The 72,089-nt window shown below is 40.3% G+C and overlaps 1 protein-coding gene across 1 annotated transcript; it reads left to right on the top strand.

Moving 5' to 3' along the window:
- The first annotated feature begins 14,872 nt into the window (after positions 1–14,872).
- PUM3 (pumilio RNA binding family member 3) lies at positions 14,873–55,070 on the top strand. Its single transcript, XM_061201229.1, has 18 exons — positions 14,873–14,933; positions 20,029–20,120; positions 21,064–21,282; positions 23,873–24,008; positions 24,602–24,677; positions 26,732–26,825; positions 27,086–27,152; positions 28,693–28,867; positions 29,844–29,947; positions 30,953–31,031; positions 33,242–33,340; positions 34,260–34,313; positions 37,754–37,834; positions 44,579–44,721; positions 45,368–45,590; positions 47,080–47,167; positions 49,514–49,604; positions 53,323–55,070. The coding sequence occupies exons 2-18, from the start codon at positions 20,039–20,041 to the stop codon at positions 53,453–53,455; spliced, it is 1,944 nt and encodes a 647-aa protein (XP_061057212.1). The 5' UTR covers positions 14,873–14,933; positions 20,029–20,038; the 3' UTR covers positions 53,456–55,070.
- Positions 55,071–72,089: the final 17,019 nt, after the last annotated feature.

The following is a 72,089-nucleotide window of genomic DNA, read 5'->3' as shown; positions in this document are numbered from 1 at the left end:
TGATCACCTTTCGACTTGAACTACAGATTTCGGACTTGCCAGCCTCCATAATCACGTGAGTCAATTGTTTAAAATCAATGTCTCTCTCTATCTCTCTATGTACGTATACACAGATCCTATGGATTCTTTCTCTGGAGAACTCTGACGAATACACCCCAGTAATAACCCAAAATATCTCCAGACATTGCCAGGTGACCACTGGGGGGCAGAATAGTCTCAGCTGAGAACCACCGCTGGTGACAGGTGAGGCTCCCTCATGGCATAGTTTCTGGAGAGGGTGACCTGGCTAGAAGAGTCCAGAACCTAATGGAAGCTAAAATACCTCCTAGAAGGTGTTCTCTATGTGTAATTCAGTTGGAGTTTGTTCCAGGTCTGGTCTGACAGCAGAGGTCTCAAGGAGTCTCTGGAATATTTTAAGCTAAAACTAATCAGCTTTGCCTTGAGCCATCAAATTCTCTCTTCTAGAAAAACTGTGTCATACTTGCCTGAATTTTACTTCAAAGAAAAATGAAAGCAAATCACCTTTGAATCCAGTCCTTACAGACTTTCTCATTTATAAGATTTTCTCTCAATTACCTTATGTTGAAAAATAGACTATTGATTAGAGAAGATGAGCCATAAACTAGTTCAGATCAATGCAGATTTTGGATGTGAGTAGAAGGCTCCTGAGAGAATCAGTTTTTTTTGTTTTTTGGGTTTTTTTTAAGGGACAAAGAAATATTATACAGTCATTATTCCTGGGTGGTAAACTTGAATGTTGAAAGTCCTTTCTGAAAACAGTATTGGGTGACTCCAAAAGTGCCTCTATTGATGACAAGGATGCTTCCATCAAAAATGAATATGGGGCTTCCCTGGTGGCGCACTGGTTGGGAGTCCGCCTGCCAATGCAGGGGACATGGGTTCGAGCCCTGGTCCGGGAAGATCCCACATGCTGCAGAGCAGCTGGGCCCATGCATCACAACTACTGAGCCTGCACTCTAGAGCCCACGAGCCACAACTACTGAAGCCTGAGTGCCACAACTACTGAAGCACGCACGCGCCTAGAGCCTGTGCTCCACAACGAGAAGCCACCGTAATGAGAAGCCCGCACACCTCAACGAAGAGTGGCCGCCGCTCGCTGCAACTAGAGAAAGCCCACGCACAGCAACAAAGACCCAACGCAGCCAAAAATAAATAAATTAAATAAATAAATTTTTAAAAAATGAATATGAATAAGGCAAGCTAAAAAAAAAAAACAAAAAAGACATCCTAGACAAAAAAAAAAAAAAAAAAATGAGTATGAAGGCTTTATTAAATGAAACATAAAAGCAAACATTTCCAAATTGGTATCTTATTTTAAATGTGGCTTTGAGTATGTTCATGTCACTAAATAAATTAAATATTACAAGGAGACATTTGGCTAGTTCTCCTATATCTGTAAACGTTGGCCCAAATGTACTTCTGCAGATTGTCTCACCGACAGGAAGGAGCCCTGAATGGTCAGCATCCATGGTATTCTTTAAGGCAAAAGGGTCAGAGGGTGACCAAGCCTGTCCCCTCCCTCCCTCTCCTCTCTCAGCCTTTCTACTCTGCTTTTTCTCCACTTCCTCCGCACTATACCCCAGCCTCCTCTTCTGCTTCACTCTCCCATTTCATCTTCCTGTTCTCCTTGCTTTGCTAACTCTCCTTGCTTTTTCCTTTTTCCTTTCAAATATGTACCTTTCAAAGATCTCCATCCCCTTGGGCATATGTGCCCATTCTTGTTCTCCTGTCAAATGTGATGGAAAGATGAGAAGAATTTAGGAGAAGAAAGGGGAAAAAATCAATTCTCGTTGCATCACTGAGAATGTCAGTGTGGAGGAGCCTCCAGAGACGAACAAGGTCTGGGAAAAGTCACGCGGAGGATGGTACCATCCATACACTTGGCAAAATATCACTCGCTGCCCTCCCATCCGAACCTCAGAACGGCACGCATAGTTTCAACAAAGCAAACAGAAAAAGGAAAGGTTATATATTCCTTCTACTGCAGGGATGAATTTGCTGCAGGAATCAGCATTTTTTCTTTTGAAATCAGATTGATTGGGCTGCGCTCCCAACCGCCAGAGGTAGTGAATATTTTCAGCTGGGTTTGTGGAAACCGCTCCCTCGCTCGTGGATCTTAAAGAATCCTACAGGATGTCAGCTGCCCACAAAACTGAGGAGTGAGCCTTTAATCTTTAGTTTGTGATGGCGGCCGAGGAAATGCCCATTTCCCAGGTCCCGTGACCTTCTGAGGCAGGTGCCCCTGCTCCACCCTGTATCGCCCACATTCCAGGAGTCCCCGACCCCGCCTCCACTCCACTGTCCATCACCGCCCCGATTTTGCCCTTCCAATCCCCGCAGTGTTTTCCCTCTTGGACATTTCAGCTCCATTCTTCCAGGAACACAGCCTTTTTCTTTTTTTTCTTTTTCCCTTTCTTTCTTTTCTTTTTTTTTTTCTTAAAGTGCTTCTATAGCACCTTGTATTTTTTTTCTTTTTAATTTAATTTTATTTATTTATTTTTGGCTGTGTTGGGTCCTCGTCTCTGTGCGAGGGCTTTCTCTAGTTGTGGCGAGCGGGGGCCACTCTTCATCGCCGTGCGCGGGCCTCTCAGTATCGCGGCGCCTCTTGTTGCGGAGCACAGGCTCCAGACGCGCAGGCTCAGTAGTTGTGGCTCATGGGCCTAGTTGCTCCGCGGCATGTGGGATCTTCCCAGACCAGGCCTCGAACCCGTGTCCCCTGCATTGGCAGGCAGATTCTCAACCACTGCGCCACCAGGCAAGGGCCCCCCCCCCCCCCCTTTTTTTTTTAGTAAGTCTATCTTGCCAAGGAGCATAGGGGTGAGAAAAGGGGAAAGACCTCTTATTTTTTAGTGACAGCTTTGAGAGTGAGGTTGAATGAACGCCTCAGTAAATTACTCTCCCATGCTTCTTCCATTTTCTACCTTCAGTCTTTGGTGAGTTTTCTCAAAAGCTCCTGCTTGAAATATTTGAACAAACTGCTAGGTTATACTTACCTTATTTTTTATCTCCATTATCCATAGGTAATGTTTCTTGGTTTACATTATTTCTTCATTACTTTTTCTTTTGTTCCCATGCAAAAGACAGATTGGCTAAAATGAGCAAGTCTGGAATTTGGATGTGTGTTACTCTCCCATGAGTCTGTTTATAAGCTTTACCATTCCTTTCCCCAGATCTTTCCCTAATATGTGTATTTCATAGGTGTTATAAATGATGAGTCTTATAAGTACTTATTTTCCCTAATGTATTAAAAAGAATACATGTGGGGCAGGTGAACTTTTTTCAGAGGTTAACTCCACAGTCATTATGTGGACAGAGTCCCTTGTTGCCTTCTAAGGCAAGGGTCTATAAAACCAAGCCTTGCAGTTCTTCCTTTATAAAAGCTCTTGAAATCTGTTCCTTCTTTTCGTTTCCTGCTGTCAGCACATTGGTCTGGACCCATGTGACTCTCTGCTTAGGGGTCTTAACCTACTGCTGCTCCTGCCTGTAGCAGATCCTGCCAGTAGCCTGTCCGTCTCAGCCGCCCCTTTCTATTCTGCACACTGCGCCCACCCCATTGCCAGCAGGTGCATTTATGTCTGTTTCTCCAATGCTACCAGATGCCATTTTGATGGTTCTGGGGAACCTCGAATCCCCGCCCCCAGGAGCAGCCCTCAACCAATGACTGCTGGGAGCTCATGTATAAACACCTCAGCTCCTGCATCCCTTGGGTGGGATACCTCTGAGTTGTATGTTCTACACAGGCTCCCAGAGTCCCCCAACAAGACTAATCTCCAGTTATCCACAATGATAAATTACTTGACAGTGAATACTTTACTGTCTGCCTTCTGTTCCCCATCTCTCTCCCCCAGTCCCATGTTGGTATGTCCTGGCACCACCCCCAAAATCAGTTATTTTCACTTGAATCTTGGTTTTAAGGTTGACTTCTGGAGGAACTCATTCTAAGACATTGCCTCTCATGTCAACCCCCACTAAACAGTCATGTTATATTGAACTTTCTTTAGAAGTTCAAGGAGGTTAAAAAACAAAAACTTTGTAAACATCATCTCCACTCAGAAATCATTGGCAACTTCCAGTGAATAAAGTACAGATGGTCTTAGCCTATGGCTTAAGATTCTATATCATGTGGCTTTTTTCTACCTTCTGTAATCCTGTTTCCTACAACTTCCTTCCACTCAAAATGGAGTTTCCAACCATTCCCAGAGGGCACAATGCTCATCTTGACCCCCAAGCATCTGCCGGTACTATTCCCACCACCTGAGCCCCACGCCCCGCTGCTTCAGTGTATCTGAGGCCACCAACCATCAGGACCGTTGTCCTCTTTGTGGATCTTTTTGCTGAACACACCATAACTTTGGCACTTTGCCTTTACTTCTTTATTCTGATATTTACCATATTTTTCTTTATTCCTCTCCTGGCCTCCCACCTAACTGTGAACCCCTTCTAGGGAAGTTAAACCACTTTCTGTCTTTAGGACCTAGAATGTAGGTTTACAAACACTAGGTGAGGAGACAAAATTCATACTCTGCCATTTATTAAATGTGTGACTGAGCAATATATATATCGTCTCTTTGAACTTGTTTCTGTATTAGTGATATATTGGTAATGTAACACTACATATAGTTGTGATGATTTGAGTGACATAATACATATGAAAAGTGCTCTTGAAACTATCCAACGGTATCTAGTTAGTCATGATTAAGTGGTTGGCAAATAATTCCTTCTGCTGCTGCTGAAAGTGGGAATGATAAAGTTACGTAAGACAAGCAGCTCCCTAGAGATAAAGAATGAGTATCAGGAAAAATCAGCAAAAAAATATGTATCATTACATTGAGTTTTATTGAACCAGTTCATGGGCAATAAAGTAGCATGATTCTATCTACCTCACATATTCATTAATCCTACAGAACTTTATTGTTTCGATGTCAGATCATTTTTCTCCCCTGCTCAAAACCCTCAGACGGCTCTTCTTTTTCACTCAGAATAAAACCCAAAGTCCTTAAAATGGCCTAAAAACCCTTTCACCATCTGCCAACCAGCCCCGCCCTCCTCCTGAACTTGTTTCCCGTTACTCCTCTCCCTGGCTGATTCCAGCCTCCTTGGCCTGCCCCCATTCCTCAAAGACATAGTCATGTGGGGTCCTGACTCCTGCCTTGGGTCCTTTGCTCCAGCTCTTTCCTCTGCCTGGAAGCCTCCTTTCCCAGATCCATGTTTGGCGAATTCCCAACCTCCCCAGATTTCCCCTCAAACCTCTCCTTAGTGACACCTACTCTGACCACCCTATTTGATATTATAACCGGTTCCCCCACTCTGGTTCTCTCTTTACCCCGCCCTATTCTTTTTACTATAGTACTTCTCATGTATCCTACAATGCCCTTATATAGTGTTTGTTATTGTTTGGTGTTTATTATCAGCACGTCTTAGTTTTGTTGACTAATATATATCCCAAGTGCCTAGAACAGTGCCTGGGACAGAATAGCCACTGAATAAATATAGTTGCTGAATTTGTTGACTCAAGTTCTTACTATGTGCCGACAAATAAAATAGCTCTGATCCTTATACTTGTGCAATTATAGTTTAACAGTGACACCCATTTCACAAATATGATCGACAACTGAATATGTGCCAGGCAATCTGCAAGGCCCTAGAGATACTGCAGCAAACAGAGGACAATTTCCCTGCTTTCACACAGCTAATCCTTGTGAAATGATATGATGTTGTAAAAATTCAGGTGTTAATATATGTGAAATACTCAGCCACCAAATTAAAAACTTCAGATCGTTATTTTCACGTCTCTGTCTTGTGGACAGAACACCAAGAGCACCCGGCCTTGCACATGCTAAACCTCAGCAATAGAGTGTATTAAGACAAACACTGGATTGTGTACTCCCCCAACAACCTAACTTCTACTTTCAATGCGAAGTCATGTTTTCATTCAATAGTTTATATAATTTATTGTCCAAGAAGCTATATTTTTGAGATTTTTTTGGAAGACCTATTGCTTTGAGTTGCTAAATACTAGATAATACGTTAAAGAGTATATGGTAGAAACTTATCTTGTCCCCCTAAATATAGAAAAGACATAAGGTTAGGCTTCTAAAGCCCTGGTGATGGTTCTGGGTTTTGTCCTGGTCTTGACACTAAACCAGTCATATGACAGTGACAGGCAGAGTGTGCACCGCTCAGGTCTTCCTTCAGGAGAGAACTTGCTGCAGGAGGTGAGAGGTGGGGTTAGCTGAAGGCCTCCAGCTCTCAGACCTTCGGCATCCACCACAGTGTCCAAACCAAGGCCACAGGCTTCCGGGGCTGCTCCAAGCCAACCACAGAACGTGGCTGCGATGCAAGAGCCAGGCCATCCCTGCACAACTCGGGACTCTTCTAACGGCCAGTTTTTGCTTTGAGTCTCCACACCAGCCTGGCCAAAGCATTCTCAGAGCTGTTCTCTGGGGCTCTTCCTGTACAATCCTTCCTTCCCACATCGCAGTCCGAGGCCCTTCCTCTTACCCCGCTTCCGCTTCCCTTTATCTTTACAGGCTATTCCCTGCATAAATCTTATGTTTCTAACTCTGCTTTTGCTTCCCAGAAAACTTGAAATAACACCACTGGTACCAGGAGTGGTTCCAGAAAGCTGGCAAGAAGATGGGGTTGGAGACGGGATCACTCACCACAGGCTGGCGAAGAGGACCCCAATCCAAGTGGTAAGTGGGGCACAGCTAGTCCTTGGCACAGATGGTTGTTCGACTACTAAAAACAATCACCACTGATGAGCAGGGCGTCCCCTGCTGGAGAGGAATGCCCTTGTCAGGGCGGCGGTTCAGGCATTTGAAGGTTATGGGGGGCTTCCGTGTATCTAAGGGGAGTGGAGTTGGAGGACTCCCTGCAGAGTGACGGTGAGGACTGGAAACAGATAGTTAAAGGAGAGTGGAGGAAGCAGAGGCATCTCTGGTCACTTGCAAAGAGGCTCCTGTCCCTTGCAGGAGAGGACAACGTGAAGAGCAAGCCCAAGATTCCAGAGTCATCGGTCTCCAGAATCTTTAAAATGCTTAGCCAAGGCAGCCTGTTACACTGAGGCCAGTGGCCCGCTTGGGAGAACTTGAGACCCTGAGCTATGGGATGGGGACGTGAGTGGGTGCCCCCAGTTTTGCTCTGCTAACTGCCCTGAACATGCAGAGCTTGCAGAGGTGGCCACACTGCCTCGTAAAGATCCACACTCTGCTTGAGCAGGAAGACACTGCAGAGGCCTCTCCCCGCAAGACAACACCTGCTCCCCGAAGCCCTGCTCTCAGGAGCTGCCCCCGCTGCCTCCCCTGGCTGCCAGGCCAGTAACTAGGGTTAAGTCCAGCATAGCCCAGCAGAGGACATGCTGGGCCTGATGAAGGAGAAGAGAAACTACCCCCCCTCCCATGGGACCAGCACGAGTTGGCCAGCATATAACTGTCAGGGGAGAAGACTACCCAGGGACTGGGTAATGAGGGTGCTTGACCAAGGGGCTGGAAGGTAAGAGTGAACAAGCGGGAAAACTCTGACTTGGGGTCACTTTCTTGGGACATGGGATTTAACACTCCAGCGAGGACCCTGGAAGAATGGGGCAAACACTATGTTTTTACTCAAATCACAGAGCAGAGGTGAAATGCCTGAGTTACCACAGCAGATGGTAAAATAGGATGGAAAAAACAGATGGAAAATCGGATCAGAAACAGTTCACACTCCTTGGAATGAACAACAATATTCATTTACAGTTTTGCACCAGGGCTATGTTAGCTCGCCCACCTTCTGTCTTAATATAGTCCAAAGAGATCTGGACCATCTGGACATCCCGCAGAACATCACACTGATGCATTACATTTGTTAAAATAAAGACATGGCTAGCATGCTAGAGACCTTGGTAAGAAGCATGTGTTCAAGAAGGTGGGAAATAAACTCTACAGAGTTTCAGGGACAGGCCACTTCAGTAAAGTTTTCAGGAATCCTAAAAAGCTAGGACTAAAAAAAAGGAGGTACACATTTTTAGGGTCAGGGGCATGTCAGGATATCCCTCCAAAGTAAAGACACGTTGTTGCCTCTTGGTTTCCCTATTAACAAACAAGGAAGTACAATATCTGGGGGGCCTCTTCAGGTTCTGGAGGCCAAATAGTCCACATCTGGGAATCTTGCTCTGGTCCATGCGCTGGAGGGTGTGGAAGGCTGCCACCTTTGAGTGGAGCCTGGGTCAGGAAGGAGCTGTACAGCAGGTCTAGGCTGTAGTGAAAGCAGCCTCTCCACTTAGAGCAGAACATGGGGCAGACCCTGTGGCGTGGGAAGTGTCAGTGGTGAGAAAAGATGCAAGCACAGAGTTCATGGTAAGCCCAAGTGGGAGGATCATAACACAGGGCCTTGGGGTTCTTTAGCAAGGCCTTGCCATCTGTAATGGAGAATTATGTGCATCTGAAGAAATAGCTCCTAGCATGTTACTGAGCCCCCATAGAGACAGAGTGCTTGATGATAGTGTACCGATGACCATCCACCCACAACTGCCCATTAGGAGGTGGGTTCTGTCTCACCTGTCAATGCATAAAGTGAAAAGGGCCCAGCAACAATCCATCATAATGTGGAAATGGTATATCAGGGATTGAACCCAAGTAAGACCAGAGGGCATGAGTCAGCTGCACGAATAGAAAACCCAGACCTCCATATCACCCACATGATTACACCAGCCCCGCTTCCTCGTCTCTCCCCGATGGCCACAGAGCAGGGTGCCTTACAAATAGCTGATGGAGGAGGAGAAAGCCCAAGCATAGTTTACAGATGAGTTGGCTAGGCTTGGGGGTGCAAACTGAAACTAAATAGTAGCATTGCAACCTCATTCAGGCTGAAAGCAGAGGGGGAGAATCTTCCTAATGGGCAAGCAGTGCTCCTGGTCATCCAATTTATGTGGAAGGAGAAGTGGCCCAAGGTGAGAACATGTAGAAATTCCTATCATTGGCCAATGCCCCAACCAGCTGGTCAGGGACCTGGAAGGAAAAGGACAATGGGAAACAAAGAGGTCCAGGGTAAAGGCAGATGGGAGTGGACACAGCAAGTGACAATTTTGTTAATACCCATCAAAAGGCATCCACAATAAACACTGAACAACCAAGAAGACAAAAATGACTCGGCCAGTTGACATTAGTGAGCTTTCAGCACTGGGCACTCTAGAGCTGGCCTGATGGGTACATGAACAGAGAGGCTACAGTGGCAGAGACGGAGGCTACACATGGGCCCAACAGCATGAACTTCCACTTACCAAAGCCAATCTAACTAGTGATTCCTCTGAATGTAGAACCTGCCAGCAACAGAAACCAGTGCTGAGCCCCTGATATGGCACTGTTTCCCAGAGACCAACAGGCCACCTGCTGGAAGGTTGATGACGCTGGGCTCCTTTTATTCTGGAACGGCCAGCTGTTTCTTCTCCTAGGGATAGAGTCCTATTCCAAGTATGGACTCGCCTTTCCTGCCCAAGAGCCTCAGCCAGCACTGCTATCCAGAAGCTAAGAAGTGCCTGATCCATGGTCATGGAAAACTACACAACATGGCATCTGAATAGGGAACACACTTCACAACAAGGGAGGTCATGTGATCCACAGGACACATCACATACTGCACCATCCAGAGGCAGCCGACCTGACAGAGCTTTGCATTGGCTTTCTAAAGGTGCAGTTGAAGCACCAGCTTAGAGGCCATAATCTGCAAAAATGGGATGCTATCTTCCAGAATGCAGAATAAATAAATCTAAATCAGAGATCTCTATATAGTGCTGTAAGAAGAAGACTCCATAGGCCTGAGACCTAAGGAGCAGAAGCAGGAATGGCCCCACTTGCCATCATTCTAAATGGCCCTCTGGGGCCATTTGTGTTTCCTGTTCTTACAGCTCCGGGCTCTGCAGAGTTCAAGGTCTTTGTCTCAAAGGGGACATATTCTTGGCAGAGGACAGAGCAAGAGTTCCACTGAACTATGGATGCTACCTGGACATTTTGGACTCACTGTGTCCAGGACCAACAGTGGGGAGTCACCATGTTGGCAGGAGTGATGAACTCTCATCAGGAGGAGACGGGGACGTGTGGGATCACTGTAGAGCCCAGACAATCCACTTAGGTGCCTCTCGGTACTCCTTAGCCCCCATTATATCCGTAAGCGGACCTCTGTAGTAGTCCTTGCCTTACAAGGGTATGATTACCAGAGTCTCAGAACCCTCAATTAAAAGATCTTCTTTACCACCTCCTTCTCCCTTTGTGCCTCCCTTCACAGGTGTCAGATCAGTGTTAGATCAGTATTATGGTCTGAGGCTTCCCTCTTAGTCCTGTTCCCTCTATCCTTGCCTTTCACAGGCTTTCCCCCCAATAAATGTCTTGGCCTTCTAATTCTATCTTGGCGTCTGTTTCGTGGAGAATTCAAACTGACATAATGGGCTTAGGTTAGTTGGCTAATCTTTTCTCCATCTTAAAAGGAGGAGGAAAGTTGGGTAGGTACGTAGAGCTAGACATCATTGTAAGCCCTGACTTAACCTGTCTATAGTTTTTAAAAGTAAAATGGCAGAAATAGTTAGAAAATTATTAATGTATTAATAAGCTTGGTTATCAAGTCTTTATTGCTCAGAAATCAAGGAAATCACAAGCCAAAACCAGTCACTAGTTTGCAAAGGAAATACCTCTTATAAAGCCCGAAAACAAAAATTTAACAAAAACTTAAACCAAAAACATGTTACTTGTTCTCATCCTCGCTAAAACCTGGGGCTGGTACACTTTGCTTGAGGAGTTTTGTTTTACCATAGTGCATTGTTAATGCTCCATGTATAAGTGATAACTCGTGGGCTTTAAGTGATATTAACTAGTCTTTGACATGATCTTTCATTAAAGGTGGTATTTTATACTACAGTCAGATACACTTCCATTTTGATGGTCTGATTTTTCTTTCTGTGGCTCCTGTGGGTGTCACCAAAGAAAGTAAAATTCAGACAAGGTCAGTTTTATGTTTACTAGACGGTAACTAGAACATTCTAAATGCACAATTAATGTTTAGACTATATTTGTGCACTTTTTAGCAAATGTATTGAAAAACATAATCCACTCTACTCAGAAGCAGTTCTTTTTTGCTAAATGAAAATGTGTTGGCAACTGCTCCGTTTCCATGGATTTATGATTCTAATAGGTCCTGAAAATAAAACCCAATCTTTGCCAAAATCTCACTTATGCTTTATATCAATAACATGCCCTTTATCCCTGCTTATGCATTTGGGAAACAGAGAAACTACACCAATTAGTTAAAAATCCATTAGTTAGAACTCTAAAGAGCTGATTTGGAAGGAGGGGAGATGTGTGGGAGCTGACACCTAACACTTTATTTTTATGAAAAAGAAAAATTGTACAAAATCATGATGAATTGAAAAAAAAGTGAATATTTTCCAGAATACATTTGGAAGTGTATAGTTCAAATTTAAACCATTTTCAATATCTAATGATGTTAAATCACTGCAGGAGACCTCAAGCAACAAGAGAGATAGTTATGTCCAAGACATTCTACTTACAGAAACAAGTGCACTATACATTTAATTCTCTAATTCTAGTGACTGCAAAAGGATTAAACAGGGTTTAATCCTCAGTTAATTGGAAAATCAAATCAAATCACCAACTTGAACTCCATTCCCTAAATAAGCAACTCTTAATTTTAGCTGCACCTTAGCATGTTCTGGGGGAACTTTCCAAATTCTCAATGCCCAGGTCCCACTTCAGACTAATTAAATCAGAATTACTGTGGTGGTTGTTGCTGTTTTTTAATCCACAGGTGATGTGTGGACAAGATTGAGATCCACTACCTTGGATACTACAATTATTTTAAGTTTAAGCTTACTACAGTTATTTTAAGTTTTAAACCAGTTTAAATAACAAATCTCTACTGTTGGATGAAAGCATATTTGCCAAGTTACCTTTAATTTTACTAGAGTGCTGGAAAAAGAATGAACTCCAAATGCCTGGTTAACATTATGTCTGATGGCCTTCCAATCCTGGGGGTGGCCATGTGACTGAGTTCTAGGTGCTTAAATAGAAGGGGAACCCTGCCAGGTCTTTTCCCTCTGAGATAAAAGGATAGCGCCCTACTGGGGGGAAAAATGTGGATTTCATCTTTTCTCCATTCTCCTAGCCCTGAACTCTGATATAAATCTGGAAACTGAGAAGTACGTCTTGCAGTCAGAAAACAATAGTGAAATAAGACAGAGAAAAACAAATACTGTGTGATCTCACTTATATGTGGAATCTCAAAAAACCCGAATTCATAAAAACAGAGAACAGATTGGTGGTTGTCAGAGGCGGGGAGATCGAGCATAGGGGAAATGGGTGAAGGTGGTCCAAAGGTACAAACGAAAAAGGAAAAAATGAAAGCAGCTTGGGTCTGTGATGACACTGTTGAGCCACTGAACTACAGCAACCAATTGCCTTCAGAATTTTTGTTGGGGGAAGAAAATTATCGATTAAGCCACTATTAGCTGAACTTTCCATTACTTGCAACCAAAATAATTTCTAATGGATACACCTTGGCGTGCGCGCTCTCTCTCTCCCCCTCCACCCCAAGATACAAATCACTAAACATTTACTATTAGCTGATAACTTTATCGGCTTTTGAGTCACACAGCAACCCCAAAAGATAAGTGCTGTTATTCCCATTTTACATATGCAGTAACTGAGGCCCATACAAATTAGTTATCTTGTCCACGGTCATATATTCCTTGGATTTTAAGCCAGGTTCTTTTGATTCCAATGCCAATGCTCTTAATTATGTTGCTATAAACCTCTTGCATGTGTACAGGTCTGGTTGTCCTGATTAAATTGCATGCCATATCATTTAGGAAGAGCATTTTATGCTTCTAGGAATACATATAACGTTCAACATTTAGATCATTAAATATTTGAAGAATTAACGGGCTTAACTTGGTCAACTGTAAAATTATAGAAAACTTTTGTTGTTGGTGGTGGTGGTCTGCGAAACCACAAGATACTTCCTACTCACTCCAAACAAAACACTCAAGTCAGTCTTTCCTGTCAACTTCTTGACAGCACAGATTTGATAAATAACACCATAAATAATAATCTAGGACTTAGGTATGTGACAACTTTTTTTCTCCCTGGTGAGAAGGCAGAAGAATATTAGAGTTTGATGTATATGTTTAAGACAGCTACATGGATGTGTCTTAGAGGATATGGGGTGCTGAAAATACAAATGAATCTCTTCCAGGTAGGGTGTATATGTTAAGATTTTGTTGTTGTTATTATTATTATTAGCACATACCATACTATTTGCCTAATAGGTGCTGCTGATGGACCTCCTGCCATTCCTGTTCTGTATTCTCTCCTTTTGAGCTTTCACTGGAGAACTAATGAATTAGAGAAAGCAGTCCAGAGTCAGTCACTTTGAGTTTGGAGTCAGACTCACTGGATCAGAAATACTGAATGTTTCCCCTTTGTCCATAACATGAGGGGGAAAGACGTACTTAACTGTTCTTATGAGACTTAAATGAGCTTATCCAAACATAATACTTAAGGCAGACAATAAGTACTTATCAACGGTCTGTGTGCTGAAGAGTGGGATAGGTGTCTGGGAAGTAATGATGGCCCCCGCTCTCAAGAAGCGTAGTCTAGTGAATCATCAGTCTCAAGCCTAATGCCTTAAGAGGCGGGAAGCAATGTGATTTAGAAGACAGTAAAATCTGATGCTTGACACCCCTGGGATCAAGTCCCATTCCTCAACTTTACGAGTGGCCCTCCAAAAGATATGTCAGTGTACCAACCTGCAGAAGCTATGAAAGTGACCTTATTCGGGAAAAGGATCTTTGCAGATGTGATTAAGTAAGGACCTCCAAATGAGATCATCCTTGATTACCCTAATGGGCCCTAAATCCAATGACAAGTATCTTTATAAAACGTAGAAGAGGGGAAGACATAGAAGAGAAAGCCGTGTGAAGACAGAGGCAGAGGTTGAAGTCATGCAGCCCAAGCCAAGTAACGCCTGGAACCACCAGAAGCTGAAAGGGGCAAAGAATGCTCCCCTAGAGCCTTCAGAGAGTGCACAACCTCGCTACCAGCATGATTTCCGACTTCCAACCTCCAGAACTGTTAGAGAATAAATTCTGTTGTTTGACCAGACCAGGTTTGTGGTGTTTCTTCATCTGTAAAATGGGGATAACATCCTAACTAGTCTCATTTCCTGAAATGTTAAGTGGGGTAACTGCAGTCTGGAGGAACGCGCAGACGTTTAAAACGGCGAACGTTTATTGAGCGCTTGTCCTGATCATTCAATGTGCTAGGCGCTTTCCCTGTATGACTCAGCCGTCTCTATTTTATTAATCACATAACCAAGGCTCAGAGAAATTCAGTCTTTTGCCCAAAGGCATACAGCTAAGAAGCGGAAAAAAACGAGATCGCAATTCTAGCCGACTCCCAAGATTTCCCGTTAACGTCCCCCGCTGGACTGCCAGGGAGGATGCAAATGAACGCACTGTCAAAGCGTTAACTAGTTTAGCCTCAGTTCCAGCTACAAATTAGCCGAGCCAACCAAGCCTCCGCTTCCACAACTGGTCAGGCCTCGTGAGATGCCGCCGGCTTCCCCGGCCGGGAAGCGACAGGGTTAATGACGTCACTTTCAGGAGCCGCTATCACGTCCTCGCCCCACGGATCCTTTCAAGGGCCAAAACCCGCCTGTGACGCAGCCCTCGCGCCTCTGGACGAAGTGAGAATAGAAGCGGGCCAATAGAAATGCCGAATTTCCGTTTTTCCGGCTAATCCCCACCCCTTAACCGAACTCGGCCAAGGAAGAAGGGAAAAGGCGACTAGGGGGCGGGGCAAAGCGAGGAAGCGGAAGCCGTGGCAGCGGAACTGGGACGCGCGCCTGGCCGGGGTCACACGTGTGCGGTGAGTGCTGCGGCCTCTGCGGCCGCTCCCGGGAGGGCTTTGCCGCCTGCTCGGCGCTGAAGTCGGAGGGTCTCTCGGGTAGAGGTGTTCACACATGTCACCCGCTGGGCGGCCTTCTGTGCCATTTTCTGTTCTGGGAGTTTGGGGGTTGACGGGAGCCTGGCGACAAGGGCGGTTTACAACTCCTCTCCCTACCACGCTTTCAGCCTTTTTGTCGTGTATTTGACAGACATCCGCTCTGCGCCCGGTCAGTGCTAGATGCCCAGTTTGCAACCTGAATGTACAGTTGCAGGTTGTAAGCGCTGGGGAGGAAATGACCTGGGTGCCGAGATACAAGATAGGGGAGTCTGATGTGATCCTGAAGCCGAGACCTAGAGCGTGGCGAGAGGCAACCCCAGGGAAAACTACTTTCAGCAGAGGCCGTGACTTCGGCTAAGTCCCTGAGGTGGAAGGGGGACCGATGTTAGTGAGCTAGAAGTTCAGCCATATAAGATAAAGGGGTAGGGTGAGAGAAGGTTCTGTAGGGCTTTGAAGGCCATGGTGGGAGTCTCGATTTTCTCTACAGTGGAAAAATATTCCCATTATTAGAACACAGTGAAGGCTTATAAGCAAGGGAGAAACACAATAGGCCCTGGTTCTTTTTGGAAAATGGATAATAATTTGGATTATTATTGATTTTATCGTTGAATTATTGATGATGGTTTGAATTAGGGTAGTGGTACTGGAGATTGAATTTGAAGGGTTAGAGGTGTTTTTAAAGATTCGAGAAGAATTATTGAAAAATTGAATGTAGCAGACCAGGAAGAGTAAACTCTCACAGGTAAATCTTAGGTTTCTTCCTTGAGCAGTGGAGTGGATGCTGTGCCATTGCTGAAATGGGGAGGAATAGGGTGGGGAAATTAGATGAGGAAGTTATTGTTTGGGGGTGGTTTGCAGTGGTCATATAGCTAAAGAATTTTATTTTGGTTCTATTAAGTGTAAGGTGTTTGTTAGACACCTAAATGGAAGTTTCAGGTAGGCAGTTAGATACACAAGCCTGGAGCCCAAGGAGATGTTCCTAATGGAGAGATAATTTGGGAGTCCAGCATAGAAAGCCATGGGATTGCACGAGATCACCTAGGGAGAAGAGAGAGGGGAAGACTTGAGGAATGCCAGCATTTAGAAGTTGGGTATTGAATGGTCATTACTTTCAAAGTGCAATGCTGAGCCTGCTGAAAGGAGTAAAGATCAGTCATGATCAGTCACGTGTCCCTCTATGTCTGGGAAATCTCTCGTCTTTTCCTTCACGAGGCAGAATTGGGCTCTCTCAGCTCTGTGGCTCTCTGAACACTTTTTATATATTTCAGTTATAATGCTTAATTATGCCATGTTTTAATTTTCTGCTTGCCTGTCTCTATCACACCACACTTGGATTTTTTTTTTTGGTATATATATTTTTTAAACCCGTTAGCTCTCTAGCACATAGTGTGTAGGTATTCAATACATTTCAAGTCCAAAGCATTGTTATAAGAAGGTCATCAAAATGTGCCATAGGAATAAGGAGAATCATTTGAGAAAGAAAGAAGGCATCTGGAGGAGGAATGATAAGAAATTGTCATTTAGGCTGGATGTGAAGAATGGGTAGGATTTATATTGATAGAGAATGGCTTTAAAGTTTGGCTCCTGAAAAAGAATAGTGAGGGAGTAAGGTTGGCTTCAGTGTGGTATTGTGATGTGGGTAAGTTAGGACTAAGTTTTGAATGGCCGTGAATGCCAGACTGAGTTTGAAATTTTTCCTATAAGCAGTGGGAAGCTTTTGAAGGTGTTAGAGCAGGCAAATGACATGAAATGGATGTGACAGTGGAAGACTAATCGGGCAGCTGGCGGTGGATCATAGCAGACTGGGTCTAACGGCGGAAAACAATGTGAGCAAGAGATAGAGTCTGAGTGGGGTAGTAGAGGGAAGGGAAAAAGAGGAGACAATTCCAAGACACTGGAGTGTGATGGTTGGATGTGATGGTACCGGGTTCCCAAGCAAATGCATTTTGCTTAGTGAGAGAAGCAAGACCCCAAAGGCTGTATATTGTCTAATTCCATTTATAGGACATTTTTGAAAAGGCACAAAGCTGGAGGGTAGAAAAATGATCAAGCATTGCAAAGAGAGCCAGGAGAGGATGATTGCAAAGGGGTTCCACAGGGGACTTTTAGGAGTGTGGGACAGTTCTGTAAGGTGCTGTGGTGGAGGATACATGACTGTGGGTTTGTCAAAATCAGCACTGTACACCAAAAAGAATGAACTTGTCTATAGGCAGATGAAAAGAAAGTCAACTTGACATGTCAGGAAATGGAATGCAGACTGGAACAAAATGCATCTAACTAGTACAAATGTATAAAAAGACCTCACTGAAGGAGTGGAGGGAAAAGAGCTGACCTAAGTAACTTTGGAAAGCAGTGTTTTGAGTGGATACTGTGAGGGAAAAGACGAACTGTAAATAAACACCACATTATAGTTGGTACATTTGTTTTTACCAACTATAACCCTGTGGCACGTGATTAGAGTTGGAGACATTAGTATGAACTTACTTAATAGGTACAGAAATACAGGTTTGTGTATACACATAGGCTAATATACATACATATATTACCTAGCCCTGTCTGGTGAAAAGACCTAGAAGCAGTGACACCCCAGTGACAAGCACACCTAGCATTCAGATCTCAATAAGAGGGTTTCTCTAGGGTTCCTTGGAGAAATGGCTGATTTTAGGGCTTGTGCAAGGAAAGTAAAAGGTAAACTTGGAACAAGTGCCAGGAATTAAGGACATGCTAAGGAAAAAAAAAAAAAGGATGGACCATATGAAAAGGACACAGAAGCAACCTTAGAGATTTCAAAGCTGGAACAATTTTAGCAACAAAATAAAGATACTATTAGTCCATATCACAAATAATAAAATACTATGAGGCCATACTGATGTAAATAAATGATTAAATGAATGAGGAGAAGGAATAAATGTTCCCTACAGAAGAATACAAAATAATGAAGGTAAAAGTAAGGGAAATAGAAAATCATCATGTAAACACCTTGGAAATTGCTGCAGGCAAGATCCACTGGAGAGTGCTAAAATCAGTGGGGGGTACAGGATATTTGCATGATCTCAAAACATATCCAAGATATTTATTAATTGCTCTGGGGATTTTAATGCATTGATTCAAATTCTTTAATACTCCCTGCTCTAGAAAGTGGAGCTTAATTCTCCTCCCCCTGAGTTTGGGCTGAATTTTAGTGACTTGCTTCTAACAGAGTATGGAAAGGGAGACATAGTAACTTTACAGCAGAGACACCTTGCAAACACTACAGTAACTTTACAGCAGAGACACCTTGCAAACACTATGTTAACCAAGTGATCAAGGTTAATATCACTAGTCATGTCGATATCATGCTCCTCCTAATGTGATGGGATGAGAAGGGCACTTCATCTCTATGGTATTCTTCCCTCAAATCCGTAAGGCCAGTAGAATCATAGGAAAATGTCAGACAGACCCCAAATGTGGGATATTCTACACAGTGCCTGACCAGTACTCTCCAAAAGTGTCTTGGTCATGAGAAACAAGTAGAGATGGAGAAGCTGTCACAGATTGGTGGAAACTAAGAAGATTTGATGATTAAATGCAAGGTATCCTGGAATTGAAAAACGACGTCTGTGGAAAAACTGGCGAAATCCAAATTTAATAGCATCATATTAATGTTATTTCTTAGTTTGGGTAAATGCATCATGGTAAGATGTTAACATTAGGGGAGGCTGAGGGGTATACTGGATCTTTCTCTGTGTCTTTCCCAACTCTTCTTTTAAAATAACTTATATCAAAATAAAAAGTTCATGCACAGAAGAGCTAAGGGATGCAGATGTGGTTATGAAGGCTATAGCCAAGTGACAGTGACCCTACAGTCATTAATGATCTAAGGACACGGAGTAATTCAGAGGCCATTCATTTTCCAGAGTGCTCTTTGGGACCCTACTGGTCTCTTGAGATATTCCAGGAAAAAGTGGTTCAACTACAGTTGGGAAATCCTGCATACTTTAGCTTGTGCTTGGTGATTAATGGCTTAAATTAGCAAATTAAAAGAATCTGCCTTTCCTTAAAGATGCCTCCATTATTTTCATTTAAGAGTTTCCCAAATACATTTCACCTCAGAACCCCTTGTTTCTCTTATATCTATTAATATCTTGAGAAATTTGTTGTTCTTCAATGGAAAATTCTTGTCTAGAAATATCTGGAATTGTCTAGGGATCCCTAGCATCTACTCGCGAGGGTCAACTTTAGAAATTTTGAAATGAGTTGAATATGCAACTTTGGAAGGTACAGAAATAGACAAATAAAACATAATAACTTTTGCTCTTGATACATTCGGCTGCTTTCAGGAGCCTTGGGCAGCTGAGGGGTTATCTGTTGTTTGCCCTGTGCATGGTGGGGTCTCTATCCAGAAGCAGCCTGTTAGGCAGATTTCTTTAAAATGAAATGTTAAATATTTCAACAATCTTATTTCGGAGGTCTTTGAAAATTACTTGGTTGCCTCTAAAAGAATAACAGATTAAACGTTTGAAGTTAGTTTTTGTTTTAGCTACCTTGGGTTACATAAGGAACTTTTAGATAATCTTCTTTCATTAAATTTGAATATGTGATAAGTGCAATGTTTGTTCCTGGCTTTTTAGGATAGAGACCAAAAAATCAAGTGGTAATATTGTCAGTTTCTCATCACAGAGTCTTCCCAGGTTGTAAGTAATGCAAACACTGACAGTTTTATCATGCTTAGTGTAAATAATGATTTATTTTTAGCCGTTACTATTGCTGAAATGTTGCCTCCAAAACATCACACACTAGCCAAGGGGTGTGTGTGTGTGTTGTTAGTTTTTGTATTGGTATCGTATTTATTGTCACTTTTACAATCTTAGAAGTCATGATTGTGTAGTTCCTGGACTCATGGGTGCCTGTGCTGGACGCAGCTAATTTGTCCTGCATCTGTGACCTCAAGGAGTAAATGTGGCAGTGACCACTAATGACTTTTATTGGATGAGAGCAATTCAGTGATCCTTTTTTGGATTTTGTTTTTGTTTTCCAGAGTTGCTGTAATGGAAGTCAAAGGGAAAAAAAAAATCGCAGGAAAAGGTACAAAGCCATCACAAGAAAAAAACAGGTTTCATAAAAACAGTGGTAAGATACTCAAAACATGCTTCCCATGTGGTTGTTCTGGCCCTTGGAGGGAGCGGTTGGTGGGATGAGGGGGCATGTAGCAGATTCCAATCTATTCATGGGTTAGAGTTAGGATTAAAGTAGTAGGAAAAAGTAGGTGTTACTATATATGAGTTTGCATGTTCCCTGTGAAACTTAGACCTTTGAGAAATTGCCAGGATAATGGGTGAATGCTGTACTTTTGAAAGACATGTCAGCTAGTGATGCTGTTCCCTCACTTTAGTCACACTAGTTCACAACAACATTTTATTTTAGCGTTTGATAAATTGTGGCTGATTAATACGTCTACTGGTGAGCCAGATCTTCAGGATTTCTCATTGGGATGTCTTTATTGTTCCATCAGGTGTCAGTATTGCAAAATAGAAAAGTCAGGCATTGTGTCAATGACTAGTTTCCTAAGCAATCTTTTTTTTTCTTGCAACTAGAAATTCTGAAAAATAAACATTTTAAATTTGTTTATATATGATATACTTTCTAAATTTTAAATGTTCATTTTATTCTTAGATTCCTATTATGTTATTGACCCCCTAAATACACACACACACACACACACACACACAGACATATAAATAATATCTCATCTTGTGATATGTGCTTAAAACAGAAGTACACCTAACTGGCAATAGTGGTTATCTCTCGAATTATGGGTAGTTTTTATTATGTATTTCTCTACTTCATAGGTTTTCTATAATGAACCTGTATTATAATTTTATAATCAGAGTAAGTTTTTAAATTTTGTTTTGATTTTTTAAGTCCTTTTTTGAGAATAAAACAAAGTTTTTGAGAATAAAACAAAGTATGTTTCACTAAAGAGTGTGTAATTTTCTGTAACAAATACAATCCAGTGGATAAAAGATCTAGGCCCAGGATCATTGAACTAACAATTATTTATTATTGTCACTAGATTCTGGTTCTTCAAAGACATTCCCAAAAAAAGTTGTTAAGGAAGGTGGACCTAAAATCACATCTAAGAACTTTGAGAAAACTGCCACAAAACCTGGGAAAAAAGGTGTGAAGCAGTTCAAGAATAAGCAGCAAGGGGATAAAATACCAAAGAACAAATTCCAGCAGGCAGATAAATTCAACAGGAAGAGAAAATTCCAGCCAGACAGTAAAAATGATGGTAAGCACTGACTCCTTTAGCAGAGTTTTTGCAGAAGCCTTGCCCTGCCTGAGCTATTGCCTGAACCACTGTGCACAGGGACTCTAGAAGTCTGGTAGAGACCTTCTGTTCTTGTTCCTTGACAGGCAACACTTGGGGTGGGAGGGTAGATGGGATTAAATAAAAAACAGAAAGCATCTTCTCTGGTCAAAATTGTCCTCTGGTACCTAGAATTCCTTACTTCCTAGGCCCTTGCTGAATTCCCCTAGCTGTGGAATTAGGCTAAGTTGTAATGGCTTTATGCATTGGAACCTCAATAAAACATTCCTTTCTGTAGGCTAAAATTAATGAACTCATTCATTCAACAAACAAATACTTAATACTTAAATTTAATACTTAAATAACCAGTGTGTCCCAGCTAAACATCCGCCTTGGCTAAGGATGCCCTGGTGAACAAGAAACATATAGACCCTGCCCTCACAGAGCTCAGGCCACTCTAATATCATCAACCCATCAGATGGCTCAGACCCGTTAAACAGTTCCAGAGAAGGTATAGTATACATGTGACAGATTTGACTTGAATTGGTTGAACAGGATAGGTTGCTAACTGATTAGAAGTGTTGGCAAGGTTCCTCTTTGTTGAAACAAACTACTAATCTCTTCATCATGATGTTTAAGCGGTTGTCTCTAACCCAGAGCTTTGCTGTCTGTTGTACAGCCTGCCCTTGCTGTGCATCGTCTGTCCTGCACTGGTCTCAAACGAGCAGCTTCCAGGGTACGCATGCTGACATGCATATGCCTTCTCTGCAGCATCATGAATTTCTCTGGTGTCTTTCATACTCTTTTTCTCCAGCATGGCATAGCCTGACACTGCTCCTTTGCTGCCAACTGAGACCACTGCCATGGGGCCTTTTTACTCCAGTTCTTTAGACCTGGTCCCTGTTCTCTGCTCTGCCTAGGGCTGCTCCAAGACAGGGGCGTAGGGAGAGAGGAAAGGAGGGAAATTTTCATTATTTCTCATTAGGCCTGGAGGATTCTTTCATGCTCTAGCTTCCATCTTTTCTCTTTTCCCCTTCTCTTCCAGCTTCTCTTTCCTACCTACTCTTTCCTAGCTTCTCTATTAGGTCCTAAATCTTCCTTTCCACACTGGAGTTCATTTTAAATGCACACACATCCTCATCTTATTATAGTGGAGCCCTGGTTCCTTTTGCTATAGGAGATAAGTTCCCAGCATCTCAAAATGGAACTTTTATTTTATTTTCTCAGTTTTGTACCAGCAACTGAGGGGGATTGGATACTAGACATCCCCAAAATTGGTTGTATCTGCTGCAACCCAGCATGGCATATGTCAAGGGTGCCCAAATATTTGTAGAATGAAATGAACTCGGGATTGGTTATTATCCTCTGCTGCATGGTACATGATGCCCTAATATTAATGGTCAATATGCCTTCTGTTGCCTGTAATCCTCTATTACCAGGCCGGGAATAAGCAAGTGAGCAGAAAGGGGGGGTAACTAAACACACTGTAGTATACTGAATGCCATTAAAAATTATCTTCTTGAGGAATATTTAGTTTCATGGAAGAATGCTTACAACATAATAATGTTTAAGTAAAGACAATAAGGAAATTAATATAAAACGTGTAGGGGAAAAGACAAGAAGGAAATAAAATGTTAATCCCTAGGTTTTGAGATTATAGGAGAATTTTGTTTTTTGAGTGTATTTCTAATCAGAGAAGGGGAGATATCCAGAAATAACTTATTCTCCTAAGGGTTCTTTGCAGGGTACTCATGTAAATAATACCCATTTTATTAAGTTTTTTTTTGTTTGGCCTCTTTGGGTTTTTTCATTCAATTAATAAGTTATTTAGATTGTGAAGACCAAAAACAACCAATAGAAAGATACTCGACTTTTATAGCATGACCCTAATTGTAGAGAACTGAGGAATTTTGATTGTGCATTGTCATGAGTAAGAGACAGCAGAGAATAAAGTTTTAGAGCCATATCTGGGTTTGAATCCTGACTCTGCCACTTAGGAGTTAACGTGATCTTGGACAAGGAACTTACCTGCTTGGTGCCTTTGTTTCCCTGACATGAAGGGGATAATAATAGTACCCACCTCATAGGGTTGTTCTAAGAATTAAATTACTTAATACATAACAGCACTCAGAAGAGTGAATTTTTGAATATTGTTTTTCCTATGTTAATTTGGACTAATTTTTGTTTTCATTGAGAACTGATTATACCTAAAGTCCAATGATCTTAATGTTCTAGAGTAAAATTTTATTTTACCATTGAGAAAGATGCTTAAACTTTTTAAATTGCTTTTATAATCTGTTTAGTTTCCTTTTTTTTTCTTAATAGGTATCCTGTTAAGATTCAATAAATAGCTGTTGAATAAATGAACAGTTGGTGTCAACCAAATTTAAAATGTGTAAACTGCTCAGAAAATGAAATAAAGTATAAGTTGGTAGGGAATGATGTTTTCCCCCTTCTAGTTTCCTCAATGAGTATTGATCTTGATTAGTGATTGCCATAGGTACCTAATTTGTACTTGTGTATGGCACTGAGAATGTTAAATGCAATTGAAAATAATTTCTGTAATGACTAGACACAGCAGCCAAGAAACCCAAATGGGATGAGTTCAAAAAAAAGAAAAAAGAACTGAAGCAGAGCAGGCAACTCAGTGATAAAACCAACTACGACGTTGTTGTTCGGGCGAAGCAGATCTGGGAGATCTTAAGAAGGTAATGCTACTTAATGGCATCTTTATTAGGCCCTTTGAGATGATGGAAGAGTAACAGTGTACCTAGTAAATAGTGAAATGTCCTAAGATAAATGATATAGCGCTTGGGTTATTTAGGGAGTACTCATAACACTCCAGTAGAGGCATCAGTGTTTGGATGTCTGCCCATTGCAGAAATGTGTGGAATCATTAGGATGGTGTCAGATCTGCTCATGAAAATGAATGAGAGTTAAAATGGATTTGACGTCCTTCCTGAGAAATTTCTGAGAAAATGAAGGACAATTCTTTTCGGCTAGGTTTTGAAATACTTGAGTACTTGGTGTCTTGGACTTGTTTTATTATTTTCTTTACTTTCGAAGTTCTGGCTGTTAAGATTTAGATTGATGCATAAAATTATACCTTGTGAGATGAGTTTCTGCCTTTGAGAAAATTACTTTTCTCTGGCTGCTCTGGAATAGTAATTTTAATGTCCAGTTTGCTCTCTTCGAAGAGAAAATCATACTGAACTGGGTGAACATACACTGGTATGGTTTTTATTTTTGTGTGCTTAAAATAATGTCTTTACTTAGGCTATGTTTCCTGCCTCTTTTATAGAAAAGATTGTGACAAAGAAAAAAGAGTGAAGTTGATGAGTGATTTGCAGAAGTTGATTCAAGGGAAAATTAAAACTGTAAGTAGGGCGTACTCAGTTGCAATTTTAACAATTGAAATTGACTCGCAGTAAAGGGTAGTTGACCATTGTGGCAGGTGAAATTGTTTCTGTTTTTAATGTATTTGGCCTCAAATTTCAAATACCTTTTATAATACTGATTAAAAAATTTAATAGTGAGAGACCTTACTGCCGGGAAATTATAAAAAGGCTATCAAGTTTTTGACTGTTCATTTTAAAATAATTTACTTAAAATAAGTCAGTGTTCTCTTAAAATTATCTCGAGGAATTTATTAGTTCAACAGTGTTCGTTAGAATGTCTTGCTGTGAACTCTATACTTTAGCATGTTCTAAATTGCTGGCTATTTTGTATGTGTGATGCAAACACATGATTACTTTCTTCCTGCTTTTACAAGCACCATGCAAAGATCTTTAAAATATAATAGATTTGTGACTTCTGCATTGATTTTCATTGTTGCTGTTTAATCCTGTTTTATAGTAAACTTCTATTGATTCTTGTGTATTTGGATAAATACTTAGTGATATTCACTTGTAAGCCAACAGACTCGGTATCTTTGGAGACCCTTGAGGGGCAGTCTTTGCTGAACCACGTACGTGGGTCTAACCAGATGCTGTATTGCAGTTTGAAGGACTGTCTTAAAATAGTGAGTTCCCAGCTGCTGCTTTCTTAAAGCCAGCAAGGTCTTTTTAGGTTGGAACTCCTCCTCATCTCTAGCAGTAGTCTGTTATACTCAATTTATAAATAATTTACACTCAAGATCCTTTCCCAATTACCCTTAGGTTATTACTGCATGCCCGTGGACTTGGGAATTAGTCTGGTATTCAAATACTCACTCTGCTATTTAAAATATGTGTGCCTTTAGACAATAACAGCCTATTTATTGATTATTTACTGTGTGCTAGGAATTATGCTAACCAGTGCATACTTTGTATCCTTTAACTTAGTCATCATCCCTATTAAACGTTTGATACATCTGGGCTCAGAGAAGTTAAGTTTCATCCCCAGGGTCACAAGGATAGCAAGTTCCTTAACTTCTCATAAACTTACTTTAATCTGTAAAGTGCTAATAGCAACAACCCACTTTTAAGGTTGCTTTGAGTTTAAATGAGAAAAATATACTTAAAGCACATATATTGGTTACACAGTAGGTAATCAACATATGCACAAAACAGCCTTATTTTTTTTTTAAAAATATTTTTAAAGTTTTATCAAAAATGTCTATGCAAATTTCCCTTAAGGAAATTCTTTGGAAATCCATGACTTTGATGAAGGTATACCTTCACCTTCTGACTTGTTAGAATTTAAAAATTTAAAGACAGACTCAGCAACGAGTAAAAAGCACTATTAAAGTAGACTGCAGCATATAAAAAATAATAGTGCATGACTGATTATCTGCGGTTATTGCTTTAGAAAATTGATCAGCAAGTCCTTCAGTGAGGATCTAATCCATCCAATGGTTGTGAGGGGGGTTGGGTTGGAGAATCAGATTTGAAATTCTAGGAATATAACTGGATGTATGTTCAGGGATTATAATGAAAATGTGAGAAATGGAGTGATTAGCTCATAATGTAATTGCCAATGTGTATCTAGATTATTATAATAATTAGGTATAATTATTTATGTAGCAATACTTTGGTTGCCAAAGCCAAACATTCTTAGACCATTTATATTTTTAAAAAAATCATAGAATAATAGAATTTTTGCATTGGAAAATTCCTCTTTTAAGGAAAGTAACTCAGAGAAATGAAAAATGTAGTGTGTATAATCATTAGACAGGTTTGGTTTGAATTATAATGATAGAATCTTGCAGAATACTTAAATGCATTCCTGTCTCAATGCCGTACGGTAGCCAGCAAAACCAAAGAATGCCATTCTGAACAATTAAACAAGAATTTCTACTCCCAAGTAACCTAGGTTTGATTAGCCATGAAGACCCTACTTTTTCTTCCTCACAAGGAATTGTAAAAGAGGCAGCAATACAATGTAAATAATATGATAGAAACATATATTTTCAGGGAGAATTCGTCTAAAGGCCCCAGTTGTTTTCCTACAGATTGCGTTTGCACATGATTCAACTCGTGTGATCCAGTGTTACATTCAGTATGGCAACGAAGAGCAGAGGAAACAGGCTTTTGAAGAACTGCGAGGTATTTCTTATATATATTTTGTAATTGTTTGTAAAAAATCGCTTGTTTTCTCTTGAAATACCCAACACTGTCCTGGAAAAGAATTCTGTTGAGGGAGAGCAGTGTGTCCTCTGCAGGACCTTTTCTGTTTATTTGTTTTTTTGCCTGGGACAAATAGGGAGTTATTCGTTTGTGTTCCCAAGATTGTGCAGTTAGTTCTTCCCTTGTTTCTGGAGGACTGAAATGAGGTTATCATTAATGTAATGTATTTTGTTTTTCAGGTGATTTGGTTGAATTAAGTAAAGCTAAATATTCCAGAAATATTGTTAAGAAGTTTCTCATGTATGGGTGAGTTGTTCTATTTATAAAATATTTTTTTATTAGTTTTTTAAAGGTGTGGATACCTATTGTGTGCAAATAAATGTTGCTTAAAAGTCTGTTACCATAATAGTAGGCTTAAGCAGATGCTTGTGATGTTTGCAAGGAGTGTGGTCTTAAAAAATTAATGTTATTAAAATTAATGTAAAATGATGGTATTGTCTTCATTGTTCTTACGAGTATATCTTGAAGCCCTGGAAGAAGAGAAATGGTTATAATGAACTTTAAATTAGTCACCAGTTATTTAGAAGATGGAGTGATGGGAGGGGCAGGTGAGTAGGCTCAGAAGCAGGGTTAGTGGGTTAGGAAATGTCAAGATGGGAGGATTTCCTGAACTAGGTGGAATTGATACTTGTCTTGCTGTCTCAAGTATAATAACGGGCCAAAATATGCTAACCAACAACAAAAAAGTACAGCTGACAAATTTTCAAAAACTGTATTCCTGACTAGAATTACTGGCCGCTTGATTATTTTAGGATAGAATAGAAATACTTGTGATTAAGTCCTGTTTTAAAAGAGAATCCTGGGGCTTCCCTGGTGGCGCAGTGGTTGAGAATCTGCCTGCTAATGCAGGGGACACGGGTTCGCGTCCTGGTCTGGGACGATCCCACATGCCGCGGAGCAACTAAGCCCGTGAGCCACAACTACTGAGCCTGCGCGTCTGGAGCCTGTGCTCTGCAAAAAGAGAGGCCACGATAGTGAGAGGCCTGCGCACCGCGATGAAGAGTGGCCCCCGCTTGCCGCAACTACAGAAAGCCCTAGCACAGAAACGAAGACCCAACATAGCAATCAATCAATAAATAAATCTTTAAAAAAAAAAAGAAAAAAACTGTTGCATTCAATTCTAAGTAATCATAATTATAAAAAAAAAAAAAAAAGAATCCTGGAGTGTGTTTTATTCATATTATCCTGCATGTTTGACTTTTACCTTCTCCTTTTCTCCTTCTACCCCACTTTTTTTAAGCTGAACAATTTACTGATGGGAACTGACATTTATTGAGCACTTACTATGTGCTGGTTACAGTTGTCAGTGCATCTTAACTCACTTATCCTCACATCAACCTTATTCTTTCTATTCTATGACTAAAGAAGCTGAGTCACAGAGCGGTGAAATACCTTGCCCAGGGTCTTTCAGCTGGTAAGACCCTAGGTCTTTTCAAACCTAGGCAGGCTGGCCCCCGAGTCACTTAGAAATGCAAGGTAGAGGGAATTCCCTGGCGGTCCCGTGGTTAGGACTCCGCAGTTTCATTGCTGATGGCCCAGGTTCAAGCCCTGGCTGGGGAACTAAGATCCTGCAAGCCGTGCAGCGCAGCCAAAAAAAAAGAAAAAAACAGAAAAAGAAAAGAAAGAAATACAAGGCAATTTGATTTCCCTTCTCGTAGCATTTCTCTGTGTTAGCCACCTCCGCACACAGTGACGAGCTGGTCTCAGAAGAAGTGTGTTATGTTTTGTTGCCACCCAACTTTCTCCTTCTATTGCTTCTCTTTTCCCATGGTCACGCTGGGTTTAGGAATAAAGCACAGATTGCAGAGATAATGAGAAGCTTTAAAGGTCACGTGAGGAAGATGCTGCGGCATGCGGAAGCGTCCGCCATCGTGGAGTACGCCTACAATGATAAAGCCATCTTGGAGCAGAGGAACATGCTGACAGAAGAGCTCTATGGGAACACATTTCAGCTTTACAAGGTGACATTTCAAGACATTTTTCCTAGAGATTTTACTTTCTCTATGTGCTGTTCCTTACCTTCCAATGCCCTGTTTTCAGAATGTATTTTTACTTTGGTTGTTCCTTTAAGAGACTACCTTTATCCTCTTGGATTATTTTGTCTCTGGTGTAGTAAGCAAGAGATCATACTTACATTTCTTTCTCCCAGAGCACAATCTTTAAATCCCCTATAAGTTAAAGCTACTTTTGTTACTCCTTCCCAAGTACTGTGTGTAATGCTTTGGTACTTCTGTTTCTGCAGTCAGATAGACCAAGGAAGAAGATTCTTAATAGTCAGTAAAGCTCTGTAAACACCCCCTAACCAGCTCTGGTTGAAGGGCATCGAGCTCCCTGTTGCTGCCTTCTCCCATGTTTCCTCATGTTTGTGGATTACCCTTCCCCGGGTCATCTGCAGAGAGGAAGCAGAGTAGAGAGACCCAACCTTGGATTTAGTACAAGGCTAGTAATGGGACTAGGACAGTTAAAGGATCAGTTTCAGACTTTAGGACACAAATACACATATTTATCTCAAGGGAGATGGATTGATTCCTGGGTTCCTTCTGCTAGTCAGTTTCAGCTCCTGGGTTGAACTTAGTGCTCTGTTTCCTTTGTCACAGTCACTATAGGAATATCCAGCTAATTACAAAACATGGTGGCAAGAATTTGTTAACTGACTACTTGATCTTATGATTAGGCACATGCTAGGTGCTTGACAAGTATGAACTGGCTGGTTGGTTATTTAGCTTGGCTCTGGAAGTACGATGGTGGGTGTATAGAATGAGAATTAGATAATCAAGAAGTACCCTGTGAGTGTATTTACAGTGGGGCTTTTGTTATGTAAATATGGCAAATCTAAAAATTTAAGTTTATGTAAAATGAAAGTAATTGATTTTCTTTGTTCTGAAGTTGAAGAAACTTGATTAAATTTAGAGGGGTTTGATTTTTCTTCTGTTGCAGTCAGCAGATCACCCAACTCTGGACAAAGTATTAAAGGTACAGCCAGAAAAACTAGAGCTTATCATGGATGAAATGAAACAGATTCTAACTCCAATGGCCCAAAAGTAAGGAAGCTGGTTTTTTTTTTTTTTCCTTAACAAATGGCATTTGAAGGAGGAAAGTTTTATATAGACTTTGCAGAGAAAAGGTGGATAGTTTCCCAATTATAGTCTGTTATTTAAATTGGATTGTGAGACTTAAAAGCCCATGCATTTGGCCTTCTTGGAATTTGTACCACAGTGGAGTGGTCAGGGCATTACGTCTGGGACCAGACTTCCTGGGTGTGAATCCTGGTGCCTCTCTCAGTTACTAACTGTGTGACCTTGGGCAACTTAACTTCTCTGTGCCTCAGTTTCCATATCTGTAAAATTACGATAATAATAGTATATATTTCATAGAGTTTTATGAAGATTAAATGGGCTAATATTTCCAACGTGCTCAGAACAGTGCCTTGCCATTAAAAACGACATGTTTTTGCCGTCTACATGGATACTCCATGTGAACTTGAAGTCTTTGGTGCCCGATCATTAGCCTCCACTGTACACCTGAATTCACCAAGTGTCACACTAGGAGGCTTGGATCAATTACGTGTTGTTGCAATTGCTGATACTGTTTTGATCTATTTAGGATTTAACTGCTAAAATGATTTTATGAAACTGATGCATTATAAAGGAGGCTTGACAGAAAGAAAATAGCCATTAAAAAATAGTCTACATGTGGATTTCTAATCACATGTCCATTGTTGTGTAAAAGAATATAGATGTCCTTATTTAAGAAAGTCGAGTGTATTTTGAATGATAATTTCATATTTGCTGATTAGATACTAGAAACTTGTACTCTGGTCTTGGTTGTAGATGGCAACCAAGACCTATAAATATTTTAATAGGTCTAAAAGTTTTTTTTTTTTTTAGTCTTAGTATTGCTAAAGTTATGATTTATTTTATGACAAATGACATTTGCTAAAACCACTTCACTTGTTTTGATTATTTTAGGGCGACTGAGGTTACCTATCTCTGTATTATTGTGGTGCCATTTCTGACTTTTTTTTTCTTCTTTTTTTCTGTTTTCAGAGAAGCTGTGATTAAGCACTCACTGGTACATAAAGTATTCTTGGACTTTTTTACCTATGCACCCCCAAAGCTGAGATCAGTAAGTTCTTGGTTTTAGGTTTTAAACTGAAACATGTAGAACTGTGTAAAAAATGTGGAATACTGCTTTGATGTATATTGGCTTTTGAAAATTTTAAAGAATTGTTTCCTTATTTAGAAAAGATAATGCGCTAAACTCCCTTTGAAGAAGTCTACTAATTCCACTTAGATTTTTGCCAGAAAGACAGTAGAATTGACCATAATTTTATCAATTTCATTGAATTTTTATATTTTAATTATAATCCAGAGAGCATCCTCTAGCTTAACCTAATCAGAAAATTAACTAACATGGAGGAATATTCAGCATTCAGGGAGTTTGAAATTCACCTGTATTGGTACAAAAAAAAAAATTATATTGGTGTTAAAAGGTTACGGGAGGACACTTAGGTAAAACTAAGTGAACCGTGAAAAACTGGACCTTACATGAGAGTGAAGGTTAATTGCACTGCCCTTCAAGTCAGGAATGGGATGGGAAGTCAGGATGGGAATATAGATGAGAATTCATTTAGTCCCCTGAATTTTGCTTGCCTCATCATACTGTGAACTCATCATCCATTTGTTCTCATTCTAATAATAAGCGATAACCAAGTAACGAGACTCGCGTCTTTTTAACAAATATGCCAGATTAAACATTCATAGGAATTTTGACCCTCTCAAAATTGACATGCAAAATAGTTTTCCAAGAGTGGCCACCTACCTAAGCATGTGGTTCAGTGACCACAGCAGCTGCTGATTCTCTTTGGGGGATTTCTCTCTTGTTCTGGCACAGCACAGTATCTCACAGTTCTGGATTTACTGAGGCAGGACTTTATTTTCAGAACTGAGAAAATGATCATTTGAATATATTCCGTAGTGGAAAGTCTTTATCTTTTTAATGTTGAATGTGTTTTAGTAATAGCAAAAAATCATTGGGAACTTAGTGTGAATATGAAATAATCAGACAGGTCTTTGTGGCCCCAGGGGCATTTTCAATAGAGAGACTTTTTAAAAACAAAAACTTTTGGAGGTAAAAGAAGCATAATTGGAATATATGTTTAACTCCCCAACTGGATAGCTTTGAAGAGATTCATAAGTTCAGGTATGTAAGCTGAAAGCTATGTTCTTGAGATTTATCCTGGAAAAGGATTGTGAGATAGTTAAGGGTGAAATTGCTGTTCCTTATTGATAAAAATAGGCCACTTTTCTCCTTCCTGGCAGGAGACTTTGTATTTATTTAATATAAATTTTTAAATTGGGAATGGACTAAAGTGGCCCCGCAGCTGTTAGCTGGCAGAACTCACTTATGTCCTATATGCTAGACTTCCAAATATAATTACAAAATTATATACATTGAAAATAAGGAATAAAGATTAAAAATAAGCTAAAATTACCTTGTAATAAACTAATGATTGGGTTTTTACTTAAAGGTCATTGAGTAAAGGCCTAGTGAAGGCCTAGTCTAAATGTTAATGTAGGGATAAATATTTCTTGGAGAAATGTTATTTAAGTGTCTTTATGGTGAATTATTAATATGATTTCCAGAGGTAATCCAGTGATAAATTAAAAAAGAAAAACTTTTTCAGACAAAATTAGTGTTTTGGTTTTCTGCTTGTTATATACATGACTCTCTTAGGGAAGAACATTTTATTTATTTTATCTGGCTTTTTTATTAAAAGCTCCCTTTTTCCCAGAGCCAACTCTTAGATTTTTTTTTTTTTCTTGAGAAGTCCTTTAGAATATACTGTACGTAAACAGTTGACCCTACAACAACACGGGGTTGGGGTGCTGACAGTCCCGTCCCCCTCAGTGGAAAATCCGCCTATAATCAGCCCTCCCCATCAGCAGTTCTGATTGCGGATTTACCCACCTTCAGATGGTGTAGTGCTATAGTACATATTTACTGAAAAAAATCCGCATGTAAGTGGACCCGCCTGGTTCAGATTGCACTCAGGGGTCTACTGTATACATAATTTTTTGAACAGACATTGGTAAAACTCAGGGATTTTAATAGAAATTGCCTGCCAGCAGTACTTACTGCTCTTGATGGAAAAGAATGTTTCCAGGAAGAGGGTGTATGGATGTTATACCTGTCCACAAAATTAAACATTAAATTGTTTGCTACCTATACTTTCTGCCTTTCATTCTCTGTGCATAACTGCTCCTTAGTAGGCAGATTGTGAAAAAGCAACAAGAAAGAGTAAACCAAAGCCCTGAACTGCATTTATTCCCCAGGAAATGATTGAAGCCATCCGAGAAGCAGTGGTATATCTGGCGCACACACACGATGGCGCCAGAGTGGCCATGCACTGCCTGTGGCATGGCACGCCCAAGGTAAGTGTCACTCAGGGCTTGACTTGCCTTTCCTTAGACTTTTTCGGTCTCCTTGGGGTTTTGCCCTCTTGCGCACAACAATATTATCTTTGCAAAGTTGTGCCTCAAGGCCTCACAGAAACTGGCTCCCCTTTGAGCGTTTTGTTTCTTCTCTACTGGAGTCTTCTTAAAGTTTGAAAACCTTGGGTTGTCTTGTATGGGGAGGGGTGTGTCAAGCAAGTAAACACACTATTTATGTTAGGCTTAAGTTTATAAAAGTTTTGGTACCTGTCAGCCTCTTTGATTCCTCATTTAATGATCTTGTTGTGGGAGAGGGCGAGGAAAGAGAAGAAAATGAGCAGCTGTGCATTTGCTCCCATGGTTCTTAAGTACTTTGAGGGAAAAGGTAAAGATCCATATTAATTATAGAAGCTTAACAGAAATGATCCTCATTTCCTTGATTGGTATAATTCTGCCTTTAAAAGACAATTGTATTTTGTCCACTTTTTTTCTTTCGTCCACTTTTTAATACAAATTTAATTTCTCCTCAACAAGTAATGTATTGAATACCATCTGTATGCTAGACTTTTATGCATTTGAAGACAGTTCAGACATTGGAAGAGGGATCTCAGTTCTTACTATAAAAGGAGGTAGTTTCACTAGATTTGCCTTGCAACTAATAATTTTATGGTTCCATATTTATGTCTCAATGGATTGTCACATAGAAGTCTAAGATTATAATAGCTCTGAGAGGACTTCTTATAGTGTATTGCATTTTTTGGTTCTGGTTCAATAACTATTTTCACTAATGAAAAGTATGCCACTCCAATGAAAGTTTAATATTATATAAAATTTTTAACTATGAAATACCTTAATCTATAGCTAATCTATAACTAAACCTGTAGCTATAAGTTCATTGAGACAATTTTTCTTTTTTAAGGACAGGAAAGTGATTGTGAAAACAATGAAGACTTATGTTGAAAAGGTGGCTAATGTACGTATAAAAACTACATATTTCTTTTAACTATTTTTAACAATAAAATGTATTTATATCTATTATAGGAAATTTGAGGAGTTCCGAAAATTACCAAGAAAATTATTTGTTGTTTCATTTTGTTATAATCTATTTTTATGCATATGCATGTCTTTTTATATATTATTAAATTTACACAAAATGAATTTCTCCTCTTTTCATTTAACATTGTACTGTGGCAATTTTCCATTTTTATTAGATAAGTTTTGAAGACCTGATATTTAGTCTCTAGGTAAATTGCACTTCAGAAACTTGTTACCAATTTTCATTACCACCAAAACATAACAGAAAGTGAAACTTGTCTCTTTTTTTTTCTTAGATTAAATTTGTAGTGTGGTCAAAGAAAATTTTAGTTAAGTTTTATAATTCTTTGGAATCTTTTGGAGATGCCATAACAGCTTTTCTAATGAAATTGGAGGATATAAAAAGTGTTTTTTCTGAAGGATTAGTTGCCTCAAAAAATAGTATTTCTGTGTATTTAAATACTAAATAGTTTTCCATAATAATTCTAAAATATATGTAGTAATAAGCATTAGTTTTCAATTTTTGAACTATTTTATATATTATGTTTTATAGCTTCTAATTTACAGATGAACTAAAGTTAGTGATATCAACAACTTTTCCCTCTGAAAAATCCAATAAGAACTACTGGCATCTAGTGAATACTTGATATAGTAAATGCTAATTCAAATTCAGATAAACTGGTGCTCTGTGATTGTATACATATCTGTTGTCTTCTGTAGGATTCAAGACTAGGAAGAGAGTTAGTATAAAACCACGTAGAAGGCAGCTAACTTGCCTGTAACAAAATGAAATAAGAGGCTCTCTAGTGAGGGGTTTTCAGAGTATGAGAAAATTTTATGATTCATAATTCATCATTAAGTAAATCTTTTTGTATAACATTTTAGTTTGAATATTTTAAATTAGAAATGAGTAAAAATAGAATGTTAATAGAAAGTTCTATTAGGTGGAAGGGAGGGATAAACTAGGATTTGGGATTAACGTATACACACTGCTATATAGAGTGGATAATCAACAAGGATCTACTGTATAGCGCAGGGAACTCTACTTAATATTCTGTAATAATCTAGATGGGAAGAGATTCTGAAAAAAAGATGGATATATGTATATGTATGACTCAATCACTTTGCTATACACCTGAAACTAATACAACATTGTAAATCAACTATAGTCCAACATAAATTAAAAATATAAAAATAAAATCGGAAAAAAACGTTCTGAAAGGTATTAATAGTAAAAGACACTCTTTTGTAATAAAATTAGATTGTTTTAATTTTACAATTTGGTTACATCAACAGTAAATTTTTTTGGAGAACCTCATCCCCACAAGGTATTGGGATGTTAGCAAATTAACAATTCAATGTCTTTTTTATCTCAAGGAGTTGCTTCTAAAGGGGTGAGATAAACTAATACAACCCATGGATTTGGTCTATGGGTTATTTGGAAGTATTTAATTTTCAAATATTAGGGATTTCTTGATATACTCTGTATTATTTCAGTCTTTTGAAATTTATAATGACTTATTTTATGGACCAATGTATGGTCTATGTTAATGTCTTGAAAAGAATATGTGAGTGTCGTCCTCTATAAACGTCAGTTTGATCAAAATGGTTTGTAGTGTTTTCAGATCATGGATGTTTTTACTGATTTTATTTATCATTGTCTAGTTCTATCAGTTGCTGGGGAAGTGTGTTCAAACTTCCAAGTATAATTGTAGAATTGTCTATTTCTCACTTAAATTCTGTTCCACCTTCTGTATTCACCCTGAGATATTTTACACTTGGGTGTGTTTCCGTGTGTGGGACTTAAAAAACCAGAAACCCGTGGTTGTGTACTATATGCACAACATTCTCTACTTTGTTCCCTTCATTTAATTCATCTCAGGGGTCATTTTATTTCAATATATATTCATCTATCTACCTCTCTCTTGTTAATGACTTTATGATATTTTATTATATGACTTCCATAGTTCATTTAACCAGTCCCTACTATCGGACACGTTAGTTTCTAGTTTTTTATTTCAAATAATTCTCCAGGGCATATCCTTTGTTCGTATGTGGAAGCATGTCTGTAAGATACCTCCCTAGAACTACAATTGCTGGATCAGAAAGTACATGCATTTTAAATTTTCAGTGTTGTTGTCAGTTGCCCTTAAAGAGGTTGAACCACTTTACATTCTCATCAGCAACATAAAAGTGTGCCTGCCTTTCCCCAAACCTTTGCCAAATTAGTATATTATCAAGGGCTTTCACTTTTGTGTATAGGACAGGTGGGATATAGTATTTCATTGTTTTAATTATAGTCCTTAATTAATGAGCATTATTTCATATGCTTAAAGCCATTTGTACTTCTCTTTGTGAACTGATTCTTCATGTTCTTAGCCCATTTTTAGTTGATTGTTGGTCTTATATATAGTAAAGATGTTAGACCTTTGTTGTTTTTCTCCAAGTTGTTTCTAGTTGAGATGTTATTCCTGCCATATTCATCGGATCTGGCTCTGAATGAGTGTTGGCTGGTAGCAAAAGTCAAATCCCTCTTAAAGTAAAAAAAGATTTATATCATCATCTGGGGTACTTAAAAGGAATATGCCACAACCTTTGAAAACTTTTTTTTTTTTAACATAAAGTAGAAGTTCTTTAAATCTTGGAACAATATCAGCATCATGGAAAAAATTCTATTATTTCAATAGTAATGATTGTGAAAGTCCTAATGTATATTTGTATGATCTCATGCTGCTCTGCTTTTTGAAAGCAATTGTTTTTATCTTATTCTCATATTCACTATATAAGTATATTCTTCTAGTTCTTTTTTTTTAGTGTTTCTATTTTAATTATATAGGATTATTTTAAAGAAATTGTACAATATACCAAAGAAAATGAAAAATTATTTGTAATCCTTCAACCCAGTGGTGACAGTGTTTTTCCTTCCAGGATTTTCTGTGTATGTGTATTATGTATATTTTGTGTGTATAATTATATCTGAGTTTATATATTTTCTTTTTCATGATTGCAATACTCTAGTTTTTTTTTTCCCACTTGTCACCGTAATTTTCTTTGAGTTTAATTTTCAAGTAGCTATTCTTTAACAGGATACCTATTTTTGAGAGGTGTTATATTCTGATTAGTTTAAAAAAATGAGTCTCAGCTATTTAATATTGAAGAATGTGCTTATCTGTTTCTGTCATTTTCTTACTCAACCTAGAATATAATTAACTAGGTCCTGATACAAGAGCACGTTTCTTTGAATGACTTTTATCCATCTCCGTTATATTATGCTGGATACGTTGTCAGGGTGATAACCTTTTAACGTAACTCTTTAGGTGGAAGAAAAGGGAGAATCTGTGTATTTTTTTAACCTTTACTGGCTTTCAATTCCTACAGGGCCAATACTCCCACTTGGTTTTATTGGCGGCATTTGACTGTATTGATGATACTAAGCTTGTGAGGCAGATAATCATATCAGTAAGTAATTCACATAGTCTTGAATTTAAGTTAAATTGATACATCATTTGTGAGTGTGTAAGTTTGATTTCACATGTAGATGTGTAAAGACTTTGAAGTGTGTAAATACTTTCTGCCAGTATTTCTTATTTTTTAGTTGCCTTAAGCCTATTTTGGGGGGTTGCTTTATTCCCGTACAAACCATAATCCTGTTACTTGATTATTACTAATTAATGTTGCTTTAAATATGTAAAAGACTGCTTAAATTAGGGTAATGTGACTTTTTAGACCATGTAACATACTAAAAGAAAAATTAGCGATGCAGTGTTTAGATTTGATCGGAAATTTATTTTCATAGTAATTCTTCAGTTATTCAAGAACTCATGTCCACCCAGGCAGAAGTTATCCATGACCTTTTTTCTCTCCCTTTGGAGAAACTAGCTCTGCATAGCTTATCAATACATCTGTCCTGACTTGAACTGGAGAAGAAAAACTTATGAAGTTCACTCAATTGTGATGGCTTCTTAGAGACTTCATGAAAGCTGGTGTAGAGTTAGATTAAAAATTTTAACTAAAATTACAATACTAGCTTCCTTTTTTCATTTCAGCTTTTTAGCCTGGTATAATGACCATAAAGTGGTAATAATTGAATGCGGTTTACTTAACCCTAAATTTGCCTTCAGAAAAACTGAGCTGTTCTCTTATAAAAACTTCACCCAAGTAAAAACTATATTATGAAATAATTTTCTTCATCCTGCAATGACTGCCCCTTTTCTGACTTGAGATTCTGTGATCCTGTTTTATTTTTCCTTCCTTTATTTCTAGCATGCAAGTTGTGTTAGGTGTATGATAGAGGTTTCGGGGGAAGGCGTAAGAAATTGCAGCATTGGTAGCAGGGACCGAACCTGGAAATGTTTTAAAAAGCACATAATCTGTATAGACACAGATTATTCATTTGAAAGTTGGTACACATGGATGGGGCCCTTGCAGAAATCTTAGTGACAAAAGCGACTTCCACACCACCTGCAGGGAGAAGCATATGGATGTTCAGAAAGAGAATTTACCTGTTGGCCTGTGGTGGTGCTGTGGCCTCTTTGTAGCCTATCTGGGCCAGTTAGAGCTGGGTGATTAGGAAAAATGTCCCAACTAGTGAAGGGATAGGAGATTTGTTTTCTCAGATGCCAGCTGTAGGTCCCAGTGTGTGAATTTCTCATGCCCTTGCTGTCATTTTCCAGCTTTCCCCTTGACTGTTTTAAGATTGTGATGACTTTTTTTGGGATAGGATTGTGGGAAGAAACAAGTTGGCAGGACTTTGATGTTACAAACTGAGTATTTTGACATGTTCCTTGTGACTTTATTACCCTTTTGACTCCAATCAATAATGATTGTTTTTCATTCCAGTGACAGAAATGTGAGGCCATAGATTAGCTAATGAATAAAGTTGTTTCATGAAAATGGAAACAGGCTGGGCTATTGAAAGCTTGCTTTTGTTTAATATTTTCATGACAACTAAAATTTGCATAACTGTTCCAAATGGATTTTAAGAGAAACCAAACTTCCTTCAGGATTTGCCACAATTGTCTGCTAGATTAATTTTTTCCAAAGATTTATCCCACTTAAAGTCGCTGTTGAAACAGTTTTAATTCCTTGTGCTTATCAGTTTGATTCCCACAACTGTTTAACCCACATTCCTAGTGACTTTCTCATACTTAGGACAGCTTTCCCTGAGAATGGCCTCATTTGCTGATGTCTTGCCTCTAGCTGACAAATGCTCAACGGGTTTTGTGTATCATTAAACTATGTAGCCAGTGATAAAACTATGGAATGCTAATTGCTCTTGCATTCCCCCCCCCCCCCCCCCGCCCCCCGCCATCCACCACCCACCACAAAACCTGTTGCAGTATGCAGTGCTTGTTAAAAATACCCAAGAAAGCTTAATGTTGCAAAACATTCTGTTCAGGGTAACCAGATTCCTGCAAATGTCAGGTTGAAATCACAGCCTGGTCAGTTGAGCCCTCACCTTTCAAAATGGATACACACTGTTTCCCACTTACTTTACTTTCTAAAATAAACATACTTATAAAATCCGATCCTGGAATTGTTGGTATGATGCAACTGCTTTGACAGCAGTGATCCTCTAAAAAGGAAGTAAGTGCACTGGCCAGTTGCTCTTTGAGAGTGAATATTGATACATACTTTAAAGCGTAGTATCTTTAAGATGCTATACAGAAGATATAAAGAATCATAACAGTGAACGCCCAGCCTCCCACCTGATAGGGCAGGAAGAAGTAAAACTTGCCAAATACAGTTGAAGTTCAAGCCCTTTGTGTACTTTTTTTTTTTTTTTTTGCATATCCTTGTACCCGCCCCCCCACCCCCGCTGTGATGGATTGGTGCTTATTATTTGCATGCATTCCCTTATCCTTTTGCTATATGTAGATGTTTATGGTATTATTTTGCATGTTTACAAATTGTATATAAGTGATGTGTTTTCTCCTGCAACTTGCTTTTTCCTTTTGGCATATGTTTGTGAGTCATCATCAAGGGTCAGGAAGCTTTTTTAATAAAGGGTCAGATAGTAATTATTTTAGGGTTTGTGAGTCGTGTATGGTCTCTGTCGCATATTCTTGTTTGCTTTGTTTTTTGTTTTTTGTTTAGCAACACTTTAAAATGTAAAAAAGAAAAAAAATATTCTTAGCTCACAGGATGTACAAAAACAGGCTGCTGGTTAGATTTGACCTACAGGCCATGGTTTACCCACCGCTGTTCTAAACCATTCATTTTTCAATGCCAAATAGTTTTCCACTCTATGAATATACCACAGTTGATTTTTCCATTTTTTCTGTTGATGGACATTTAGGTTGTTTATAGTATTTGTAACTTTAAACATTCATATTATTTTTTGCTATTCCAGATAATTCTGTAAGCATTCTTTTATGTCTCCTCGTTTCTCAAAAGCATTTACTTAGCAGAACTGTGGGTTGCCAGATATGCTGCCCATATGTTATATAGAGTCATGTGTCTGTGTTTCCCGCCCAGCCACTACAAAACCTGTTGCATTATGCAGTGCTTTTAAAAATAGCCAAGAAAATTTAGTGTTGCTAAGCATTCTATTCAGAGTAACTGGATTTCCTGAAATGTCAGGTTGAAATCATAGCCTAACAAACACTCCTTTTCTCTTTAAGACCAGGCTCCAATTCAATCTCCAGATAATGTTCTCTGATCTCTCAGCCAGACCTGCTCTCCCCGTTCTCTCAGCTCTTATAATTTTTGTCTTTGCCGTCTATTCATTTAGCAGTTAATTGTGATCTGACCCAGGGCTTACAAACTCAGAAACATTCATTGGCCAGGCAGGTAAATGAGTGAGGCAGGCCAGGTTGGGAGGGGCGGGGGGAACTAGAGTGCACATGCCCTGTCCAAGGCGGTGGCCACCCTTGGCTCCAGCCTCTGGGAGTGTGAGCCCCATGGTGATAGATCTTCCAATTTATTTTTCTTTTTTAATTGTGATAAAATTTACCATCTTAGCCATTTTTAAGTATATAGTTAAGTGGTATTAGGTGTAGTCACATTGTTGTACAACCAATCTCCAGAACTTTTTCATCTTGCAAAACCAAAACTCTGTATGTTTAATAACCTCATCCCAATTTTTTGAGTGCAGCCAAAAAGTTGGACTTCTGTATAAAATCACCGCATTTTTTAAAACAAAATACTCAAGAGGCTGCAGTCACTGCCGGTGATTTAACCTTGTTTTTACACTTCTGTTTTTATCCATTATTTAAATCTTATTTTTATTTTTAACTTTTAAAGAGTTCCTCTTGCCTCTTCTGCTAGATTTTAGCTCTTTAAGGTTAAGTTCAGCCTGTGTTTCTTTTTGTTCACACACAACCTTCCATAGAGGAACATGCACCACAGATGGGCATGGTGCTCAGTAATGTATGTTGCATTTTGCATTTCTTTCTTCCACTGAAAATGCATGTGTGCTCTAATCTTACTTCCAGTGTGCACCTTTCATTTTGACCTTTACCTTTCCCTTTTAAAAGAGGGTTGGCAAAACAAGAATGCCAAAGAATCTGACAAGGGTCCAACACAAGGTCAGAATGGCCACACATTTTCACAAGGGAGATCTTTTGTTCTTCCTGCACTTTTCTTCTGTTTACATACCTGCTTTAGAGTAAAGCATAAGGGGAAGATATTACAACAGTGGTCCTTCTTGTGATTTTCTCTAAGTAAGAGGGAAAGTGAATTGAAAACCTTTACATTTGAACCTTCATTGTTGGGGTTCTTTCTCTTTTGAGGATGCCAAACTCATGACTCCGTCAGCTTTATTTAATCTCCATAGTTAAAGATGCTGTATATTGATGGGTGTTTTTCATATGAAGATTATTACTTTATAGCAGTTTCCAGTTTACAGAGTGAATTTTCTGATTTGCTCCTGGTAGTGGCCCACAGGTCGGGCAGGTGTATCATTTCCTTTTGCAGATAAGGGAATTGATGTATAGAGAGGTTAAAGGATTTTCCAAAGGCTACACAGCTTGAACCCAGAGACCAAATTCAGCACAGATCAACTGCTCTGTAGCTGCCTCTTCCCTATCTCTGTGTGTTTTGACACTCAGTGTTCTCCAGGTGATCATCTAGAAATTTCTCTCCTCTGTGTGTGACCCAGGTTAAAGAGAAATGAATTAGTACTCCATAAAATAGCATCACTCATACTGTTTTATTTTTTCCAAGAGAATGTTTTTGATGGTAGGAAACCAGGAATACAGGGGAGTTGGGGGAGAATTAAATATCACATTTTTAAGTAAACATTTTTTAGTTTCATATGATTGTTAGTTTATAAACATTGCACTCTTTTAAGAATCTTAGACCAACATAAGTGTAGATTCTAAATTCCTTAATTACATACTGAAAGGTAGTAAAAGTTCAGTGAATTTGGACACTAGTCCTTGAGTAGTATTTTTGCATGGATTTTATATGCATCTTGTGTTAAGGTGAAACCATTTCTGCCCAAGCGAGATACGATGCACTAGTCCTTAAGTGTAGAACCCACAGAGAAGATCAAGTACATTGAAGACTACATTGCTGGCTTCATGCCACCCCTTTTCCTCCTAGGCCAAGAAAAAAAAAGTTAATTAAAAATAAATAGCAGCCATTCATAGTTCTTCACTGCATACTCCCCCCCTCTTTTTTTTTAAAGCAATTGTTTTAAAGGTGTAAATACCCCAGAGGGTTTTTTAAGGACAGCAAAGTTGTGGAGGTTTTTTAATGATTGTACAAATTGGCCTAAGCTGTGTATCATTCTCAGTCTCTTCTTTAAACTGATTAAAGCATTTATCTTCTTTTATGAGTTGGTTAAACCTTAAATAAAGCCACACTAAAAGTAGCCCATATTTGTGGCACTAAATGCCTCTTTTTTCAAAAATGCATATGTTGAGTCTACTTTGGGGCATGTTTACCTTGAAATTGCAAAAGAGCTCCCATCCCCATGAAGTGATGTACATTTTTTTTCTGTCTTCTCCTTTAGTACTGAAATTTTAAGTCATTTTTTCTGAGTGGTTAAAATTTATATTGATTTTGAGGTGGTTAGATCTGTTGCACCTATTTTCTAGCTTTTTTTTTTTTTTTTTTCCTGCACTGAAATTACTAATCTCGTTGTAATCAGTAGGCACTTAAGAGAATAGCAGATCTGAGTATATCATCTCCTGGAGAATTCCTTTCCTTAAGAATGGGGTGTATGTTTTCTTTGAAAGAGACTAGAGTTGAAGTCAGAGGACCAGAGCTAGTGAGAGCCCTTTCACTGACAGGCTCACGTCCTCCTGCAGGTAACCTCCCCCCGTTTCTGGGTCCTTCATCTGTAAAGCTGGGTGGTTGGACTGAATTCTTTCTGTGACCCCAGCCAGTTCTGAAGAATCTCTGGTGTTCAGACACACATGGCTTTGAATAATAGGTTATAAGAAATAGGAATGTTAGAGAGGGAAAGACTAATGATTTTTCTGTTGAATACGTAGGATAAACGAATTTTTAAACAGTGACTTTTCTGTCTTTGCAAATATCACCAAATCTACACAGGAGCTCAGTTGGGGTGGGGATGACATTGCCTTTGTTCCTTAATCAAACAACTAGAAAAGGAGGTTACTGTTCTTGTTAAGTTGATTGGAAATGTCATAGAATGCAATTATTTGTAACTGCTCCATAGACTCTTTCTGCATTTATTTCCCTCCCCCCTCTTTTTGTTTTCGATGTGATACTTAAACAGCCTTCATTTGCCATGAGTAAGTAACCTAACTTTAAAAGCCTTTATCCACTTGTTCTATTTAACAGAGTTTCTTTGTCTCCCTTCACCTACATCTCATTAGGGAAATTCTAATAAGAATGGTCGTCATCAATGCTGCTGCTGGATTTAAGTGCAGCTGCAAATTAACTGTATCTGCTCAGTGGCCCCAGCAAGCAATGTCCCTAGTAATAGTGGCCTAAGAAATGTTGGTTACAATGAATGAGATAACTCCTTTAGATATATATTTTTCAAGTCCTTGAGCTTGGTCGGTTAAATATAAATGGATTGTTCAGTAATGCTAGTCCCAGTAGAGAGGCGGTTCTGTATTCTGAGTGTAAATTTCTCTGTGCTTTAATGAGACGACTTCAGAACTAGCTGTACATTTTTCATTAAGTACGTTGGGGAAAAGTTATGTATCCTTCTTTACCATTCAGATTCCAATCATAGTTTATTTTAAGCATATAGATTCACTTTTTGTTTCTATAATTTTACAGGAAATTATTAATTCCTTGCCTAACATAGTAAATGACAAATATGGAAGGAAAGTCCTGTTGTATTTACTAAGCCCCAGAGATCCTGCACACACGGTAAGAGAGATCATTGAAGTTCTGCAGAAAGGAGATGGTAACGCACACAGGTGAGGGACAGTAGAATAAAGGGCTTGGGCCCTTTATTCCTCTGCTCTGATTGTTCATTCATTTTGAGTGGCATGTGCTTCCATAAATCTACTCACATGTGTACACCTCTCATGCTCCCTCCCTCTCTAAAACTCCAAAGGTGAATTCCACTTTTAAGCCTGTAGTTTTGGCAGATTCTTAAAGTTTTTATCCTGAAAAGGAAATGAAAGCATCATGCCAAAAGAACGCCTCTGAGGCCCAGCACATAGTAGGCGCTCAGGTGTGTGTTTTGCTTTATGTTTAAAGCAACTGGTACCACTTAATCAAGTACGCTAGGGAGCAGAATCCATAAAGTAGTCCAAACATGTGTTGTCAGATACTGTGTTATTGTCGTTATTTGGTTTGGGGTTGGTTTGAGATTTTTTTTTTTTGTATTACACAAGGCAAGCTTCACTTATTGAGTGCTTGTTCTGTGCCAGGCACTGTTCAGATCCTGGGGACACAAAGATGAAAGACAGATATCCCGCCCTCAAACTGCTTATCTACGTGCACAACAGAGCGTGGCACAAACTGTTATAAGCCCTTAGAGATTTCTGTGATAATAAAACACCATATTTCCTTTGCTATTTATCTTACCTTAATTCTTCTTTCAACATGTTACCACAGTAAGAAAGATACAGAGATCCGCCAACGAGAGCTCTTAGAATCCATTTCTCCAGCTTTGCTAAGCTACCTGCAAGGACACGCTCAAGAGGTGGTGCTGGATAAGTCTGCGTGTGTGCTTGTGGCTGACATCCTGGGAGCTGCCATTGGAGACGTGCAGCCCGCCATGAATGCCGTCGCCAGTTTGGCAGCGGCAGAGCTGCATCCTGGTGGCAAGGATGGAGAGGTACTGTGCTGTCATGAGACAGGTGGGAAATATGACTCCACATACCTGCAGAGGAAAAACAAAATCCTCTTAATGCTGTCGGTGATTGACCCAGGCTGTCTTTCCAGCATATTCTGTGTTCTTAATTTTGTTTTGAATTTGCTGTGGACTTTTGCACTTCTTTCATTTGTATGTACTTCTTTTCTCAACCTCAAGGGCTGCTTATGTTTCCATTTTCCTACGCTCTTCCTGTAGAAAGCCTTATTAATCCTTCCAGGTCCTCGGAATCCTTCTCCGTGAAGTCTTCCTTAATTCCCTCTCAATCAGAAAGTTTTTGCTCTTTCTGATAGCTCCTGCCTATGTTATTTGGGCCTTGTGTTATTCTGCCTTGTATCTTAAGTTTCTTGGTTCATGCACTGGACCCCCAAAAAAGAGAATACCATTTGGGGAAACACAATACTTAAATAAATATGCACACAAATGATTATTTATTGTAGAATAGAGATACGTGCTGTGAAGGAAAATGCCAGGTTCTATGGGATTACGTACAAATGGGAGCCAGCCTGTCCTAGGAGGACTTCCTGAGGCAGTGAAAGCTAAGCTGAGACCCAAAGGACTGGTAGCTAAGTGAAGAAAGAAGATTCTAGGCAGAGAGAAGAGCATGTGCGGCCGCCTTGGAGGAAGGAAGAAGCTTGGCATGTTTGAGAACAGGAGGCTCAGGGGGCTGGAAATCAGTGAGCAAAGGGAAGAGGAAGGCGGAAGCCAGATCCTGCCCGGCCCTCGCCCCGCACTGGGTTGTGAGCTCCTGATGGACCCACATGGATGGGGAGCCCACTGTTTTCTGACACAGGAGATGGGGAAAGAAATGGGCCATGGATCTTAGAGACGCCCTGGCTCCTGCCCTCACAGAGCAGATCCTGTTAACAAATTGGGACGATGCCTGTGTAATGAAAGTCCCTCTGTAAGGACACAGGGCCTGTTGTCTCCCGTGCTGGACAAGGAGAGATCCTAGGGGATCTCTGTGCGAACAGTTGGTATGGCCCTTGGAAAGGAGTGAGATTAAGCTGAACGATGCTTTCTTGGCCTGCTCATCAGGTAGTGCTCCTCGGGCATCACCTTAAACGATGATTTAAACATCATTCAGCACTAGGTTTTAATGTTTCTGCTGTAGCGTTCTGTCCCATCGGTTTCTTTGCTCCTCAGAATGGCGTATGACAATCTGGAAAGTGGTTAGCATGATCTTAAGATGAGCCTGGTGGTAGAGCTGTTCAAACTGGAGCTCATGAAGCTGAATGTGAGCTGCCTCAGTGGCCATGTTATCCTGAATAACCATCTTCATTTCAGTCAGGGTTGGACTAGATCTCTCGTCCCTCCAGGTGTAGTAGTCATTGTAGATAAAGACCTCTTAAGCCTTTTGGAACTTTCAACTCACCTGAGACTTTATCCGTATGTGGTGATATAGAGTGAATGAAAACAGCTTTTTAATTAATATGTTCTTGACCCCTCACAGCTTCACGTTGCAGAACATCCTGCAGGACATCTAGTTCTGAAGTGGTTAATAGAGCAAGATAAAAAGATGAAAGAAAGTGGACGAGAAGGTAGGCTGTGCAACTTGACCTTTTCTTGTATTGGATGTGGAATTTCAGTAATGTCTGGCATCCCTGAACTTTATGCCGGCCATTTAAGTTCAAATGAAAGTCTGTTGAGTTTGTGAGTAAGAAATGATTTAGTGGTTGCAAATAATGCTTTTTCCCCCTGGAAATTTGTCTCCTAGAATCCTTTCATTTTCTTTCCCTTTCCCACCCTCCCTCCCTTTCTCTTTTCCCTCCTCTGCTACTTCAGACTTCAAAACGGGCTTGTCCAGCGTTCTAAAATGCCATTTTATTCTTTGAGGATGGTGAGAGCAGAGTAGGAGGGCCAGTTTGTGAGTATCATCATCCCAATTGAAAAGCATATTTATCTTTAGTTTTGAGGAAAGGATAAGCAGAAGAAAATTATCTTCATCAGAGAATTTTGAACTGGTGCCTATTTGGCATTGAAATATATATGACCAAAGAGCAAGCCAGTCCTTGGCACTTCCTGGTTTTTCATAAACCTTACAGCTGCTCTGTAGAAACTCAGCTCTCAAGAGGAGGACAGCATCTTTTATTTATTGATGAGTGAAAATTTGCATATCATTCCCCTCTCAGTCCTGTCTTTGACCAGACCTTCTCTTTCTAAATTCAAACTCCATCTGGTATTTTAGCCACTAAAGAGGCTTCCTCCCACTGAGTTAAAACAGTTTGGGCTTTCTATTACTGTGTCTGAAAAAAGTGACAGATCATGAATTTATGTCTTGAGGCAAGTTGCAGTTCTAATGGCTAGTGAGGCAATCAGTATAGTAGTAGAACTGTCACTTCTCACTCTACCTTTAAGAACAGAGACTTGGGCCTATTTCTCACTGTAAATTTTTTATAAAACAGGAAGCTTCTGGTAATAAATTTTGAAGAAAAAATAATGTATTGAATTATCTTTTTATTATTAAAAAGTTGGTGCATAGTTGAGCTGAGTTTATGTCAGAAAAGTTGTCTTGCTTTTAAAATCCAAGCAATTTTCTAGTGACTTTTCTCCTTATTTAAATTGCCCTGGCAACCCTAAAACACATCTGTTTGAACTTGATGTATTTGTCATTTTCATGTAGCACCAAATGAGTGACTAGCTGTCTTGGTTATCTGTTGCTGTGTAACAAGCCACCTCAAAACTTAGTTTTCAAAACAACAGTCATTTGGTCGGTGTTTGGTGGAGCTCAGAAGCTCTACTCTGAGTCATCTGGGGCTGCTTGGCTTGGGGTTGGATTATCCACTTTCACAATGGCTGGCAGTGGCTAAGTCCAGCAGCCTTGGTTCCTCTCCCTAGGCTGTTGGGTTTCCTCACAATATAGTGGTTGAGTTTTAGGAGGACAAAGTAGGTGCGTGGTACTTTCATGATTTAGCCTCAGAAGTTATTTAAGGGCAGTTGTACTGTACTCTCTTGATTAAGTCAGTCACAAAGGCCCACCCAGTTCAAAAGGAGAAGACATCAGTTCCACCTTTAGATGAGGGAGTGGCACTATTCTAGAAGCATACACAGAAAGGAGATATTGTTGTGGTCACCTTTGGAAAACATTGTCTGCCTCACCAGCTGATTTCTGTCCCTCTTGAGCATGTGCCACGAAGAGTAAAATAGTCATAGGCCTCTTGGCTTCTAAAGGCTCCTCATATTTGGCCATCTTTGAATTTTACATGCTACCTACCCAAGATGTTTGCCTTTGAGATAGGTAGTCCCCACCTCCATCTGTACCAGATCCTAGTCTTCAGAATTTCTCCTTTGTCCAAGAGTTAGTTAACACTTAGATGGCACAGTGAATAAGATAATACACTCTGAGACCTTGGGAATCAGATGTGCTATAATAACAAAAGATGAATCGTATTTTTGATGGGTGAACGAATGTTTAGTGTTGTAGAGAGAAGTTGCCAGGTGTGCGCCAGAATAGTCATTTGACTGTTAATTGTGTTCACGGCACCTTCTGAGTGAGCATTTTCCTTGAGGGGAAACTTGATTTTAACCAAACACGAGGTGCTGCTGTCAAACATTTACTTCCTGAATAATTTTCAGGTCAGGGTTAAATCATTAAATAGTACAAAGAAATGCAAACATGACCAAGCGAGCATTTTATAAGAAGTCATTGTTTCTCTTGAGTAATTACTGCTAAACATAGCTGAGGATTTGGGTCAGAGTTGAGAGAAATGGCTGTATTAAAAACGTATTACATAAAGCTGAGCTAGAATTTTTAGTGTTAAGTGATACTGGGTGAGAACTCTTTATTAGCTTTCTCATTAAAACACGTTTCCAGCTTTAAGGGTAGTAGAGAGAGAGAGTGGGAGTTTAAATCTTGGTATATGATGTTCATTAAGTTTATTTTACAGGTTGTTTTGCAAAAACACTCGTAGAGCTTGTTGGTATGAAGAACCTGAAGTCCTGGGCTAGTGTCAATCGAGGAGCCATTATTCTTTCTAGGTATGTAGAATGTGTGCCTTTTTCTGCTCAGGGCCCTCATCCTCAGTGCCCGTGAGTGCAGAACATGCTTCCTTCACACACACTTCTCAGTTCTAATGTCTGTTTCCAATAGTCCAGTATTCCTGTCAGTTAGTCTTGGTCTAGACAAGTGTACCAAATATTAGAGAGCAAATGTAACTCTTTCCATCAGTCCTTACAGTTTTTTTCATATGCCCTCTTTTGGATGGCAAGCATCATAAAATTATGGCATTCACAAGGCATCATTTGATTGTTTCACCACATTTATGGTTTTGACCAAAGTTTACTTGTATTCTTTTTTTAATGGATTAGTTTTGTTCCTGTAAAAACTGACAGAGTTGTTTTTCAAATCGTGACTGACTTTACTGACTTTGTTTTCAACTATTCTAAAAGGATTCGAGAAACATTTGCTATTAAAGTCTACATGCTAATTAATCTTTGTTTCTAATTAAAATGATAGAAAACTGATGATTTGTAAATTGAGACATATGCTTAACTTGTATATTGTTGTTTGGACATAGGTTGAGTTTATAATTTACAGGTCATTGAAATTTCCATGTATTCTATTACCAGATAAAACCCTTTTATTAAGGATATTCATTTAAAAATAGATTTGTGTGTTGTTTTGAAGTAATCACTGTTGATTTTTTTCGCCCTGCTGTGTTATCGAGATTTGGAAAAACAGTTACCAGTCTCAGCTTGAATTTCCCACAGTATTTCACATGCAAGTTACTATGCAATTTAATTTGTATATGTTTATAAATGTTGTAAGCATTTCTTCAATATATATTTTGATTTGGTACACATATACTCACAAATACGTACATTCCAAACGGGCGTTCATTATTTTTAGCTATATCAGTATCTCCAAATATATGGGTGATACAGATCACTAGTTTATTTCTCATTAAAATTAGCTAATTTTCCAGTTGATGTAGAACAGCCGGAGTCCATTAGCTGAAACATGAACTTTTTTGACATGAATTTCTTTACTGGGCATTTGGAATGTTAACACCTACTGACACATTCTTTCATTACACTCAATTAACTAAAAATTCTGGCAATGCCGTAAAATTAATTTTTTTTTTTAACATCTTTATTGGAGTATAGTTGCTGATTCACTTTGTTATACAGCTATATGTATACATATATCCCCATATCCCTTCCTTCTTGCATCTCCTTCCCGCCCTCCCTCTCCCACCCCTCTAGGTGGTCACAAAGCACCGAGCAGATCTCCCTGTGCTATGCAGCTGCTTCCCACTAGCTATCTATTTTATATTTGGTAGTGTATATATGTCAGTGCTACTCTCTCACTTCGTCCCAGCTTACCCTTCCCCCTCCCTGTGTCTTCAAGTCCATTCTCTACGTCTGTGTCTTTATTCCTGTCCTGCCCCTAGGTTTATCAGAAGCAGTTTTTTTTTTTTTTTTTTTAGATTCCATATATGTGTGTTAGCATATGGTATTTGCTTTTCTCTTTCTGACTTACTTCAGTCTGTATGACAGACTCTAGGTCCATCCACCTCACTACAAATAACTCAATTTCATTTCTTTTTGTGGCTGAGTAATATTCCATTGTATATGTGCCACAGAACCAGGAAGAAATAGAAAATATAAACAGACCAGTCACAAGCACTGAAATTGAGACTGTGATTAAAAATCTTCCAACAAACAAAAGTCCAGGACCAGGTGGCTTCACAGGCAAATTCTATCAAACATTTAGAGAAGAGCTAACACCTATCCTTCTCAAACTCTTCCAAAATGTAGCAGGGGGAGGAACACTTGCAAAGTCATCCTACGAGGCCACCGTCACCCTGATACCAAAACTGGACAAAGATGTCACAAAAAAATAAAACTACAGGCCAATATCACTGATGAACATAGATGCGAAAATCCTCAACAAAATTAATTTTTAAAGATTGCTCATCAATCAGAGCTCCCCTTGGGTGGATTTCAAACATGAGAAGGATACTGTAGGTTTATTATGGAATACTCCTTAAAACGGGAATATGAAATATCTGAACAATGAAGTATCTGAGGTTCTAAAGGGAAGTGAAACTGGCGATAAATTAATAATTGATTAATATAATAATTATTTTTATTTGGCTTTAGAATATTGTCATGTGCTTGTTTGGCAAAATTCTTTCCTTGTTTATATTTTTCTTTAAAACTCGTGCAGTATGTGTGTGTGTGCGTGTTTGTTTTTGTTTGTTAGTTTTGCTAAATCTTTTTTAGAGTAAGTGACAAAGTGTCATTCTGGGTGAAAAAATCAGCCTTGTATGCAGTCTGAAAAATAACTCAGGGAAGCATAATTGTCTAGCATTTAAATGCATGAGCTCTAGACAGACTGCCTGGGTTCCAGTCCCAGCTCACTGTGTGGCCTTGGGCAAATTATTCAGCTTTTCTGAGCCTTAATTTTCTTGGATGTAAAAGGAGATTAATAATAATCCTAGGTTGTTATGAAAACTAAATGGGATGATGCATACATAATGCTTAGCATTATGCCTAATGCGTGTGTTCAGTAAATATTAACTTGTATCACTATTATGCACTGTGTGACTGTGTGTTTAGCCAAGGTTTATAAAATAAGAACACCTGTGAGTCAGAAGTCTATTGAGAGGGCACTTTACTTTTCAGCTTTGCAGGTGGCAAGCAGTACTTGTTGCTTGTCTTCCACAAGCATGTCCTCCTCTCTATGGACATGATGGAAATTATTGGGACCAGGGTCTTTCAAACATGCCAAGTGATTTCTTTCTGGATTGTGTTTCAGTGGTCAACATTTAAACGTGGTCATGAGGAAGTTGGGGGAGAATAGGAAATTCGGCCCTGGGGTTTGGTGGTTGAGTGCCTGTGACTTGGCCCCTATTTAGAGAAAGGGGCCTACTTGTTGCCAGTCTGCAGAGCTCTGCTCACATGTGATAAAGTACGCCAGCAAGGTCTCAGAGAGCAGAGCTGACCTCATTCTGTTGAATGACTCACACTGATCGAGTGGTTAACTAGGAGCCAGGCTCTGGCTAGGTGCTTCAGATACGGGATCATGTGAGCCTCAAAACACAGCCCTGTGAAGAAGGCGGGTTCTTTTGTTCCCATTCCGCAGGCCAGGAAACTGAGTCTTTGAGAATTTAAATAGCATGCTCTTGGTTGTATAGTTACTGAGTGGCAGAGGCAGGTTTCAAATCTGGGTAGTTAAGCTCCAAGGTAAAGCTCTTTACCCCTTCACTCAATGTTTTGGCAGTAGAGTTCAGTAAGAAGGCCATTCATTAACTGCTTATCTTTCATGCCCCCCCACCTTTCCTCGTGTACACCTATTCACGCATGTTAATTCAGTCACTCAGTGAGCATTTCTTGACTGTCTGCTCTGTGTACGTGGTGCCGTGAGATAAATAAAGCACAGGGTCCTTGCTCCTTAGCTTTTCTAGGTGGAGAAGGAAAGGTAGAATAAATGTGGTAAACAATTTTAAAGCAGGGTGTTCATCCTAAGACAAAGTGAAAGCAGGACCAATTATGTGGTTTTAGAATATAGGCTACTAGCCCCCATCATTCATCTGATGAATGGGGAAAAAAAACTATTTATAGTTACACAACTTGTCTCACAAGTCAATGAATTTTTTGTACTGTGTGCGAAGGTAGTATTTGCAGACAATCTAAGGGTTTTTTATGAAATTTAATTTTTTGTTTGTTAATTTTTGTCTTCTCTCTTCAGCCTTCTCCAGAGCTCTGATCAAGATGTTGCAAATAAAGTCAAAGCTGGATTGAAAAGCCTTATTCCCACATTGGAAAAAAACAAAAACACCAGCAAAGGAATAGAAATGCTACTTGAAAAACTGACTGCCTAAGTAGAAACAGTTAAGAACAAGTTGGAGTCGTTTTTCCTCTTCCGTTTTCCCAGTACAGGAAAGAAGGGCTAGGGTCCATCTTACTGGTCATTTGCGTGCTCTGTATATGTGTTTCTTCTTTGTATAAGAATCTATTTATAAAATGATTTCTAAAAATGGCCTTTTTAAGAAAAAAATCTCAGCCTTCTCTTTTATCATATTGAATAGTAAGCAAATCACGATGTAAAAGGTTTTAACAGTCGTACACAGTGGGACCAACCAAATTTATATAAAGTAGTTGCGTGCGTTGATTCAGGGGAGAAGACATCTTCAGTGAACAGTAGTCTGAGAGGGCTTCATGGAGGAGGAGGAACCTGAGAGTTTCCTGCTTCAGAGGAAGGCAGGATGTGGTAAAGAAGAGCCACGGGGAGTCCTTGGTGGGAGCAGTGAGGTGGCAGTCAGTGGTTTTGAACTGAACTTCAGGAAGGCTTGGGGCTTGTTGGGTACAGGGATGGGGATACTCTACATCCAGGACAGCTGCATTCCTAGCTGCCTTATGGATTGGGTGCCATGTTAGATTTTGTTGGAAACAAGCCACTCCAGGAAGTTAAGATTTGTAGGGGCAAATGTGCTGGATGAATTAGGGGATCATAGTGGGTAGCGGTGTTAAGGTCATTGTCACAGGGAAAATCTTCCTGTCTTTGAAACTGGGCCTTCCAAGTAAATAGCTCCTTGTAGTGAGACTTTCTCTCTTGGGACTTTCCCTAAAGTAGTTGAGGCCTACAGGGTTTGAGTTAGAAGGATACACAAATTTGTTAATAGTGCAGAAGTTGCAATTTAAGTACAAGTAGGATGTTTGAATTTTAAAACTACACTTGGCTTCCAAGCAACAAAGCTTGGAAGGATTGGTAGACCTTGGAAGAATTCATAACCAGGCTCATGTAGCCCTGCCTATGAATACCTGACTGCTTTCGAAACCGAGCTTTGGGGCTTTCTCTAAGTAGCCGGCTGTAACAGGACACCCACTCAGGTCTGTCACTGCAGTTACACCTCAGGAGAACGGCTGTGCCTTTCCTACCAGACCGCTGGGTCCCAGGACTACTCCCAACTCACGAGCTGCCAGGACGTTACCTGCTGCCCTCTTCTGCGGGTGCATTGAACCCTGCAGGAGCAAAAGAGCCGATGCCTGTAATTCTCTTTTGGTGTGGATTCTCCCCCTACCCCCCCCCCGCCTCCCCCCAACCCCTACCCAGCCAGGTCTAAGGGTAGAGGTGGGACCCTTGGGGGAACTGGGGGTGGGGTGGGAGACAATGGGGAAGAGCTTGCTTTTGTTTGACTGATACATTGCGTGTTTGTTTTCCGTATAAAGGGCCCATTTGGAAAGAGAGGGGGACAGAAATTCTGCTGTTTGTTCCATCTGTAAGACTAAAAAAATAACATCCGTAGTTTTGAAAGTTAGAATATTATGAAGCATATAACAAGAGCAGAAATCCTTCTTCTGCCCCACTCCTCCACACCCCTGCCTTGTCCTCCCCAGAAGCAACGACTTTCAGTTCTTTTTAGCTCTAAGTTTTTAAATATATGATTTTTGTGGGTTAAAAAAAAAAATGTATCTGTTTTAGGCATTTTCTTTTAACTTCCTGTTATGGAAAAATACAGATTAAGACTCTTCACCACCACTGTCCCTGTACTTCTTTTCTTTCCATTTTCCCAGTAGAATTGCATCATCTTTGATAAATCGGTGTTCAGTTTATATGATTATGTTGACGTCAGTTGTTAAATACTGAAGGAAGTAGTGAGCTGTCATGACATTTCCTATACCATTTTTTTTTCCCGGAATGAATAAATTGCCTCATTTATTTTTATTTGCTTACTTTCCTACATTCCTATAATTAATTTTTCTCAAACTGTCCATCAGAATTGCATACACTCTTCTCCAGTAGGCATTTTCCTCTTTTTTCAGCCTGTCAAGGCTCGCATGTTATTCTGGGGTCGACCCCTTTCCCGATGGCTCCAGTGTGTCCCACCCATCTAGTGTGCCTCCAGTGGGTCATAGATGTGCTGAAATTTTAACAGCTTCAACCCTTACTCCACCAGGCCATACAAACGTTTCCCTTGTGTGGCTCATGCAAAAGAACACTGGTATGAACTAATCCCAGGGGCCCTTTCCTTAAGTCAGTGATGGATTTAGGAAGAAGCCTGGCCAGTGGACCTCGGAAGAGAAGTATATTCCTGGGAGAGGTTCCTTTGGTCTCACACCCACAAGGAACAGAGTCCGTTTCCTGCTGGCTGACATTAGTATATGCAGAAAGCATACTGAGGATGGCTGAGCAAAAGGTTGAAAGAATCGGAAACTTTGATGTTGAACTGCTGAATAAATCAACTCCTGGAGCTGCCCTACCCCTGAACTTCCTGTTATGTGAGAGAATTAACTTTCATTTATCATTTAGGCCATTTTGAGCTGGATCTTTAGACACTTGCAGCCAAAATGGTGCTAACCTGTCAGTGAACACTGCCTTCCACACCATCCAGTACATCAGGTCACCTGGCAGACACCTCCGCTGGAGCCAGCTGGCTTTCTGAGTGTCCTAAGAACCCGCAGCACAGCCATCCTCATCCTGGGCCTTCCCTTCATGTCTCCTAGGGAAAGCCCATTCCAGGATCCCATGCATTTCATTTTCTTGCTTAACATCCTCTTTTGAATGGGGCACAATCTCTAGCAGCTTCCTGAGAAAGAATGCATATGAGGTAAAATTTTAAAGTCTGAATGTCTATTCTACCCTTTCATACCTGGACACCTAGTTTAGCTGGATATAGAATTCTAGTTTGAAATTAATTTTGCCTTGGAATTTTGAAGACATTGGTCAATATTTTCTTTGGCTTGCAGAGTTACTATGGAAGTCTAATGCCATTCTTATTATCAGTCTTTTATATGTGGCCTTTTTTGTGGGGGGTGGTTGTAAGGGGTTTCTCTGAAAGGTTTCAGGACTTTTTTTATCCGCAGCCTCCTTGTACTTCAGGATCATGTGCATTGCTGTGTGTCATGTGTGTCTGCTCTTTATTCTTCGTGCTGGGTGCTTGAGGATTTTAGTCGGAGACGTGAAGCCCTTCCATTTGGGGCCTGTATCTGTATCGTCTCCCTAACCCCCTCCTCCTCCAACCCTATTTTCTCTATTCTTTCTCATTGAAACTCCTGTTTTGCAGATTTCGAATGCTGATTTGATCCTCTAATTTGCTTTTTCAATTCTTTGGCTCTTTGTTTTGCTTTCTGGGTGAGATATTTCCTCCACTTTCTCTGTCAGCCCTTCCATTGACGTGTTCTTTTCTTGCTTCTTGAATGAAGTATCTCTTAAATCCCTAGGAATGTTGTCTTTTTTGTTTGTTTGTTTTACCTTGCTTTCTCTCTTTTCTTGTGTCTGCACTTTTTGTCTCTCATGTTTGAGACTTTCTGGGAGAGATCTTTGGCTCTCCTTTATATACTTAAGACACTTAAAACTGATCAGAAAGGGGGCAGGCCCTTCTGGACTGTCGACTGCTCATTACACGGGTGACGAGGTATGGATGCTCCTGTTTCACTGGAGTCCTCCAGATGTCAGGATCCATAGGCCTTGTGTCGGGGCCATTCTGTGCCTCTAGAGGGAAATCCACCTGGCAGCCAAAATTCTGGTTGCTCAACACTGTGTGCAGATTTTCATTAACCCACCTGCTTTGAGTACAGCACCTCTCCCTCATGTCCTTTTACACCTGGCACCCCCCTGTCTGAAGAAATCGAACCACTGTGAGTCCACAAAATAAACTCTCAGCCTTCTGCCAATGTGTGGAGTGGTAGTCAACCAGTTTTAGCCAATCCCCCTGTTTTCCATCCTAGGCCTCACCCCAGCTTTCCCCAGTACTTAGCACCTCTACTTGCTGGGATTCTCTGTAGATCACAGTGAGAATTAACTTGCTCCTCTGCTTATACGTGGTATTCAGCTTTCTTGGCCCTGATAACTTTCTCCGTGGCTTCCTCTTTTTCCAGATATTTGTTGTTGTTCACTCACTGATGGCTTCTCTCCTGTTTGTTTCTTTCTTTGTTTTGACTTTCTACCATTTTAATTTATTCTTAGCAGAAATCAACAAATGGTTTTAACCAAATTGAGAACAACCTACCTGGCTGAATGGAGGATGTATTTTCCATGGAAAAGTTTCCTGCTTTTGAGAATGTCTTTAATTTTAAAATTTAGCTTTTGTAGCTTTCAGATTGCACCCCATGCTTTTCTAAGGGATCGATCTGACGTTGCCTAGAATGAAGGAGAACCTGTTCCCCTTTAAGCCTGGGGTAATGTGTGTTTGCCTAATGGAATAAGGCTTCCTGCTTGCCTGAACGCAAAGGATAGGCTCTTTAAAATATGCGATAGCACTTCTGTTTCTGTTTGCAATGAAATTTTGAAAAGGTTACATCTTAATTATAGCAGATTAGTCACCCTTAAGAGTATGTCTTACAAAGACAAGAGTGTGTGTATATTTTTAGAATAATGGTTAAGAGAGTACAAGGTCTCAGAAAAAGCAGCAACAGTTTATACTGAGCCACTAATCAAACTATTTCTAACTATTTCTAAAACTAATGAACTTAAATAAGCATAAAAATCTGCCACTTGAACTTTTTTCTCACCTCTGAAACTGTTTAACCTAAGGAAACTAAGGTTATAATCATCTCCATCTGTTAAGGACTGAATTCATCGTGTCCCCTTCAAGTGTGTGTGTGGGAATCCTAACTGCCACTCCCACCTCTGTACCGTACCTCAGAAAATGACTATCTGCAGATGGAGTCTTTAAAGAGGTAATCAGGGTAAAATGAGGTCTCATGGGTAGGCCCTAGTTCAGTATGACTGGTATCCTTGTAAGAAGAGATCAGGACATACATAAAGAGAAGATCATGTGAAGGCAAGAGAGAAGAGGGCCATCCACAAGCCAGGGAAAGAGGACTCCAAATGAAACAAACCCTGCTGATACCTTCATCTTGGATTTCCAGCCTCCAGAAGCTGTTTGAGGAGATAAATTGCTGTTGTTTTCGCCACCCAGTCTGTGGTATTTGTTAGGCAGCCTTAGGAAACTAAGACACCACCTTTCCTTTTCTAAATTCAAAACCTCCACCACCACAGTGCCTCCAAATTCCCTACGCTTTTTCCCAGATGAATTCTTAAGGGTTTAAATGAAGTCAACCAGTAGATACCTTCTTTGGATTGGTCTTTTATGAATGGTAACTAAACGGCCGCTCTGCTCTGCATTCCAGAGTTTGCAAACAGACACTGATTGCTGTGGGCATGTTTGTACCCAAAACAGTGACTTGGAAGATAGTGCCATGTTTCCACTTGCATCCCTGTGAAGGACTGGTGTTTGGAATCTTTCATCAAAATGATTTCTAATGTTTAAACATGGCCTCATGCCCATTGCTGAATGTAAGTGGACAAAGAGAGCTCCAAAAACATGGTAATGAGAAATTTTGGTCCGTGCTGTCTTGTTTTTAGGGGAATTAATTCTATCTTGGGGGAAATGATTAGTACTTAGTTGTGCCGATATGTGATAGCACTTAAGTGGAAGGTGATAGAAATCTGGTAAGGTTATGAGAATCATCTGACTGTGCTCTTGATGACTATAATTAAGCATAATGAATAATTTAGATATTTTAAATGACTTCCAGATGCTTGAAAACAGACTTTCAGATAGAAATCCTCTTGCATTTAAAACTCATGTTCTTATTGATAAACCTGCCAGTAAAGACATTGACTTGCTGCTGTTACATTCAACAGTAGACAGTGATAGAAAGAATGAACATGATTTTTAAAGACCTGTGTAACAGCAAGGAAGTGCTTTTGAGGAAATGGACAAGTCTTGGGTATTTTTTTTCTTGCCCAATCAACTATTCTGCCCCATCTGTATTGCTTAATACTTAAATCTAGTTCTAAACGTAGATGTATTGAAACCCATTGCATCTGCGTGTAACACAACCTGGTGGACGTGTGTTCTGGTCTAGCTGGTACCTCTTTGGGGGCTCCCCTCCTCTCACGTTTCAGTCATCCCGTTTGTGTAGGGTGAGCCCGTCATGACCTGCCTTCATCAGGTGCACGTGACCCAGGTCTCCCAAATCACACCACCATTCACTTGGCCACGATGATTAGTTAATGGGTAAAGTGCTCTTTTTAATAAATAGCATCAAATCAGAATCTGGCATGGGACCAAAACAAGAACATTTAGAGCTCTGGGGCTTCACTGGGTCACTGTGAGGTTTAACTCAACTTAAATTGAGTTTATATGTGAAAAGGACCTAGAACTGGGCCTGAATACACAGGTTGGGGCTCACTCCCAGGGCCAGGCTTTCTAGTGGCCAGGTAGAATCATGGGAGATTTGGAGATTGCTGGAAAGCTTTGTTGTCACAAAGCCATGACTTGGAAGTCAAAGTTCCCATTGTTGAGTTTCTTTGACATCAAACATTCCAGCAACCCTTGCCCCAAAATGCAGTATTACACTTGCACTTTTGAGTTTGTATTGGCTAAGAAATCACATAGGAAGGTCCATGAATTCATTACCACTTTTAAATACATATTTTACAATCAATTTAAAACAACTGTGTACCTTTGAAAAGCCTTCACTCCATTTGTAGCTAGGGCTTGGGGCAAGGTAGGGTCTGCAGGCCCCCTGCAGTCTCTTCTGCCCACAGCTTTGGAAGCATGTGTGAAAGCACTTGAGCCCAAATTGGCTCTTTTTTAAATGCAAATAACCCTGATAGGAACAGCACCTTCAGCTGTAGCCTGTGATTAACACCTTCCTTTAAAGTCTATCAACTTGTTCGGGTAGAATGCTGAGAGCTAGGCAGCTTGGAGAGGGAGTTCGTTTCCTTGGGAAGGAGCAAGGGGTAATTTGAGGTCATTCACCTGGGCCAAAAAGCCTAGGAACAGCAGAGAAGTACAGGGTTTCAACTTGCTTAGTGGTCTTGTCATGCAGAGATGGGTATGAGTCAGCACCAGGAGACACTGTGGGCCAACTCCAGGTGATTGCTTTGTAGAGGAAGTTGCCTTGGATTTGTTTGAGAAGCTTGGACCCAGCGTGGGTTCTGCCACTTACTAGGCAGGTGATTTTGGTCCTCAGTTAACTCATCTACAAAACAAGCCACCTGCTTCATGTTCCCTCAATTAATAGACTTTTTTAAACAAGAGCACTCACTACAAATGGGCGGGGTTTTTGAGAGCAGTACCGCAGTGAAAAGCACTTGGAGTTTGTTTTCAGAAGATCTGGCTTTGAAGCTCGGCCCTGAGTCTGACCAGGAATGTGAGTCACAATCTTTAGAAACTTCTGTTTTCTTATTTATAAAAATAGAGTTAGCACCTGAAAATTTCAGAGGGTTGAGGTCAGAATCAAATGAGATTGTGTATGTGACGGTGCCTTGTAAAACTTTGTAGGTGTTCATGATTCCCCAGATAGATTGGATATTCCTTGCCTTGCTTGGTTCCCAAGTCACAGGGTTGCAGTGTGCCAGGGACTTGGCCAGAGGTGCAGGGTGGAAGAAGGGGAGAAAGAGGACCAGTAGTTCAGGGGAATAACCTTCGGTGACTTAAGTTAATACAAGAAGTACACAACCCTCCTCCACCAGGATTGTGGTGGGACGGGCATGTTCTGACTCACCTTAGAAGCAGGTAATACGTTGTACTTTGATTCTACAGTACAGTAAATCCTGCATTTGGGATAAGGTGAGAGCTCAGCAAAAGGCGTTTGAGGCCTGGCCTGGGAATCGAAGGATTAGTATGGTAGAATGAAAAGAGCTTGGGATAGATGTGAGTTCTAACCCCCAACCCACCAGTAGATCAGGTGGTTTCTAGATGGGGTGCTCAAAGTCCCAGTTTGCCCTGAGATGCCTTGGGAGCAGCACTGTGGTAGGAGGTGGGGGCAGAGCCGATGGGGCTCTTGACCAGCCACCTGGGCTCCAGTGAGAGCAGCCCCACTAATATCTGTTTAACGTGTTCAGATTTGGAGTTAGGTTTCTTTTTGTAACAGGGTTCTGCTGTTAAAAACAAACAAAAAGCTAGAAAACCACAGAGATTGCAATCTCCTGCTCTGTGTCCTCAATGCCACATGCAATCAGAAAGCTGAGCCAGAAGGGAGGCATTAGACTGCAAGCAGATTTCCTGTGAAGCCAGCGAGGCTTAAGCATCTGGGCCGCTTGCTTGCTTGGCATTCCAAAGCCTGCTACATCATTTTGTATTCATAATTTAATTTTTTCTTAAGGGGAGATCCTAAATTGTACAGGCTTTAGGCCCCACAAATCCTGGATCCCTTGCGTTAGACACAAGCTTCTTTTTTTTTTTAGAAATTTATTTTTAATTTATTTATTACTTTTGGCTGTGTTGGGTCTTCGTTGCTGCGCTGCGGGCTTTCTCTAGTTGCGGCGAGCGGGGGCTGCTCTTCATTGTGGTGCACAGGCTTCTTATTGCGGTGGCTTCTCTTGCGGAGCACGGGCTCTAGGCACACGGGCTCAGTAGTTGTGGCTCGCGGGCTCTAGAGCGCAGGCTCAGTAGTTGTGGCGCACAGGCTTAGTTGCTCCGCGGCATGTGGGATCTTCCCGGACCCGGGCTCGAACCCATGTCCCCTGCATTGGCAGGCGGATTCTTGACCACTGCTCCACCAGGGAAGCACAAGACGCAAGCTTCTTAATGTACAGACATCACTACACACCTGTCCTAGTGAACTGAACGTGCACCCTTAGAAAGAACAAACCAGCCATTTGGAAGGGGGTGGGTGTTGCTTTGGAAGCTCAACTTTATTAAGTGATGGCAAAACCAGTGCTGTATTATTCCTGCTAAATAAGAATGGATATATAATATTGGTTATTGCTCATCTTCTTTCTTCTCCTCCACCAACATTTTTATCAGAAGAGCATAGCTTTGAGGCTAAGAACGCATACTGTGTAACAATTCCCCGTAGAATACTCTCATGTGATGTATTTAACACAGTGCCTGGACATGAAAAGCACTCATAAGTTTTAGTTTTCCTTATTATCATTATTAGGTGATTAATCGAGATAGAAACAACTAGTTTCCTATCTCAGTACCTCAGAAACAGAATGCCACTTTTTGGCTGGGTGGACTGCCCAACTCAAAAACATTTCTGCCTTCTTCACAGAAAAATTTTTTTGCCAGTGAGATGTAAGAGTAAATGTACTCATTCAGGAAGTCACGTTAAAGAGAGAGAGTGCCCTCCTCTGCTCTTTTCTCTCTCTCACTCATTTGAACTTAGATGTGATGGCTGGAACTTCAGCAGCTGTCTTGGAGCATGTGGACAAGGTTTTTACCCTAGGCGTGTGAGCAGAAGGGAGCCTGTGTCCCCGACAACTTCATGGAGTTGCTATATTAGCCTTGGACTACCAGCTCTCAAATGCTTTTTATAAAGGCAGGGTTCTCAAATCACCTGGATGGCTTGTTAAAACAGATTTCTAGGCCCTACCCCAAAAGCCTCTGATTCAGTAGATAATGGTTTGGAGCCTAAGAGTCTGCATTTTTAACAAGTTCCCAGGTGATATGGATTGTGCTGGTCCCAGAACCATGTTTTGAAAGCCAAGGTTTTATGTATTTAGGGAAATAAACTTTTCTTGTTTAAGCCACTATTTGGGACTATTTTGTTATTAAAGTTGAGTCTTATACATTATTTAACTTTAGTAACTAACTCTTCTTGCTCTGCTGAGTGATGAGGAGCAGCAACATGACTAAAATGCCACTCAAAGTGAGGCAGAGAGATGGGATGAATTGCACATGGAATTTTTGGCCTCTGCATCGTTCATCTGTCAGATCAGTACTGAGCACCTAGTATGTGCTAAGCATATACAAAAATAACTAAGACATGGTCATGATTAACAGTAGTTAACCTCCATGACTTAACAGCTGATACTCATGTGGAAGTCCGTTGAATCAGACTCATTAGAACCAGTGTCTGCAAGAGAGTGATGAAATGAGCAAATGATTTCCCATCATTTGATTAGTCTGGAAATGGGGAGGGGCACAGGGCTGGAGGGAGGGGTTCTTAGAGGCCATCAGATGCAGTGGTAATCAACCTTACCTGCACATCGGAATCACCTAGGGAGCTTTAAAATACTGATGCCCGGGCCCCATTTCCAGGGATTCTGATTTAATTGGTCTGGGGTGGAGCCAGGGTACTGAATTGTTGAAAGTTCCTGTGGTGATTTTAATAGGTTGAATAAGGCTGATCTAAACCAACTCAGAGAGATGAGATGACTGCCCCAAGGTGGCATAGAGGGTCAGAGGCAGGTCTCCTGCTGTCCAGCCGAGTGCTCGTCAGATGTCTGGCTGGCCCTAGAAACCTGCTCGAGGCCAGGTACACGGCCAGGTTAATTCTCCTTCGCCTTTAACTGTCGGTGACATAGGATGTGTGGTGCTGTAAGCATGCATCTGCTCCCAGCTCAGTGACAGAGAGCTCGCTGCAACTCATCAGTTTCGCTAACAAGATTTTCCTTGGTGACAGCAAAACAGATCATTTTAATTAGCATTAGATAATGAATTTAAGAGCATTGAAGTAGTTCCAAAATCTCCCTTAACTTCCCTAAATAACATCATGCAGGAAGTACTCTAGTGGGATTTATTGTTGAGAAATATCTGTGGTAAGGACACAGCAGATGAGTCTCATTGCATGGGATTATTTTCCCTGGTTTTACTTTGAACATACAGACAGAACCACAGGCTGTCAGAGCTGCAGGGATTGAAATGTCTTCTGATGTCCTCTTCCCTTATCAGGTTTGCACATCTCCTTGTCCAGTTGTCCCCATGAGTTGGCTGTGACCCTGAGCTTAGACCTGCTAGTAACAGGGAGTTCATCCCCAATCTCCTGAGAAGCACCTTCCACTCAGAAAGTCCTTCCTTACACTCAGCTGAGAAGGACCCCTATAACTTCCCCCCCTCGATCAATTCTGCTTTCTGGGAATTCACTCCCTGCCCTTTACCGCCGGGGGAGCAGGACAACATCTCTGGGGGCATCTTAAGGGATTTGAATAGATGTTGTGTTGGGGATGAATACTGCTGCTGTTGGCCTCTGACTGAAGGGGTTGGGGAAAAAATGCATTGTCCTTTCTGCCCTGAAAGAGCTTGCAAGTGGATTTCCCCTCTCTCTAAATTTCTGTGAAATTGGCAGTGGATATTTTTGATTCACATCTCTCTCAAAGAAAAAAGGAAAAGAAAAATCTCGCCAAACTTTTAAGCTATTAGGCATGGGAGTGCCCATCTTGTTATTATGGTGCTAGTGTCTCCTGGGTCATATTCTGATTTAGAATGAGGGTGTCTGCTTTCCTTTCCTAACTGGCCTGACCTCACTGTGGAGAAGCTGTTGCATCACTAGACCTTAGCTGCTCTTTGGTAACCTGAATCAGTAATGTGAAATTGCATGAGCCAAAGACTCTCAGATTCCAGTTTTCTTGCCTCTTTTTTTTTTTTTTAATTTATTTTTTGCTGCATTGGGTCTTCATTGCTGCACACGGGCTTTCTCTAGTTGTGGCCAGCAGGGGCTACTCTTCGTTGCAGTGCGTGGGCTTCTTGTTGTGAAGGCTTCTCTTGTTGCAGAGCACGGGCTCTAGGTGCACGGGCTTCAGTAGCTGTGGCACGCAGGCTCAGCAGTTGTGGCGCCTGGGCTCTAGAGCACAGGCTCAGTAGTTGTGGCGCACAGGCTTAGTTGCTCCGCAGCATGTGGGATCTTCCCGGACCAGGGATCGAACCTGTGTCCCCTGCATTGGCAGACAGATTCTTAACCACTGTGCCACCAGGGAAGCCCTCTTGCCTCTTTTAAACATAAATTCCATAAAGTAAGATAGTACAAGACTATTGCCTGATAGCTTTTCTATGGGCCAAGATAAAAGTATTAATTTTGTTAAGTTTGTAGTTTAAAAAAGTAGACTTTTGGAGTTATTAGAGAATTATTGTTAGATGTACTGTACAATCACATCCCATGTTTAAGTTACGATTGCTCTGACACCAACTGCTGTGTGCTTTTGATGCTGATCACCCAGAGTTAGTGTCATATCCATAGACTTAAGGGCATGGTCCGCAACAAGACTGCCCTCTCTTCAGATGCCAGCCACACTTTAGCAGTCCCCAGGCCACCCACACTTCTGACCACTGGCTACAAATTCAGAAGTTCACACAACCCCTCAGGTTCAATAATTCACTAGAAGATTTACAAAACTCAGGAAAGCACCACGCTGTGACTATAGTTTTATTGTAAAGGATACAATCAGGACTAGCCAAAGGAAGAGATGCACAGGGCAAGGTGTGGGAGGGCCTCAAATGCAGGGCGTCCGTGCTCTTTCCTGGTGGAACACATCACTCTCTCAGTACCTCAATGTGTTCCCTAATCAGGAAATTACACTTAGCTGATCTCTAGAGTTTTTAGTGGGCATGATAGATGGAATCATTGGTTATGGGATTGGACTTAATCTCCAGTCCCCCTCCCCTCCCTGGAGGTTGGGCTGGCTCCGAGTCCCCAAACTCCAATCATGTAGTCTTTCTGGTGACCAGCCCCCATCCTGACTTATCTCATCTCTTAGCATAAACTCAGGTGTGATCCAAGAGGCTCATGAATAAATACATGCTCCTATTACTTGGGAAATTCTAAGGATTAAGAGTCTTTCTCCCAGGAAGCAGGGACAAAGGAAAGTCAAATTTTTTATTACACAACAGGATGGTTTAACTAAATGTGCTTGTAGAGGAGTGGGAGGGAAGAGTGATTGTCACACCCAATCGGTATGTGCCCCAAAGTGAATGTGAATGGGAGACTTGAATCAGTGGTGGTTTTATTTGGTCGCCACACACTTCTCAAAGGTTTTGTCATGCCAGTGTTTAAAAGATTGTGCTCTCTATTATGTTGTACATTATTAAATACATTGTATGTTTATACATACATATCACAGGCACAAACCCATGATCTATATTAACCATTCTTTATAGGTAATTTTCAAGGTGATTTTGGCTGCATGTGATTTTTGCCTTACTGACTATAGAGTCTAACCTGCATGAGCTCCCTGATTTGAGTCAACCCATTCAAGTTATTGGGCAGCCTTCAGGGTCAGGGAGTAGTTTCTTATGTTGAACCAAGTCTGTCCCCTGGTCCTGTGACTCTACCCTCTAGAGTCACACAGAGGACAGCCTCTGTTAGAAGAGGACTTTCAGTACTTGAAAACAGAGATCCCATGTGCTCCTAAATCTTCTTTTCTCCAAAGCAAACATTCTTTGATTTCTTCAGCCATTTTTAGTACATTCTTCTACATACATGGTTTTAGGACTTTCTCATGAATATTTAATGGCCCTTGTAAACTGCAGTGCCAAGAAATGAATACAACACTCTGAGTAGTTAAGTAATTATAGAACAGCTCTTACATTTCCTGATTTGGCACTCTATGCCCATTGATTCAGTCATTCCGAGATTACACTTTTTTAGCTGAATTATAATTTCTCAGTCTTTTTCACAGATCAAGTAAGTGCACTTTGGACACATGTTCCTTAGATGCCCAGCATCCATCTCCCTTTCTCCTGGTAACGTCATCATGATTTGGCTGGCCACTTCCGCATTCTCAGTCTCTATACCCAGAGATAGGAACACAGCCCAGGACTGAACAATTAAAACACTCCATTCCCTTCATCATAGTGAGTGGATCGTTCGTTTAAATTATGGAGGAAAAGGACCTCTCTTTCCACTGGCATCACTATGCCAATATGATAAAAGCCTTGAGTTACTACTGAATGAAGCCAACATGGAGGAAAGCAGAATAGAGGGAGAGAGACTGAGTCTTTGTGACACCATTTGTGCCAGTGTCCAACTCTGCCTAAGGCTCTGACCTGGACTTTCCAGTTACTTGAAATTGCTGTTCTTTTGTTTGTTTGCTTAAACCGATTTTAGCTTCAGTCAAATGAGTCCTAACCGATGTACTGTTTTCTACTTAGTGGTGTGGTAGTAAATGTTGAGCAACCAGTTCTCGTTGGGAAGGGAAAGGAAAGGCCCTGATTTACAGTGCTTGCTAATTTCTATAGTCTAAATACCCCACTATGACCAATTACAAGCTAACATGTCAGCCTGTTCACAAACCTTCTAAGAATTTAATGATCTACGCTCATAAGCCAGCTTCAGCACACTACGGCTTCGATATCTTTACTCAAGATATTAATACAAATTTTGATCAAAACCAAGCCAAGGATCAAGCTCAGAAGCCAACTAGAGAACTCTCTGCTGTTGTCCAAGTTGTTGTGGATACGTCAATCAACATTCTTTGGGCGAGCCCAACAAGCTACGGATTTAACTCTTCTTACTAACATCCAGCACATGTTTCTAAATACTTTGTCCACTATTCCGAGAAGATGTCAGGAATTCTGCTAACGGCACGTCCTCTACATTCTTGCACCCCTCTGTGCTGTCAGTCCAGTCCTTGTAGGAAGTGGGGTCACCTTGCCATGGTCTGCTTCAGTGACCCATGCTGCCTCCTGAAGACCACTGTTTTCCATTCTAAATGGCAAACCACCTGCTAAGCACTCTGGGGGAGGACTTTTATTGCTTGCCAGTTGTTTCTGGAATCTCTCCTTCTCCCCACTCGGAAAACTTGAACATGGTCTGTGTCCAGTCTTTCTTCACTTTCACAGATTATTTTGGGTATGTGCCATGGGAGAAATCAGAAATGACTAGAGTTGGAATTTTGTCTAACCTTTATCATTTTTGTTTTTGTAATTTTGCCAAAATCTATTTTCCCTCCAATAGATCTGCAATTTCTTATGGGTCTAGAGGCCTGTCTTATGGAAAGAAACTAGAGTTCTAATCGGTTCTTCAGTCTTGACATTTGTGTCTCTCTTAATAATGTTTGCTGTAGCCTTTTTGATAAGAAGCATACTTCCACTGGTAGAATTTTAGTTCTCTCTCCTTTTGCTTCACCCACATGTTCTTCATTGTGTCTATTTCAGGTCTATGGATTTCCAACTAAGTCTACACCCTCTTAACATTTCATATGATTCTTCTTACTCCTCTGTAGATATTTCTGTTCAATGATTCAACTTTCCACGGGGTCATACTTTGTGAGATCCTCAACCCGCCAAGTTTCCTTGACACTTGTAAGACTGTAGTTCCCTCAGATTAAAATTCTGTGTTTGCCATGGTCATTCCTTTTGTACATCATTATAAAGACATCTGAGGTCATCAGTGCTATAGCTGAACCCACTCTGTGGTTTCCTAGTGGGAATTATTGCCATTTTATCTAGTTAGTTTTCTCTGTTGCTTTCATCTTTCAGTTTAAGGAACTCTTTTTCAGGTTAGGGGTCATGAGTTGGCAAATGCATTCTTCCTGATCCCATGGTACGGTGATACACCACATCCCTGGCCTGGGACTCAGTATTCTCCTGGCTTTACCATAGACTTCATAACCAAAATCCTTTTCCTGGACATCATCTTCACAGCCACCTCTTCACTTCCCAAATCTTCTATACTCCAACTGTCCTTGGGGAAAAGGACATGAAAGTAAGACCTATGCAACCAAGTCCCTCAGTTGCCAAACTAGGACCAGCAGGGCATAATGGCTATGGCATTCAAAAGGGAGTCATGTTCTTGGGGTCTAGTCCCACCTTGGCTACTCACTGACTCAGTGACCTTGGACAAGCCACTTTAAGCCTCCGGGTTTTGGGTTTTTTGTTGTTTTTTCCTCTCATTTGATAGGTGGAAATAGTTGTCTCCCTGCCTATAGCTCAGGGTTATGTTCAGAATGAAGTAAGATGGTGTGTGTGAAAGTGTTTGTGAACTGAGCATTACACACAAGTGGGCTTCTGTTAGTAACATTACCAAGGCTTCTTGTGAGATATAGGATGGGAAATTGTTGAAGGTGAATTGTTGAAGGTGAGGATTATTATCAGGTTTTCTGTCTCCAGGCCAGTTCTCATTCTCCCACAGGAATTTTTGAGCAGGAAGTAAGGAAAGTGAAAAAACCAGGAGTGGCTTTATTTGGGTGGTGGAGGAAATGTAATTTGAAACTTATGAAAAGTTGCAAGAATCATACATACACCCTTCACGCTGATTCACCAATTGTTTATATTTGCCCCATGTTCTCATTTTTTCTCTAAACATATTTTTGTACATGTGTATTTTGGAACGATTTGAGAGTAAATTGGAGATATGTCCCTTTATCCCTAAATACTTCTGTATCTCTTTCCTTAGACAAGGACATTTTCTCACAAAATCATAGTACAGTTCTCAAAATCAAGAAATAAAACAGTGATGTAATACTATTTTCTAATCCACAGTCTATATTACTATCTTGTCTATTATCCCAATAAGTTCCTTTATGGCTTCTTTTTTTTGGTCCATGGTCTATTCCAGAATCACATATGGCATTTAGTTGTTATGCCTCTTTAATCTCCTTTAATCTGCAGTAGTTCTTCAACATTCCTTTGCCATGATTGACTGTAACATTTTTGAAGAGCACGTCCTTCAAAAATGTCCCTCAGCTTGGGTTTGCCTGATTTAACCCAGAGTTTGCTTTATCTAGGCAGGAGTAGCACAGAAATGATGTTGTGTCCCAGGTACATCAGGAGGCATCTTCAGTTTGTCCTATTTTTGCTGATGTTAACTTTGACCTTTTGGTTAAGGAGGGTCTGCCTTCTTAACTTGAAAGCTACTTCTTTTTAAATTAATAAGGAATTTGGAGGAATGTATGCTGAGACTATGTAAATACTATGTTTCTCCTCAAACCTTTGCCCATGAGTTCTGGCATCCTTTGATGATTTTCTACCCCTACCATTTAAGTATAGCCGGATAATATTTGAAATATTCCCTGATGTATTTTTCCTTCTCAATAATTCTTCTTTGTTCTGTGTTCTTTCCATTGTTGGGACTAAGGCTCACTGCCCCAGGGAAGGGTGGACCTTTAAGAACAGAGTAAAACTCTTGACTACTTGTTCCAAAATGAACTCTTGAAAGCCACGGCTGTCAATTTTAAGAGATGCATTTTTACAGGAAGAGAGGTGTTCCTTCTTCCTCCTTCCCTGCTTTCATTCTCACTTCTTTTAATTTTAAAAGGTTGGCTTTGATGATTAGTAGCAAAGCCTAACCCCACTGGATAATTAATTCAGGAAAGAAACTTCAATGGATTCTAAAACCTGTTGGAGAATAGGCTATTTGCTTGATGTCAAAAGGATTACATCTCAGATTGCTTACAAATTTCAAGGAGAAGATGGTACCTTTGAAGGAGAGATCTTGCAGTTGTCACTTTATCCAAGTAATAAAACTAGTAGCAAGACAACGTGACATTAACTGCCTCCTGCTATGATGCTTTCTCACTGTATTTAAAATGAACATCACCTATGAAGTAATTTTGCCAAAATGGCTTAATCTGAATCATCTAGTCTCTAGACTAAATTTCCAATTTATCATAAATACATGGGAGAGAGGAGCAGGTTAAATGATATCACACACACACAAAAATTGTCATGAAGAACCTAGGGGCAAGACGGGAATAAAGACGCAGACCTACTAGAGAATGGACTTGAGGACACGGGGAGGGGGAAGGGGAAGCTGGGACAAAGTGAGAGAGTGGCGTGGACATATATACACTACCAAATGTAAAATAAATAGCTAGTGGGAAGCAGCTGCATAGCACAGGGAGATCAGCTCGGTGCTTTGTGACCAGCTAGAAGGGTGGGATAGGGAGGGTGGGAGGGAGGGAGACGCAAGAAGGAGGGGATATGGGGTATATGTATATGTATAGCTGGTTCACTTTGTTATACAGCGGAAACTAACACAACATTGTAAAGCAATTATACTCCAATAAAAATGTTTAAAAAAATAAAATCAATTTTAAATAAAATAAATAAATAAATCAATGATATCACAAGTAAGTTATCAGATGAATTCAGAGTGTGAGATTTTTTTCCCCAATAGGAAAAAATAAAGGAGAGGGGGTTGTGCTAGACAAGATGATACTAAAGAGACAAAACAACCAAATGTAATGGTTAACCTTTATAAGATTCTGTTTTGGGTTTGTTTTTTAAGCCATAAAACAGGTTATTGGCATACTTGGAGAAATTTTAATATGGACTGGATATTAATTGCTGGAGTTGTGATTTATGAAATCATTGTCAAATTTCTTATTTGTGATAATGTTATAGTAATTATACAGGAGAATTTATTTAGAGTACACATGCCAAGATATTTAGAAGTGTTGTGTCATTACTGTGGGGAGACAGTTCTTTATCAATTTCTGCACAATCTTGTGAGCAAAGACACTAACAGCTTTTGTGCCAGACAATCTTTTTTTTTAAAATAAATTTATTTATTTTAGGCTGCATTGGGTCTTCATTGCTGCACGCGGGCTTTCTCTAGTTGAGGCAAGCGAGGGCTACTCTTCATTGCGGTGTGTGGGCTTCTTACTGCGGTGGCTTCTCTTGTTGCGGAGCACGGACTCTAGGTGCATGGGCTTCAGTAGTTGTGGTGCATGGGTTCTAGAGCACAGGCTCAGTAGTTGTGGCGCACGGACTTAGTTGTTCTGCGGCATGTGGGCTTCTTACTGCGGTGGCTTCTCACTGCGGTGGCTTCTCTTGTTGCGGAGCACGGACTCTAGGTGCGTGGGCTTCAGTAGTTGTGGTGCATGGGTTCTAGAGC

The sequence above is a fragment of the Eubalaena glacialis genome, chromosome 9, assembly GCF_028564815.1.
Source record: "Eubalaena glacialis isolate mEubGla1 chromosome 9, mEubGla1.1.hap2.+ XY, whole genome shotgun sequence".
Classification (NCBI taxonomy): Eukaryota; Metazoa; Chordata; class Mammalia; order Artiodactyla; family Balaenidae; genus Eubalaena; species Eubalaena glacialis.
The sequence above is the reverse complement of the archived record's forward strand: the minus strand, read 5'-3'. Positions and strand labels throughout refer to the sequence as shown.

Coding starts and splice junctions, on each gene's coding strand:
- PUM3 (XM_061201229.1), top strand. CDS start 20,039: ATGGAAGTCAAAGGGAAAAAAAAAATCGCAGGAAAAGGTACAAAGCCA. Junction 24,678..26,731: donor TTCAAGGGAAAATTAAAACT/GTAAGTAGGGCG, acceptor GTTTTCCTACAG/ATTGCGTTTGCACATGATTC. Junction 26,826..27,085: donor GGCTTTTGAAGAACTGCGAG/GTATTTCTTATA, acceptor TTTGTTTTTCAG/GTGATTTGGTTGAATTAAGT.